Source organism: Bison bison, unplaced genomic scaffold (assembly GCF_000754665.1).
Source record: "Bison bison bison isolate TAMUID 2011002044 unplaced genomic scaffold, Bison_UMD1.0 scf7180017864533, whole genome shotgun sequence".
NCBI lineage: Eukaryota > Metazoa > Chordata > Mammalia > Artiodactyla > Bovidae > Bison > Bison bison.
The window spans coordinates 20,138,843-20,210,931 of record NW_011495082.1 but is presented as its reverse complement, the minus strand read 5'-3'; positions in this window follow the sequence as shown (position 1 = coordinate 20,210,931).

The window sequence follows — 72,089 nt, the reverse complement described above, 5'->3', positions numbered from 1 at the left end:
TCCTTAGGTTTATCCATATGGGACTATTTGTGCTTCTTGGACTTGATTATTTCCTTTCCTATGTTGAATAGATTTTCAACTATAATCTCTTCAAAATTTTTTCTCATACCTTTTCTCTTTCTCTTCTTCTTCTGTGACCCCTGTAATTCAAATGTTGTGTGTTTGGTATTGTCCCACAGGACTCTGAGACTATCCTCAGTTCTTTTCATTCTTTTTACTTTATTCTGCCCTTCAGAAGTTATTTCCACCATTTTATCTTCCAGCTCACTGATTCATTCTTCTGCTTCAGATATTCTGCTATTGATTCCTTCTAGAGTATTTTTAATTTCAGTAACTGTGTTGTTTTCTCTGTATGTTTATTCTATAATTCTTCTAGGTTTTAAAAAAATTGATTCTTGCATTTTCCCCATTTGTTTTCAAGGTTTTTGATCATTTTTAGTATTATTATTCTGAATTCTTTTTCAGATAGTTTGCCTATTTCCTCTTCAATTATTTGGACTTCTGTTTTTCTAGTTTGCTCCTTCATTTGTGTAGTATTTCTCTGCCTTTTCATTATTATTATTATTTTTTTAACCTATTGTGTTTGGGGTCTCCTTTTCCCTGGCTTCAAGGTTGAATTTTGTCTTCCTTTTGGTTTCTGCCCTCCTAAGGTTGGTCCAGTAGCTTTGTGTAAGCAAAAGTGAGATCTGTGCTGAGTTTCTTTGTCTGTTTGTTTTTCCTCTATTGGGCAAGGCTGAGTGAGGTGGTAGTCCTGTCTGCTGATGATTGGGTTTGTATTTTTGTTTTGGTTGTTGTTTAAATGAGGCACAGGGTGCTACCGGTGGTTGGGTGATGCCAGGTCTTGTATTCAGGTGGTTTCCTTTGTGTGAGTTCTCGCTATTTTATACTCCCTCGGGTTAGTTCTCTGGTAGTCTTGGGTCATGGAATCAGTTCTCCCAGTCCAAAGGCTCAGGGCTTGATCTCGAGTTTTGTGTGGGTCTGTATATTCTTTTCTGCTGGGCAGGTGCTCCTGTCTCCGTCAGCTGGTGTTCTGCATGCAGTTTTGTGTCTGAAGGTGTATTCCTGATGTATCTACGGAGAGAGATGTACTCCATGTACACCTACTCCTCCCCCATTTTGTTCTCTTAGGTATAACATTGTTTCACCAAAACAGATTTGTTTATAATGAAAAGAAAATGACTGACTCACCTACGTTCATTTAAAAGGAAAGAAAAATAAAACCATGACTAAAACTGTCTAAGAAATATAATGCATAAATTTAGAAAAAGTAGTTAAATAACTCCTTATTGCCAAATTCAGACTTAAATTGAGGAAAGTAGGGAAAACCACTAGACCATTCATGTATGACCTAAATCAAATCCCTTATGATTATACAGTGGAAGTGAGAGATAGATTTAAGGGACTAGATCTGATAGATAGAGTACCTGATGAACTATGGACGGAGGTTCATGACACTGTACAGGAGAAAGGGATCAAGACCATCCCCATGGAAAAGAAATGCAAAAAAGCAAAATGGCTGTCTGGGGAGGCCTTGCAAATAGCTGTGAAAAGAAGAGAAGTGAAAAGCAAAGGAGAAAAGGAAAGATATAAACATCTGAATGCAGAGTTCCAAAGAATAGCAAGGAGATATAAGAAGGCCTTCCTCAGTGATGAATGCAAAAAAATAGAGGAAAACAACAGAATGGGAAAGACTGGAGATCTCTTCAAGAAAATTAGAGATACCAAGGGAACATTTCAGGCAAAGATGGGCTCAATAAAGGACAGAAATGGTATGGACCTAACAGAAGCAGAAGATACTAAGAGGTGGCGAGAATACACAGAAGAACTGTACAAAAAAGATCTTCACAACCAAGATAATCACGATGCTGTGATCACTCACCTAGAGCCAGACATCCTGGAATGTGAAGTCAAGTGGGCCTTAGAAAGCATCACTACGAACAAAGCTAGAGGAGGTGATGGCATTGCAGCGGAGCTATTTCAAATCCTGAAAGATGATGCTGTGAAAGTCTGCACTCAATATGCCAGCAAATTTGGAAAACTCAGCAGTGGCCACAGGACTGGAAAAGGTCAGTTTTCATTCCAATCCCAAAGAAAGGCCATGGCAAAGAATGCTCAAACTACTGCAAATTGCGCTCATCTCACACACTGGTAAAGTAATGCTCAAAATTCTCCAAGCCAGGCTTCAGCAGTACATGAACCATGAACTTCCAGATGTTCAAGCTGGATTTAGAAAAGGCAGAGGAACCAGAGATTAAATTGCCAATATCCACTGGATCGTAGAAAAAGCAAGAGAGTTCCAGAAAAGCATCTATTTCTGCTTTATTGACTATGCCAAAGCCTTTGACTGTGTGGATCACAATAAACTGTGGAAAATTCTGAAAGAGATGGGAATACCAGACCACCTGACCTGCATCTTGAGAAACCTATATGCAAGTCAGGAAGCAACAGTTAGAACTGGAAATGGAACAACAGACTGGTTCCAAATAGGAAAAGGAGTACGTCAAGGCTGTATATTGTCACCCTGCTTATTTAACTTATATGCAGAGTACATCATGAGAAATGCTGGGCTGGAAGAAGTACAAGCTGGAATCAAGATTGCCCAGAGAAATATCAATCACCTCAGATATGCAGATGACACCACCCTTATGGCAGAAAGTGAAGAGGAACTAAAAAGCCTCTTGATGAAGGTGAAAGAGGAGAGTGAAAAAGTTGGCTTAAAGCTGAACATTCAGAAAATGAAGGTCATGGCATCTGGTCCCATCACTTCATGGGAAATAGATGGAGAAACAGTGGAAACAGTGTCAGACTTTATTTTTGGGGGCTCCAAATTCACCGCAGTTGGTGATTTCAGCCATGAAATTAAAAGACGCTTACTCCTTGGAAGGAAAGTTATGACCAACCTAGATAGCGTGTTCAAAAGCAGAGGCATTACTTTGCCAACAAAGGTCCGTCTAGTCAAGGCTATGGTTTTTCCTGTGGTCATGTATGGATGTGAGAGTTGGACTGTGAAGAAAGCTGAGCACTGAAGAATTGATGCTTTTGAACTGTGGTGTTGGAGAAGACTCTTGAGAGTCCCTTGGACTGCAAGGAGATCCAACCAGTCCATTCTAAAGGAGATCAGCCCTGGGATTTCTTTGGAAGGAGTGATGCTATAGTTGAAACTCCAGTACTTTGGCCACCTCATGTGAAAAGTTGACTCATTGAAAAAGGCCCTGATGCTGGGAGGGTTTGGGGGCAAGAATAGAATGGGATGACAGAGGATGAAATGGCTGGATGGCATCACTGACTCCACGCACGTGAGTTTGAGTGAACTCCAGGAGTTGGACAGGTGATGGATAGGGAGGTCTCGCGTGCTGCAATTCATGGGGTCCCAAAGTGTCAGACACAACTGAGCGACTGAATTGAACTGATCCTATTTTATTTTATAGCACCTTATTTTTCTTGATATTGCTATATTTATATCACAGGCTTTTTATTACTAGGAAGTTCCACTATTTTTATGATGAATATTGTATTAATTCATTGAACACTACTTTTTATTTAGTAAATTATGCATTACATTGGAGAAGGAAATGGCAACCCATTCTTGCCTGAGAAATCCCATGGACAGAGGAGCCTGGTGGGCTATATAGTCCATGGAGTCTCACAGAGTAGGACACAACAGCTAAACAATAAAAGCAGCATGCATATACGCATCTTGCCATAGTGTTAATTTTTAAATCTCTTCATTTTATTTTTTTATACTATTTTTATTTTTTTTTTTTAGTTTCTGTATGCCCAGATTCCTTCACCAAACCCTGATTGATAAAGAGTAGGATATCTCCCAAGTTTTCATAAACCAGGATGAATACAATGTCAAATACAAAATAATGCTAAATGTAATATATAAAATATATGACAGTGTGTAAATATATAAAATTGTAAAAGGGACTTCCCTGCAGGTCCAGTGATAAAGACTTCACCTTCTAATGCAGCCAGTGAAGGTTCAACCCCTGGTTGGGAAGCTCAGATCCCACATGCCTTGCAGCCAAAAACCAAATCTTAAAATAGAAAGCAATATTCTAATACAAATCAAGATTTTAAAAAAAGAAGTCCACATCAAAAAAACATTATGTGATTATTGCTTTTAAGAAAAATTTAGACATTTATCGAGTGAAGCATTATAACTGTTTTATGTCTTTTAAAAATGTGTAGTTACAATTCTTTTGAAGTTTTATTCCGTATCTTTTTACCATATAGTACAGCTGACATTTTGGAGGATAGAAACCTTTTTGAAATAATGAGTAAATATCATCTAAGCATTCATAATGAGACACCTAAAGAAGCGAGGTTATGTAAATCTTAGTGTCCTTAGTATATTCTTATAATTAAAACTGATAGAGTGAATAATATCATCTTAATTAGATTAGCCTGAAGAATAAAGCCGATTTTGGATAAAATTCAAAAGAATTCTGTCATATGTGGTTTTAGGAGGACGAGTCTTTAAGGAGTCAGAGAAGGAAAATCTGTGGGTGTAGGAGAAAAATTAGAAAATTATGGTGTCACTAAAGTCAAGAAAGAACTCAAGAAGTAAAAAATGGCAAGCTGTGTCAGCCAAAATTTACTCAACATTGATGACATTATTGTCAGATACCTGGAAAATGGTACAAAGCTGAAAATCATGAGAGTTTTAATCAAGTAGACAAAAAAATAGGCACTAAAATAAGAAAATAATATTATAAATTTATATATAAAATATAGGGTGCAATTAAAATTGTCACAAAGATGAAATAAAATTTTTATCTTTAAAATTTTTAAATATTTAGAGATGTGGATTCAAAGGATAATTTGGGTTTGGTGACATGATGTTGATTGATTATATTTGAAAATGGTTTCAGTAAAGTGGTAGATTTAATTTTCATAGGAAAGGGATTGCAGAATAAAAGAGAATAAATGAACAAAGTATATAGAACTCATTTTAAAAATTTGTGAAGAGAAGGAGAAAATAAAAAAAAAAAATAGTATCAGTCGTCTGAAATTCCAAATAAGCTTGTAAAGCATATAGTAAAAATAATAGATTGAATATATTAAAAGATCAAGATACTTGAGATGTCAGAATGAGTAGAGGAAGTGGTACTCAGAGACAGATATGATGGACTTGAGAACTGGTTATGAATTTTTGTAAAATAGGAAATTATAGCAGGGTAATTTAAGATCTTGAATAGAGGCTACAAGAAGTGCTAAAATCTGAAGTTAGTGTGTGTGTGTGTGTGTGTGTGTGTGTGTGTGTTGACAAGGGTAGGGAAGGTATTGGATGGTGGTAGTGATGAAGCAAGAGATTGAAAATGACAACCTGGTCATATAAAAACCAAAAATTCTTTAGGTAAATATTCTTTATCCTCTTGTGATAGTATTATTTTCTAAGTCATTTGCTCTATATGAGATTTAGCCTTCCTAAAGACAGCAGTGCCAGAGAAGGCAATGGCACCCCACTCCAGTACTCTTGCCTGGAAAATCCCATGGACAGAGGAGCCTGGTGGGCTGCAGTCCATGGGGTCGCTAAGAGTCGGACACGACTGAGCGACTTCCCTTTCACTTTTCACTTCATGCATTGGAGAAGGAAATGGCAACCCACTCCAGTGTTCTTGCCTGGAGAATCCCAGGGACGGGGGAGCCTGGTGGGCTGCCGTCTGTGGGGTTGCACAGAGTCGGGCACGACTAAAGTGACTTAGCGGCAGCAGCAAAGACAACAGTGCATAATATTTGATATTCTCCACAAATGAAAATAATTGCACAGAGATAATACCCAACAGGAAGATGCATTATACATCATATAGTAGTTAAAGATTATCTATGATTCACTGTATGAGAAGTAGATATTCTTTGCTAAATTGGATATTAGACAAACCCAGGGTTAAGAGTAAAAGCTTCATTTTGAAGAAATATCCTCATTTAATTTGCATCTCTATTTGAAAAGTATTAAAAAGAAAGTAACAATTATTTTAAAAACCACCATAGTGTTACCTTTTTATCTCAAAATCATCTTAATTATAGTTCAGATATTGAGCAATATTCAGTGGCTGTCATCACTACAACTTGTTTGACAGCACTGAGGCTACAGCAGGCAGATAAAAAGCTCATCGTCTTGTTATTAGACACACTGTACAGTTTTATTGCAACATAAATAAATGTTGTCAGTTCTGATTTTTTAAAAATATCTACTTTCTTCCTAAACTGACAACCATTAATACAATTTTAAAAGATGAGCATGTTATACTATTTTATATTATCATTAATTTTTCAAAGAAATACCAAAGAGTATAATATTGTACACATACATGGTTTACAACCCAGCTTAAGATATAAAGCACACAACGTATTGAAGCGCCTTTAAAACTCCCTAACTCATTTCCATTCCTCATAGTTCACAAAGGATGATAGTATTACATTTCCATAGATGTTCTCAAACCTTTATATGTTTGCACCCACAAACATTTTATATTTTTGCACTGTAGATTTAAAGTTATAACAAGTAGTTTTGTGTAATTTGTTTTTTTCAGTTAGTTAATTTATGACAGTCATCTGTGCTGAGAGGGTAACTCAAGTTCATAATTGTCATTAATTATTAGTGTTTTACTATACAGTTTAAATTTGAACAATCCTAGGGTTGGGTTGGGGCACTGACTTCCTACACATTTGAAAACTGCATATAACTTTGAGTCCCTAAAACTTTGTTAATAGCCTATTGTTAACTGAAAGCCTTAATAATAACACAAGCAGTCAAATAACACATATTTGTATGTTATATATATTATATACTATATTCTTATAAAAAAGTAATCTCAGTTCAGTTCAGTTGCTAAGTAGTGTCCGACTCTTTGCAACCTCATGGACTGCAGCACGTCAGGCCTCTCTATCCATTACCAACTCCCAGAGCGTGTTCAAACTCATGTCCATGGGGTTGGTGATGCCATTCAACCGTCTCATCCTCTGTCGTCCCCTTCTCGTCCTGCCTTCAATCTTTCCCAGCATCAGGGTCTTTTCAAATGAGTCAGTTCTTCACATCAGGTGGCCAAAATATTGCAGTTTCAGCTTCAGCATCAATCCTTCCATTGAATATTCAGGACTGATCTCCTTTAGGATGGACTGGTTGGATCTCCTTGCAGTCCAAGGGACTCTCAAGAGTCTTTTCCAACACCACAGTTCAAAAGCAGCAATTCTTCAGTGCTCAGCTTTCTTTAGAGTCCAATTCTCACATCCATACATGACTACTGGAAAGACCATGGCTTTGACTAGACGGACCTTTGTTGGTAAAGTAATGTCTCTGCTTTTTAATATGCTATCTAGGTTGATCATAGCTTTTCTTCCAAGGAGCAAGTGTCTTTTGATTTCATGGCTGCAGTCACTATCTGCAGTGATTTTGGAGCGCCCCCCCCCCAAAATAAAGTCTCTCACTGTTTTCACTATTTGCCTATCTATTTGCCATGAAGTGATGGAACCAGATGTCATGATCTGAATGTTAAGTTTTAAGCCAATTTTTTCACTCTCCTCTTTCACTTTCATCACGAGGCTTTTTAGTTCCTCTTCACTTTCTGCCATAAGGGTGGTGTCATCTGTGTATCTGAGGTTATTGAAATTTTTCCTTGCAGTCTTGATTCCAGCTTGTGCTTCATCCATCCCAGCATTTCACATGATGTACTCTGCATATAAGTTAAATAAGCAGGGTGACAATATACAGCCTTGACCTACTCCTTTCTTTTTTTTTTCCTTTTTTTTTTTAAATTTTATATTATTTTTAAACTTTACAATATTGTATTAGTTTTGCCAAATATCGAAATGAATCTGCCACAGGTATACCTGTGTTCCCCATCCTGAACCCTCCTCCCTCCTCCCTCCATACCCTCCCTCTGGGTCTTCCCAGTGCACCAGCCCCAAGCATCCAGTATCGTGCATCGAACTTGGACTGGCAACTCGTTTCATACATGATATTATACATGTTTCAATGCTATTCTCCCAAATCTCCCCACCCTCCCACAGAGTCCATAAGACTGATCTATACATCAGTGTCTCTTTTGCTGTCTCGTACACAGGGTTATTGTTACCATCTTTCTAAATTCCATATATATGCGTTAGTATACTGTATTGGTGTTTTTCTTTCTGGCTTACTTCATCTGTATAATAGGTTCCAGTTTCATCCATCTCATTAGAACTGATGCAAATGTATTCTTTTTAATGGCTGAGTAATACTCCATTGTGTATATGTACCACAGCTTTCTTATCCATTCATCTGCTGATGGGCATCTAGGTTGCTTCCATGTCCTGGCTATTATAAACAGTGCTGCAATGAACATTGGGGTACACGTGTCTCTTTCCCTTCTGGTTTCCTCAGTGTGTATGCCCAGCAGTGGGATTGCTGGATCATAAGGCAATTCTATTTCCAGTTTTTTAAGGAATCTCCACGCTGTTCTCCATAGTGGCTGTACTAGTTTGCATTCCCACCAACAGTGTAAGAGAGTTCCCTTTTCTCTACACCCTCTCCAGCATTTATTGCTTGTAGAATTATGGATTGCAGCCATTCTGACTGGCAAGAAATGGTACCTCATAGTGGTTTTGATTTGCATTTCTCTGATAATGAGTGATGTTGAGCATCTTTTCATGTGTTTGTTAGCCATCTGTATGTCTTCTTTGGAGAAATGTCTATTTAGTTCTTTGGCCCATTTTTTGATTGGGTCATTTATTTTTATGGAGTTGAGCTATAGGAGTTGCTTGTATATTTTTGAGATTAGTTGTTTGTCCGTTGCTTCATTTGCTATTATTTTCTCCCATTCTGAAGGCTGCCTTTTCACCTTGCTAATAGTTTCCTTTGTTGTGCAGAAGCTTTTAAGTTTAATTAGGTCCCATTTATTTTTGCTTTTATTTCCAATATTCTGGGAGGTGGGTCATAGAGGATCCTGCTGTGATGTATGTCAGAGAGTGTTTTGCCTATGTTCTCCTCTAGGAGTTTTATCGTTTCTGGTCTTAGGTTTAGATCTTTAATCCATTTTGAGTTTATTTTTGTGTATGGTCTTAGAAAGTGTTCTAGTTTCATTCTTTTACAAGTGGCTGACCAGTTTTCCCTGCACCACTTGTTAAAGAGATTGTCTTTAATCCATTGTATATTCTTGCCTCCTTTGTCAAAGATAAGGTGTCCATATGTGCGTGGATTTATCTCTGGGCTTTCTATTTTGTTCCATTGATCAATATTTCTGTCTTTGTTTGATTTGGAACCAGTCTCTTGTTCTATGTCCAGTTCTAACTGTTGCTTCTTGACATGCATACAGATTTCACAGTAATCTAGTAATCTAGATAAATAAAGTTTTATTAAGACAATCATAAAAGATATGCATTTATATTACTGAGTTGTATTTATTGATACCATAATTTTACATGTTTATAAAATAAGTTGCCTATCAGTACATATATCAATATTGTCTTATACATTATAAAAGTACTATATTGCTATATGTATTATTAACCTATAATATGTTATATGTACTACTAACATCGCTCAATTGTGTCTGACTCTTTGCTACCCCATGCACTGTAGCCTGCCAGGCTCATGTGTCCATGGAGATTCTCCAGACAGCAATACTGGAGTGGGTTGCCTTGCAGTCCTCCAGGCGATCCTCCCAATCCAGTGATCAAACCCAGGTGTCCCGCATTATAGGTGGATTCTTTACTGTCTGAACCACCGGGGAAGTACATTATTAACACTACACATCAAAAATTAAAAGTTAAATGGAGGGAAAACCACAGTATTGTGAAGTAATTATCCTCCAATTAAAATTAATAAATTAATTTTTTAAAAGGTGATAGCGGATATATGTATACATATAGCTAATTTGCTTTGCTATACAGTAAACTAACACAGCATTGTAAAGCAACCATACGCCAATAAAGATTTTAAAAAACAAAGGGGAAAAAAAAATGGAAAAGAAAAGTTAATGGGGGAAAAAGAAATCCATATTTATTTACAAGTATAGGAATTCCTGTACTGATAACAAAGAAGAAGCCATGTGCTTTCTTTATGGTAGTCTGGCCTAAATGCTAAGAAATCATTGAACATCTTTATGGTATATGGTATTAGACATATGCATAATACAGTATTGGAAACATTGTTTCATTTCTTAAAAAAGGCACTTGTGATGATAGGCTGACATGTAGTTTCTCCAATTATGATAAAGTATCGCATGTTATGTAATTCTTTGAAAGCAAAACTATAAAATAGTAAGAAAGCTAACAGTATTAATTTTATATCAGTATCACTTTATGCCTATGTAGGATAGGCTATCATCTTCAATACAAGGCTCATACACAATGAAAACTTAGATAATGATGGTAATGATGCAAAAATGTTTCACATTTTTTGCTATACAGTTATTAAATCTTCACACAAAGATACACAAATGTATCATACAAATGTATGGCCTCATGATTGATTACTCTATATTAAGCGGAAGTGGATCATCATAATGATCTTTGTCCCCATTGTCTTCATGTTGACTAGACTAAGGAGAAGGAGGAAAAAGAGGGGTTGGTATTGATGTTTCAGGGATGGCAGAGGCAGAATTGGTGGAAAAGGTCGAAGGCGAGGCAGACACATTCAGTGTAACTTTATGGAAATACATTATAATTTCTGATTTTTTTTTTCATTTCTCAAAAAATATTTGTATACAGTACCAATTCCTCTTCCACTGTTTGCTTTAGTTTTAGTGCCCATATCATCAAAGCATCCATGTCATAAAAGAAGTCAAAAGCAGTCCTGAAAAGTCAGAACTCTCCTGCTAGAGTGTCTAATATCAATTAGTTTTCTGGCACAACTTCTACATCTTCTTCTTCCTTGTCAGGCACTGGTTCAGAACACACACCTCTAGCAAGGTGCCTATTGTTAATTTCTCTGCTGTTGTGTCTATTAGCTCTTGAATGTATCCAACATCCTTCACCTGCCCTGGCCCCCCCCACACACCCCTTTTTTAAAAATCACATCCACAATCTATCTCATGATTTTCTTGATTGGCTCTCTCAGAATACTTTGAAGTCAGTGCAATATCTAGTGAGTTTTCTTTGAAAGGAATTCATTGTTGTGGGTCTGATGGCTTTCGTGGCTTCTACTATAACAATGACGGCATCTTCAATGGTGTAATCTTTCCAGACTTACATGATGTTTTCTTTCTTGGGATTTTTATTTTTCCACAGCATTGACATTTGTCTCCATAGAATGCTGTGTTTTTTAATGAACCTTAAAAGTCCTTATGACCCCTTGATATAGAGGCTGAATTAGTGATTTTGTATTTGTGGGCAAGTAGACCACTTTGGATGTCTTTGGTGTTGAACTGATGTACTTTCAGTGATGAACTCATGGCCAAGGGCATTGTGCAATATCAAAAGAACTTTAAAAAGAAGTCCCTTACTGGCAAGGAAGTTCCTTACTTCAGGGACAAATCATGGATGAAAACAGTGCAGAGAAAGTGTTCTAAGAGTCCAGGCCTTCTTGTTGTGCAACTAAAGTGCTGGAAGCTGCTGTTTTGCTTTTCCCTTCAAGCCTTATGATTAGCAGCTTTATATATAGGGCACTTGTAATCATAAAACCAATTGCATTTTCACAAAACAGTAAAATTAGCTGATTCCTTCCTGCCTTAAATCTTGGTGTTTGATTCTCTTCCTTGCTAACAAATACCTTTTGTGGCTTTTATTTATCTTTTCCAGAATAGGGCTTTTTTATCTGCATTATAAGCCTGTTGAGACAGATATTTTTTCACCTCAATGATTTTCTTAATGTTGTCTGGGAACTTGTTTACTAATACTTAGTTGGCAGAGGCTGCTTTTTCTATTATCTTAACATTTAAAAAAAAGCCAAACCATCTTCCAAAATCATCAAATCATCCTTTGCTGTTATTAAATTATCCATCTTCTGATTCCTCATCTTCTTTTTGCTTTAAATTACCATATAGAGACTTTGCTTTTTCTCGAATCATAGTAGAGCCTATAGGTAACCTCAGTTCAGTTCAGTTCAGTCGCTCAGTCATGTCCGACTCTTTGTGACCCCATAAATTGCAGCACGCCAGGCCTCCCTGTCCATCACCAACTCCGGGAGTCCACCCAAACCCATGTCCATTGAGTCAGTGATGCCATCCAACCATCTCATCCTCTGTCGTCCCCTTCTCCTTCGGCTCAATCTTTCCTGGCATCAGGGTCTTTTCAACTGATTCAGCTCTTCACATCAGGTGGCCAAAAAATTGGGGTTTCAGCTTCAACATCAGTCCTTCCAATGAACACCCAAAACTGGTCTCCTTTAGGATGGACTGGTTGGATCTCCTTGCAGTCCAAGGGACTCTTAAGACTCTTGTCCAACACCACAGTTCAAAAGCAGCAATTCATCGGCACTCAGCTTTCTTTATATTTCGACTCTCACATCCATACATGACCACTGGAAAAACCATAGCCTTGACTAGATGGACCTTTGTTGGAAAAGTAATGTCACTGCTTTTTAATATGCTGTCTACGTTGGTCACAACTTTGCTTCCAAGGAGTAAGCGTCTTTAAATTTCTTTGCTGCAATCACCATCTGCAGTGATTTTGGAGCCCCCCTCAAAAAAGTCTGACACTGTTTCCACTGTTTCCACATCTATTTCCCATGAAGTGATGGGACAAGATGCCGTGATCTTAGTTTTCTGAATGTTGAGCTTTAAGCCAACTTTTTCACTCTCCTCTTCACTTTCATCAAGTGGCTTTTTAGTTCTTCTTCATTTTCTGCCATAAGGGTGGTGTCATCTGCATATCTGAGGTTATTGATATTTCTCCTGGCAGTCTTGATTCCAGCTTCTGCTTCATCCAGCCCAGCGTATCTCATGATGTACTCTGCATATATGTTAAATAAGCAGGGTGACAATATCTAGCCTTGACGTACTCCTTTTCCTATTTGGAACCAGTCTGTTGGTCCATGTCCAGTTCTAACTGTTGATTCCTGACCTGCATATAGGTTTCTCAAGAGGCAGGTCAGGTGCTCTGGTATTCCCATCTCTTTCAGACTTTTCCACAGTTTATTGTAATGCACACAGTCAAAGGCTTTGGCATAGTCAATAAAGCAGAAATAGATGTTTTTCTGGAACTCCCTTGCTTTTTCGATGATGTTGGCAATTTGATCTCTGGTTCCTCTACCTTTTATAATACCAGCTTGAACATCTGGAAGTTCACTGTACTATAAAATCATGATTCATTATAAATTGTTCTGTCAATGGACATATGGGATGTTTCCTATTGTTTCAGTCCTGTAAATAATGTTGCCCTAATATTATTATAGGTGTTTACTTCAGCACATATGCATATGTGTCTGTTAAGAATATATGAAAGAAAAGAATTTTTGCTTTATGAAGACAGTGCAGTCATCTTTATTAAATACACTAACATGCTGATATTTCTTGGCTGCCTACTAATCATAGTAATTTAGTTATTAATCATTATTATAAATATATGAATAGAATTTATAAATACAGCATATGATTATGATATGCTATGTATAGATATAGAATAAATATAAAATTATATTAAAAATATATATTTAATTTTACTACATCAAAGTAACTATCCATTGATAGATGAATAGAGAAAATAGATGTTGTATGTATATACCACATATATATATTAATATTATTCACCCATAAAAGGAATAACATCTTGCTATTTGGAACAACATGAATGGACTCAGAAGATTTTATGTGAAGTGAAATAATGAAATGTGAATACTGTATGATTGATTTCAGTGATATGTGAAATATTAAAAAAAAGTGAAGAAATATAACAACAACAACAACAAGAACCACAAAACCCAGACACATAGATATAGAGAACAAATAAGCAGTCATCAAAGCTAAGGGTATTAGAGGGATGGGTGAAATAGGTGAGAAAGAGTAAGAAGTACAAGCTTCCAGGTACAAAACAAATGAGTCATGGGGCTAAATGTACAGCATAAGGAATAAATTAAAGTATTATATAATAACATTAGTAGTAGTAGGTAGTGATTTTTTAATAAAGATATTCTGAAACCAAATATATTTATGTATATGGCAAGATCCTTGTATTTTGTCACTTGTTTCTCGTTTTTTATTTATAGAAACACAGATGGTTTTCATTTTAACATGGTCATATTTATAAGTTTTTTCTTCCCTGTTTTTGTTTCTGTCTTCTTTAAATATCCTTTGGAAATTAAAATTAAAAAAAATTATACATGAGTTATATTTTCATATTGATATTGATATGGTTAATATTCATCAGCCTTGAAATTATCTGTAACTAATTTTAAATGGTCTAGAGAACTTGTTTTTTTTTTTATACAGTAAATTAAGCATTTTTTTTCAAATATCTGTAACTACACACCCTATCGTGATTGGTCAAAACCATCTCTGCTGTATAGCAAATATTCATTCAACTTTGAGCCAAATTCTAGGCTTTCTATGTTGATCATTTGGCATCTTTATTTATCCCAGTATAATACAATGTTTTCTTAATAATGTGAATTCTTTAATGTTTCTTAATAATATGAATTCATAATAACATTGACTAAGGTAATATCTGTGGGCTTCCCCAGTGGCTTGGAGAAGGTGATGGCATCCCACTCCAGTACTGTTGCCTGGAAAATCCCATGGATGGAGGAGCCTGGTAGGCTGCAGTCCATGGGGTCGCACAGAGTCGGACACGACTGAGCGACTTCATTTTCACTTTTCACTTTCATGCATTGGAGATGGAAATGGCAACCCACTCCAGTGTTCTTGCCTGCAGAATCCCAGGGACGGCAGAGCCTGGTGGGCTGCCGTCTGTGGGGTCGCACAGAGTCGGACATGACTGAAACAGCAGCAGCAGCAGCAGCCAGTGGCTTAGTGGTAAAGAATCCACCTGCAGTGCAGAAGCTGCAGAAGACACTGGTTCGATACCTAGGTTGGGAAGATCCCCTGGAGGAGGGCATGGCAACCCACTCCAGTATTCTTGCCTGGAGAATCCCCATGGACAGAGGAGCTGGGCGAGCTACAGTCCATAGGATCACATAGAGTCAGACAAGACTGAAGCAACTTAGCATGCACACAAGGAAATAATTATGAACAAGTCTATGGACCAAATGGTCCAGGTTCAAATACTCAGTCTCTGCAACTATACAAATATATATGGTACATATATAACGTGTGTGTGTGTATATACACACACATATGTATATATCATTTAAATTTCCAAACTGGATGAATCATGAGCTGGAATCAAGATTTCCAGGAGAAATAGCAACAACCTCAGATATGCACTGATGATACCATTTGAATGGCAGAAAGTGAACAGGAACTAAAGAGCTTCTTGAGGAGGGTCAAATATCCAGCTTAAAACTCAGCATTTAAAAAAACCAATATTGTGGCATTTGGTCCCATCACTTCTTCGGAAATAGAAGGGGAAAAAGTGGAAGCAGTGACAGATTATTTTCTTGGGCTCCAAAGTCACTGTAGTTGGTGACTGCAACCATGATATTAATGGACAATTACTCTTTGGAAGGAAAGCTATAACAAACCTAGACAACATATTAAAAATCAGAGACATCACTTTGCCAACAAAGGTCTGTATAGTCAAAGCTATGTTTTTTTCCAGGAATCATGTACGAATGTAACACTTTGACCATAAAGAAGATTGAGCACCCTAAAATTGGTGGTTTTGAATTGTGACCCTGGAGAAGATTATTGAGAGTCCCTATCACTGCAAGGAGATCAATCAATCCTAAAGGAAATCAATCCTGAACTGATGCTTCCAGCCAACATTGGAAGAACTGATGCTGAAGCTAAATTTCTAAGATTTTGGCCATCCGATGCAGAGAGCTGACTCAATGGAAAAGACCATTCCAAATAGCACAAGGAATATGTCAAGGCTATATATTGTCACACTGCTTATTTAACTTATATGCAGAGTACATTATGAGAAATTCTGGACTGGATGAAGCACAAGCTGGAATCAAGACTGCCAGGAGAAATATCAATAACTTCAGATATGCTGATGACACCACCCTTATGTCAGAAAGCAAAGAACTAAAGAACCTCTTGTTGAAAGTGAGAGGAGAGTGAAAAGTTGGCTTAAAACTCAGTACTGAGAAAACTAAGATCATGGCATCCAGTCCCATCACTTCATGGAAAACAGATGGGATAACTGTGGAAACAGTGAGAGACTTTATTTTCTTGGGCTCCAAAATTACTGCTAATGGTGACTGCAGCTGTGAAATAAAAGACACTTGTTCCTTGAAAGAAAAGTTATGACCAACCTAGATAGCACATTAAAAAGCAGAGACATTGCTTTTCCAACAAAGGTCTGTCTAGTCAAAGCTTTGGTTTTTCCAGTAGTCATGTATGGATGTGAGAGTTGGACTATAAAGAAAACTGAGCACTGAAGAATTGCTCTTTTGAACTGTGGTGTTGGAGAAGACTCTTGGGAGTCCCTTGGACTGCAAGGAGATCCAACAATTTCATCCTAAAGGAATTCAGTCCTGAATATTCATTGGAAGGACTGATGCTGAAGCTGAAACTCCAATTCTTTGGCCACTTGATGTGAAGAAGTAACTCATTTGAAAATACCCTGATGCTGGGAAATATTGAGGACAGGAGAAGGGGACGACAGAGGATGAGATGGTTGGATGGCATCCCTGACTCAATTGATATGAGTTTGAGTAAACTCTGGGAGTTGGTAATGGACAGGGAGGCCTGGCTTGCTGCAGTCCATGGGAGAGCCAAGAGTCAAACACAACTGAGCAACTGAACTGACGTGAATGGATGGCTTAGGGTTTTGCCCACTTTCTTCAGTTTAAGTCTGAATTTTTCTATTAGATCAGATCAGTCGCTCAGTTGTGTCCGACTCTTTGTGACCCCATGAATCGAAGCACGCCAGGCCTCCCTGTCCATCACAAACTCCCGGAGATGACCCAGACTCACGTCCATCGAGTCAGCGATGCCATCCAGCCATCTCATCCTCTGTCTTCCCCTTCTCCTCCTGCCCCCAATCTCTTCCAGCATCAGGGTCTTTTCCAATGAGTCAACTCTTCGCATGGGGTGGTCAAAGTACTGGAGTTTCAGCTTTAGCATCATTCCTTCCAAAGAAATCCCAGGGCTGATCTCCTTCAGAATGGACTGGTTGGATCTCCTTGCAGTCCAAGGGACTCTCAAGAGTCTTCTCCAACACCACAGTTCAAAAGCATCAATTCTTCAGCACTCAGCCTTCTTCACAGTCCAACTCTCACATCCATACATGACCACAGGAAAAACCATAGCCTTGACTAGATGGACCTTTGTTGGCAAAGTAATGTCTCTGCTTTTGAATATGCTATCTAGGTTTGTCATAACTTTCCTTCCAAGGAGTGAGCGTCTTTTAATTTCATGGCTGCAGTCACCATCTGTAGTGATTTTGGAGCCTAGAAAAATAAAGTCTGACACTGTTTCCACTGTTTCCCCATCTATTTCCCATGAAGTGGTGGGACCGGATGCCATGATCTTCATTTTCTGAATGTTGAGCTTTAAGCCAACTTTTTCACTCTCCACTTTAACTTTCATCAAGAGGCTTTTGAGTTCCTCTTCATTTTCTGCCATAAGGGTTGTGTCATCTGCATATCTGAGGTTATTGATGTTTCTCATGATGTACTCTGCATAGAAGTTAAATAAGCAGGGTGACAATATACAGCCTTGATGAACTTCTTTTCCTATTTGGAACCAGTCTGTTGTTCCATGTCCAGTTCTAACTGTTGCTTCCTGACCTGCATACAAATTTCTCAAGAGGCAGATCAAGTGGTCTGGTATTCCCATCTCTTTCAGAATTTTCCACAGTTCATTGTGATCCACACAGTCAAAGGCTTTGGCATAGTCAATAAAGCAGAAATAGATGTTTTTTCTGGAACTCTCTTGCTTTATCTATGACCCAGCAGATGTTGGCAATTTGATCTCTGGTTCCTTTGTCTTTTCTAAAACCAGCTTGAACATCAGGAAGTTCACAGTTCACATATTGCTGAAGCATGGCATGGAGAATTTTGAGCATTACTTTACTAGCGTGTGAGATGAGTGCATTCGTGCGGTAGTTTGAGCATTCTTTGGCATTGCCTTTCTTTGGGATTGGAATGAAAACTGACCTTTTCCAGTCCTGTGGCCACTGCTGAGTTTTCCAAATTTGCTGGAATATTGAGTGCAGCACTTTCACAACATCATCTTTCAGGATTTGGAATAGTTCAACTGGAATTCCATCACCTCCACTAGCTTTGTTCATAGTGATGCTTTCTAAGGCCCACTTGACTTCACATTCCAGGATGTCTGGCTCTAGGTCAGTGATCACACCATTGTGATTATCTGGGTCGTGAAGATCTTTTTTGTACAGTTCTTCTGTGTATTCTTGCCATCTCTTCTTTATATCTTCTGCTTCTGTTAGGTCCATACCATTTTCTGTCCTTTAATCGAGCTCCTCTTTGCATGAAATGTTCCCTTGGTATCTCTAATTTTCTTGAAGAGATCCCTAGTCTTTCCCATTCTGTTGTTTTCCTCTATTTCTTTGCATTGATCGCTGAAGAAGGCTTTCTAGTCTCTTCTTGCTATTCTTTGGAACGCTGCGTTCAGATGTTTATATCTTTCCTTTTCTCCTTTGCTTTTCACTTCTCTTCTTTTCACAGCTATTTGTAAGGCCTCCCCAGACAGCCATTTTGCTTTTTTTGAATTTCTTTTCTATGGGAATGTTCTTGATCCCTGTCTATCCTGTACAGTGTCATGAACCTCATTCCATAGTTCATCAGGCACTCTATCTATTAGATCTAGGCCCTTAAATCTATTTCTCACTTCCACTGTATAATCATAATGGATTTGATTTAGGTCATACCTGAATGGTCTAGTGGTTTTCCCTACTGTCTTCAATTTAAGTCTGAATTTGGCAATAAGGAGTTCATGGTCTGAGCCACAGTCAGCTCCTGGTCTTGTTTTGCTGACTGTATAGAGCTTCTCCATCTTTGGCTGCAAAGAATATAATCAATCTGATTTCGGTGTTGACCATCTGTTGATGTCCATGTATAGAGTCTTCTCTTGTGTTGTTGGAAGAGGGTGTTCGTTATGACCAGTGCATTTTCTTGGTAAAACTCTGAGTCTTTGCCCTGCTTCATTCCGTATTCCAAGGCCAAATTTGCCTGTTACTCCAAGTATTTCTTGACTTCCTACTTTTGCATTCCAGTCCCCTATAATGAAAAGGACATCTTTTTTGGGTGTTAGTTCTAAAAGTTCTTGTAGGTCTTCATAGAACCATTCAACTTCAGCTTCTTCAGCATTAATCTTTGGGGCATAGACTTGGATCACTGTGATACTGAATGGTTTGCCTTGGAAACGAACAGAGAGCATTCTGTCATTTTTGAGATTGCATTCAAGTACTGCATTTCGGACTCTTTTGTTGACCATGATGGCCACTCCATTTCTTCTGAGGGATTCCTGCCCGCAGTATTAGATATAATGGTCATCTGAGTTAAATTCAACCATTCCAGTCCATTTCAGTTCGCTGATTCCCAGAATGTCGACATTCACTCTTGCCATCTCTTGTTTGACCACTTCCAATTTGCCTTGATTCATGGACCTGACATTCCAGGTTCCTATGCAATATTGCTCTTTACAGCATCGGACCTTGCTTCTATCACCAGTCACATCCACAGCTTGGTACTGTTTTTGCTTTGGCTCCATCTCTTCATTCTTTCAGGAGTTATTTCTCCACTGATCTCCAGTAGCATATTGGGCACCTACTGACCTGGGGAGTTTCTCTTTCAGTATCCTATCATTTTGCCTTTTCACACTGTTCATGGGGTTCTCAAGGCAAGAATACTGAAGTGGTTTGCCATTCCCTTCTCCAGTGGCCACATTCTGTCAAATCTCTCCATCATGACCAGCCCGTCTTGGGTTGCCCCACGGGCATGGCTTAGTTTCATTGAGATAGACAAGGCTGTGGTCCTAGTGTGATTAGATTGACTAGTTTTCTGTGAGTATGGTTTCAGTGTGTTTGCCCTCTGATGCCCTCTTGCAACACCTACCGTCTTACTTGGGTTTCTCTTACCTTGGGCCTGGGGTATCTCTTCATGGCTGTTCCAGCAAAGCGCAGCCATTGCTCCTTACCTTGGACGAGGGGTATCTCCTCACTGCTGCCCTTCCTGACCTTCAATGTGGGATAGCTCCTCCAGCCCTCCTGCGCCCGCACAGCCACAGCCCCTGGACTTTTTCTCTAAGAACTGATAATCTGAGCCACAGTCAGCTCCCGGTCTTACTTTTGCTGGCTTTATAGAGCTTCACCTTTTTCGGCCACAAAGAATGTAATCAATTTGATTTCGGTATTGACCATTTGGTGATGTCCATGTGTAAAGTTGTCTATTGTGTTGTTGAAAAAAAGGGTATTTGCTATGGCTAGTGCATTATCATGGCAAAATTCAGTTAATCTTTGACCTGCTTCATTTTGTTCTCTAAGACCAAACTTGCCTGTTACTCCAGGTATCTCTTGACTTTCTACTTTGCTTTCCAATCCCCAGTGATGAACAGAACATCTTTTTTTGATGTTAGTCCTAGGAGGTTTTCTAGGTCTTCATAGACCTGATCAACTTTAGCTTCTTTGGCATCGGTGGTATGGGTGCAGACTTGAATTACTCTGATGTTGAATGGCTTGCCAGATATTATTATTGTTTTTTATTTACTATGTTTAAATCGCATATCTATCAATCCTGTCACCCACTATTTTTCTTTTTTAATTTTTTGAAGTATAATTGATTTACAATATTTTAAATGTACAGCACAGTGATTTAGTTATCTATCTATCTATATATGTATATATATTCTTTTCAGATTATTTTCCAGTCACTCTTTCTTATGTTTCATCCCTTCTTTTCTATATATTATTTATATTATATTTCCTATGCAAATTCTTTAGACATTTATTTAGTAAGTATTCATAAGTGGCAAACTTTAAGCAATTAACATTTATTTAAGTTATCTTTATCTCATTTTTTATTCAATAAAAATTAATTGGCTATAAAATTGTACATAGACAGTTAATATAGTGTCTCTGTGTTATTAAGTGCTTTTCCCCACAGTTCTTATTTTTCTGCTCTTGTTAGAGTCTAACCTTGTGATTGATAGTCTGGTGTCAGTCTGATCATCATAATTTCTACTAAAATTGCCTTTCGTTTGTGGATGATTTAAAATCTTTTTTCTGAAAGAGGACTTTTTAAAGATGATGATATAGGAGGTTCCTGAACTTCCTTCCTCCCACAAACATTAAACATACAGCTATACATTGGAGCACTTCTCTCTGAAAGAAATCCAGAAACTGAGTGACTCCTACACATTGGATGAACAAGAAGAGACCCATATCAAAAGAGGTAAGAAAGTCTGGATATTCCAGATAAGTAAAAGCTGAAAGAGATCATCACCACTAGACTGGCGTTATAAGAAATATTAAAGGGACTTCTTCAAGAAGAAGCAAAGGAACGCTAGTTAGTAAAAGGAAAACATATGAAATAATAAATCTCACTGGTGAAAATAAGTGAAGTGAAAGTCACTCAGTCATGCCTGAATCTTTGCGACCCCATGGACTATACAGTCCATGGAATTCTCCAGGCCAGAATACTAGAGTGTGTATCCTATCCCTTCTCCAGGGAATCTTCCAGACCCAGGATTTGAACCAGAGTCTCCTGCATTGCAGCGGGTTCTTTACCAACTAAGCTATCAGGGAAGCCCAGTGAAAGTAAATACACAGTTAACTTCAGAGTATTCAGAGTACTAAATCATTTATAAATATATGAAGATTAAAAGACAAATACAATAATCTGTTAATGTGTACACAAAGTAAAAAGATTAAGCTGAGACATTGAAAACATAAAATATGGGCAAGCAGTGTTTTAAAAAAAAAACAGAGCTTTAGTTTGCATTTGAACTTAAGTAGTTATCACCTTAAAATAAACTATATATTTTATAAATAGTTTTATGTAAGCTTCATGGCAAACACAAAGCAAAAATCTGTAGTAGATACACAAAAGAGAAAAGGAAAGAAATCCAGGAATGCCATGGATTTGTGATGCATGGTGCAATCTTCAAATCATAGAAGAAAAAATCAAGAGAAAAGAAAGTAACTAAGTAATTACAAAAAAATTCAGAAAACAGTTAACAAAATGGCAATATTAAGTCCATACCTACCAATAAACTATTTAAATAAATGGACTAAATTCTCCAGTCAAAAGATACAGAACTTGGAGGGTTCAGGATGGGGAGCACATGTATACCTGTGATGGATTCATTTTGATATTTGGTGAAACTAATACAATTATGTAAAGTTTAAAAATAAAATTAAAAAAGAAACAAGAAAAATTTCAAATAAGCACTAACTTTAAACTACAAAGAATTAGTTAAAAAAAAAAATAAATGAAGCCCCAAATTAGGAGGAGGAAGACAATTACAAAGATCACAGTGGAAATAAGTTAAAATAAGACTAAAAAGACAGTGGAAAGAACAATGAAATTAAGAGCTGTTTCTTTGAAAAGATAATCAAAATTGACAAAACTTTGGTTAGATTCAAGACTAAAAGAAGACTCAAAATCAGAAATGAATCAGATGATACAACTGATAGCACAGAAATGCAAAGGTAAGACCCTTTGCAGTAAAGACACTGATTATACATCAAAAATTTGTCAAGCTCGAAGAAATGGAATATTCTGCATTCATTTAACAAGGCTAGCATTTCCCTAAGACCAGAGCCAAATAAGATGATACAAGAAAGGAAGGCTAAAGACCAATATCCCTGATGAAATAGATGTAGAAGTCGTCAACAAAATATTAGTAAGCCAAATTTAACAGCACACTAAAAGGATCTTACACTATAATCAAATGTGATTTAATGCTAGAAGTACTTGTAAATCATATATCTGATGAGTTAATACCCAAAATATATAAAGAATTAATACAACTTCATAGGAAAAAATAAAGCCGTTTGATTTCAAAATGGGCAAATGAAATAAATAGACATTTTTCCAGAGAAGGCATTCCAAAAACAATACCTGGCCAACAGTTACATGAAAACGTGTTCACTATCACTAATAATCAGGAAAACGTAAAACCACAATGAGCTATCACATCATGCGTGTTAGAATGACTATCAAAAGCTCAGGATAACGTGTCAGCAAGGATGTTAAGAGAAAGGAATGCTCATGCACCATAGGTGAGAATGTAAATTGGTGCAGCCACTATGGAAAGCTGTCCCTTGTACAACAAAGATAGCAAACGCATCAATCCTAAAGGAAATCAAATACTCACTGGAAGGCCTGATGCTGAAGCTCCGATGTTTGGCCACCTAATGTGAAGAGCCGACTCATTGGAAAAGATCCTTATGCTGGGAAAGATTGAGGGCAGGAGGAGAAGGGGACGGCAGAGGATGAGATTGTTGGATGGCATTGTCAACTCAATGGACATGAGTTTGAGTAAACTCGGAGACGGTGATGGACAGGGAATCCTGGTATGCTGCAGTCCATGGGGTCGCAAATAGATACAAATTAATAACTGAATAACAACAATTATGGAAAACATTATGGAGATTCCTTAAAATTGTAAATTAGAACTATCTTATAATCCATTAATTCAATTTCTGAAAAGAGGATCTTGAAGATATATCTGCATTTCCATGGTTATTGCAGCATTATTCATGGTAACCAAGATAAGTGAACAACCTATATGTTTGTTAAGGGATGGCTAGACAAAAGAAAAAGAAAAGAAGTGTGTATATGTGTCCAACAGAACATGAGTCAATCAGGAGAAAGAAGGAAGTGCTGCTGTTAGTGACACCGTGGTTGGATGTTGAGGGCATTATGCTAAGTGAAGTAAGTTAGACAGATGCTGTGTTATATCACTTATATGTGGAAAATAAAAGCCAAACTCATATACACAGAGGCTAGAGTGTTTACCAGGATTTGCGGAATGGATGTGGGAAATGGGACGATGTTGCTCAAAGAACATAACTCCCCATTAAAAGGAACAAGTTATAGGGACGCAATGTATGGCACATTCATTATAGTTAGTAACACTGCAGTGTATAGTTGAAATTTGAAAATAAAGTACAACAGATCTTAGTAATCTGGGGCTTATAGGGGGACTGACCTTCCATGCACTAAAAAAGTTGGCCCTTCATATACATGGTTCCTCTGTGTCTGTATTTCCACATCAACAGACTCAACCAGTGGTGGCTCGAATAGCACTGTGGTGTTTACTATTGAAAAAAAACTTTGAATAAGTGGATCCATGTAGTTCAAACCCATGTTTTTCAAGGGTCAGCTGCAAAATCTTTTTGCCTTTGGCACCTTAAATGTTTATTTCCACTTATATAAATATTCATTGTGTATTTTTGTTCTTTTAAATCTTTCATTTAATTAATGACACATCTTCATTAATTCTGGGAAATTATCACCTATTATCTCTCTGAATACTATCTCTCCTCCATCTTTTTTTCTGTTTTCTAGAACTACTATTAGAATTCTCAAATATTTTCTGTCTATTCTCCATGTTTTAAAATTTTTATTTTCCATTTATCTTCCATCTGTGTCAATTTACGTAACGTCATCTTTTATTTTTGAGCTTACTAAATTTTTCTTAGCTGTATCTAAACTGTTCATCTAATTCATTAATTATGTAATTGCAGAAATTGTATTGTAATTTCAAGAAATTATATTTGATAACTTGAATAATATTCTTCATAGTTTGGGAGGATTTGTTCTGTTTTCTTCCTTTTAATATTTTCAACTAAAATTTTAGCTATATATTTTATACTATATATTCCAAAATCCCATTCTGAACATTTTAGGCATCTAAGTCTTCTCAGTCTTTCACTGTACCACATTTATTTTTGTGTTGACTCATTTTATATTATGTTATACATAGAAATTTTGTGCAGTCCTAATTGAGGGTCATGGTACAAATAACTTGTCTTTACTTCTGACTGGTATTCCAAGGATCTTCAAATCTATAAATTCATGAGAGTGTAGATGTTTAGTTATAATTTCATGGGAGATATTTTCCAATTGGAGCTCAGGTTAAACTCATTTTTCTCTTTATATTCTTCTATTGGTGGTAGATAACTCTCTGCTGGTATTATTGTGGCAGTTTAGTTCTGACTTCCCACTTTCATGGCCCCCCCAAGGCTTCAATATCTGTACTGTTGCAGCCGTTAATATCCAGATTCTTAAATGTTAGGGTTTAGGAAGATTCTGAAGTTAACTACACATTTAATTCTAATTAACTGCTTTAGTCTTGCTTTCTTTTCATTTTGGTACCTAGAGATTTTCTTTACTTTCTTGTGAGCTAATTCATATAATTGAGAGACTATTTATAATTTTTAAACTAGCATTCCTAAATGTCTCTTATGAGGAGGTTATTTGGATTGTTTATTCTGTCATTTCATTTAATAGTCTCTCTCAATTAATGTGTGTGTGTATGTGTGTGTCGGTAACTAGACATTTTTACTGATGAACAAGCCCAGTATTGACTTCACTGCTGAGGGGAAAAAAAAAAAAACACCACAGCTCAAATATGCTAATATGCATTATATGCTGACAGCACCAATAGGAGATATATAAGCCACATACAAGGTACTTTTTCCCCCACTTAATGCTTGGCAAAGGGCATACAAATATAATGCTTCCTTCCTTTAGAAATGATTATGCAGTGGAAAATTTACAATTTGTAGTGGCTTAAGTAGGTGAAAAAAGTCAAATGGGCTTCAAATGTCATTTTTAATTTTACTTAAGTTATTTTAAAGGTTGTGTCTTAATTTTGGAAACAGTTCTTGGATTCTTAAAGAAGTCTCTGGGAGGTAAGCACTATGTACAAAACACCACCTTTAAAACTAAGAGAAAAAGAAGATTATCCCTGTTTCAGCTCTAAAACGAGGAATATTGATGAAAGACTTGTATCAATTATATGAAAGTATGTATTTGAAGTCTTCTACAATGCCTAAAATTATATTTTAATGGAAAGCATAACCTAAGTGAGAGAAAAAATAATATGGCAAAGATTAATATCTTACAATGACTAGACAAAATTTTCTGAGTGCTCCTTTATTTCTTTTCCATCTTCTTTTATTTTATTTCCATTTGCTCCTAAACCACTAATCACCTAATTTCCAAAAGCCACAGTCAATACTGAAGTCATTTACTAACCTGATAGTCTGAGTATCATATGCCACATTACATAACTATATATGCCAATATAATCAAAATCTTAATGAAAGCCAATTAAGCTGTCTGTGCCGTGGCTCTTCAGGTATCTTGTCTCTTTATTATAGAAGTCAATCTCATTTGTTAAGCCTTTTATAAATTTGAACTAAGCCAAGAAATATTTAGCTAAATGTTTTATTGAGATCCTGGGAAAATAAAGCAATTCTTTTCTCTCTGTTCTTAATTTTTTTCCTATTCCCCCACTACCTATTTCTTTGTTCAGTTCTATGCTGTGTAAAATTCAAGTTGGTTTGATTTTTACTACAGTGTGAAATATTATATGCACATGAGTGATCAAATATATGTATCATTGAAAAATTATTAATGAATATATATGATCACCACGTTGTTAAAAAAATAATGTTTTTGGCACCCTTGACATTTCTTACTGTTCCTCTCCAAAAATATTTCTTCCTGAAGAAATGATCACTCTCCTGATCTCTGTTATAACAATTCCTTGCTTATTTATTTTACTGTGTATATACACATTTATAACATTGTTTTAGTTTCCCTGGTCTTGAACTCTACATAGATTAACTCATACTATATATAATTATGTACCTTGTCTTCTAAGCTAAATATTGTGAATTTGTTGTATACTGTTGCATACTGCCTGTATTAGACAGGGTTCTCCAGAAAGGAAAAATAAATGTGTATTTATGGAGAGAGACAGAGAGATTTATTAGAAGAATGGGCACACATGGTTATGGAGATTGAGAAATCCCATGATGTATTGTCTGCAAATTGAAGAACCAGGAAAGCAGGTGGTGTAATTCAGTCCAAGTCCCAAGAGCCAGGGCAGCCAATGGTCTAATTCCAAGTCTGAATCCAGATGCCTCAGAACTAGAAATATTGACTTCCACGAGCAAAACATAGATGTCCCAGTTGAAACAGAGAGAGAATTCACCCATCCTCTGCCTTTTTTCCTATTCAGGACCTCAAAGGATTGGGTAATATCCACCAGCATTGCTGATCTTGAGCCAAGTGCTAATCTTGGTGCTTCTGTGTCCTGCCTATTGTAAATACTGCTGCAATAAACACTGAGGTGCATGCATCTTTTTTTTGTTGTTGTTGTTGTTGCTCTAACTGACAAGAACCCCCCTCCCCCTGCTTCAGCCAGACGGGGCGCTCGCGCCCCCTTCCCCCGCATCTTTTTGAATTACCTTTCTCTCTGGATATATGCCCAGGACTAGGATTGCTGAATCATATGATAGCTCTATTTTTAGTCTTTTAAGGAAACTCTATACTGTTCTCCATAATGGCTATACTGGTTTACATTCCCACCCTCCCAATCATTTATTGTTTGTAGATTTTTTAATCATGGCAATTCTGGTGGTGTGAGGTAATACCTCATTGTAGTTTTGATTCACATTTCTCTAATAATTAGTGATTGTTGAGCAGCACTTTTCATGTGCTTTTGGCCATCTATGTGTCTTTTGTGGAGAATTGTCTACTTAGATCTTCCCCACAATTTTTGATTGAGTTTTTTTTTTTAAATTTCTTTGATATTGAGCTGCATGAACTGTTTGTATGTTGGAGATTAATCCCTTTCAGGTTGCTTAATTTGCAAACATTTCTCCCATTCTGAGGGTTGTTATTTTGTTTTGTTTACGCTGTGCAAGAGCTTTTTAAGTTTAATTAGGTCCCGTTTGTTTATTTTTGTTTTTATTTTCATTACTCTAGGAGGTGGATCAGAAAAGATCTTGCTGGGATTTATGCCCAGGAGTTTTCTGCCTGTTTCTTCTAAGAGTTTTATAGTTATCTGGTCCTACATTTAGATGTTTAATACATTGTTCTGTATAATGTTAGGGAATTTCTAATTTCATTATTTTACATGTAGCTCTAGTTTTCCAGTATCATTTATTGAAGTTGCTCTCTTTTCTCCAGTATATATTTTTGCCTTGTACATATTAGGTGACCATAGGTGCATGGGTTTATCTCTGGACTTTCTGTCCTATTTCATTGATGTATTTTATGTTTTTGTGCCAGTACCATACTGATTTATTTATTTGGTGTATGTCCACCAACAGAAGAATGGATAAAGAAGATGTGGTACATATATAAATGAAACATTACTTAACCATAAAAGGGACAAAATAGTGCTTTTTGCATGACACCACCCTTATGGCAGAAAGTGAAGAAGAATAAAGAGTCTCTTGATGAAAGTGAAAGAGGAGAGTGAAAAAGTTGGCTTAAAGCTCAACATTCAGAAAACTGAGATCATGGCATCTGGTCCCATCACTTCATGGCAGATAGATGGGGAAACAGTGGCTGACTTTATTTTTCTGGGCTTCAAAATCACTGCAGATGGTGATTGCAGCAAAGAAATTAAAAGACGCTTACTCCTTGGAAGGAAAGTTGTGACCAACGTAGACAGCATATTAAAAAGCAGAGACATTACTTTGCCAACAAAAGCCTGTCTAGTCAAGGCTATGGCTTTTCCAGTGGTCATGTATGGATGTGAGAGTTGGACTATAAAGAAAGCTGAGCACCAAAGAGTTGCTGCTTTTGAGCTGTGGTGTTGGAGAAGACTCTTCAGAGTCCCTTGTACTACAAGGAAGTCCAACCAGTCCATCCTAAAGGAGATCAGTCCCGCTTGTTCATTGGAAGGACTGATGTTGAGGCTGAAACTCCAGTACTTTGGCCACCTCATGCAAAGAGCTGATTCATTGGAAAAGACCCCGATGCTGGTAAAGACTGAGGGCATGAGGAGAAGGGGATGACAGAGGATGAGATGGTTGAATGGCATCATCAACTCGATGGACATGGGTTTGGGTGGACTCTGGGAGTTGGTGATGGACAAGGAGGCCTGGCGTGCCTCGGTCCATGGGGTCGCAAAGAGTCGGATACGACTGAGCGACTGAACTGAACTGAACTGAACTGAGGGCCTTTTGCAACAACATGGGTGGACCTAGAGACTGTCATTCTGAGTGAATAAGTCAGGTAGAGAAAGACAAATAAAATATGATGCCGCTTATATGTGGTATCTAAAAAAATGGTACAAGTTAACTTATTTACAACACATAAACTATTGAGGACTCATAAGTATAGCAGAGAAAACTCTACAATAGTCTGTAATGATTTATATGGGAAAAGAATATTAAGATGGATATATGCATATGTATAATAGATTTATTTTGCTGTGCACTTGAAACTAGCACAACATTGTGAATTAACTGTACACAAGTAAAAGTTTTTTTAATGCCAATTCCTTCCAGAAACATTCTCACAGACAAACTCAGAAATAATATTTTACTAACATTCTGGGCATACATTATCCTAGTCAAACTGACATACAAAATTAACCATCACACAACCTATACATTTTTGAACAGGTTCAAAACATGTTATTTCCAAAATATACCACTTTAGCATATTATTTATTTTGAGCTTGAAAGCAACAGAGAAACAGCAGATGCAGGAAGGACTCTCTGACAAATCCCCTTTCTACCTAAAAGCCAGTCATAAAATAAGCATGAGAAAGATGTCCTCTCTGTACAAGGAAGAGAACATTCTTATCATTGGAAACTGAGGGATAATGCCAAAACCAATTGGTACAAACAAATCTATTAAAATAACCCTTATCTTCTATTAATTTCTTCTGTGTACTTCCTAGTCACTTTCTCATAATTCATTACCCCTAAGCTCACATATCTTTGTTTTGTCCCTTCTCCACAAACTTACCATTTCTTTGTTAGGAAGTGTATATAAGCTCTTGGTCCTGTTTTTTCGGGTCTTCATTTTTCTTATGAAGGCTCCTTTGTGCACGTAAAAATACTAACTAAAATTTGTTTGCTTCTTTTCTGTAAATCTGTCTTATGTAAGTTTAATTTTCAGGTTCAGTCATAGAATCTAAGATAGTAACTTTGTTTTTCTCCCTAATATCTTCCTGTTCTATAGTTTTATATTCCTTGAACAAAATGTATCCATTCTATGAATGGTAAACATAAAATTTCAGACTAGTTGGAAAAAATCCTGCTGAAAACCATTTTGTACATCTTCTGGTACACAGGGTCCAATGTTTTTCTAGTGTATTTCTGCATAGAATTGAATTGCTACACTATAGAATAAGTGTAATTTAAAGTTTCCTAAATAATGTTCCCAAACAGTGTACTAGTTTGCATCCGTAGTACCCACATTGTCATCTGTACTTAGCATTTTCAAATACATTTAAATGTTTGTTAACCTGGTGGGTTTTAATGGAATATAATTGTGGTTTTGCATTTCTCTGATTGCTAACTGAGTTGAGACTTTTTCACATATTTTTGAGGGATTTTGGTTTCCTCTTTTCTGTAATAACTAGATTAAATTTTTTCATTTAGAAAGCACATTTAGTAAAGCATAGTCAATCAAGTTAATCTTGTCTTCCAAACCTTATCAACCTATAGAGTTTGCTGACTCTGTACTTTTTGTTAGACTCATATATATCCCCACGTATAGTAGTTAAGACTTCTTAGAATTCAGATCACTGAGTTAAGTTTTAGGAAATATGGTGGAGTTCAAAAGAAAGAAGATATAATACTTAGGTGAGTAAAACGTTGATCTCAGAGAGTTTGTTAATAAATTTGAACTGATTTTCTGAAAACTTATTAAAAATATTAAAGATATATAGCATAAGAGACTTATCTAGTAAATTGAAACTAGTTTATGAATTTTTCATGGAAAATGTATATTTTAACTTAGATTTGGATCTTTCAGTGTAAAAAATAAAATAAAAGTTTTATTTAGCACTAGCCAAGTACTTGGGACTGTTTGAAGTACTTAGGAAAGATAAGTTATGAAAAAATGTCTTCAGATAATGGTTTAACTATCCAATATGCTTAAAGGATTATCTGTGATAATCATAGATAAATAATGGTGAAAAAATAGTAGAAAATATAAATTATTTTGAAATACACCTGGGAGCATTGGAATTCAGGAAATGATCCATCTGTAGAAAGAAAAAAAAAAAAGAATAAGAGAGATAGGTGTCTTTGTCTTTAAAATTAGTGAGTTGTGGACTGTCAAAAGAATCCCAAAGTGGGTAAATACTATGGATGGATAAAAGTAAGGCAAAGGAGAATTTGATAGAGGAGCATTACTGAATATTCCTTCGAAGGGAACGCTAAGTTTGACACTCATTGCCTGTACATAAGACTTAGTCCTGCTAGTATTTTAAATGATGTCAGTTTTACCTGGAGAAACAGTGGCGTTAGATCAATATTGGTCTCTAGGGTAGGTCTGATAGTATTATCTCTAATGTTTATAACTAAATGTCTACTTTTCATGCTTATTTCATGTCTTTATTTCCTTATGTGCACACAATCCATTCTGAACAAAATATTCTGGCAATTATTTAGTTTGTTCAATGAATCCAGTTATTTAAAGTATCGAATTCTATGGGCTGGTATTATGTAGCATTTCCTTATTTTTTAAAAAATGACATTGTTACTGTATAAGCAGAAACTGATGATCTGAGCAACAGTCAGGTACAAGTCATTTTTGCTGACTGTTTAGAGTTTCTCCATCTTTGGCTGCAAATAATATAATAAATCTGATTTCCATATTGACCATCTGGTGATGTCCATGTGTCGAGTCGTGTCTTCTGTTGTTGGAAGAAGGTGTTTGTTATGACCAGTCCGTTCTTTTGTCAGAACTCTGTTTAGCATTTGCCCTACTTCGTTTTGTACTCCAAGGTCAAATTTGCCCGTTACCGCAGGTATCTCTTGACTTCCTACTTTTGCATCACAGTCCCCTACCATGAAAAGTGTATCTTTCTTGATGATAGTTCTAGAAGGTCTTGTATGTCTTCATAGAACCATTCAACTTCAGCTTCTATGGCATTTATGATTGGGGCATAAAGTTGGATTACTGAATGGTTTGTTTTGGAAATGAACTGAGATAATCTTGTCGTTTTTGAGACTGCACCCAAGTAATTCATATCAGACTCTTTTGTTGGCTATGAGGGCTACTCCATTTCTTCTAAGGGATTCTTACCCACAATAGTATATATAATGGTCATCTGAATTAAATTCTCCCAATTCCCATCCATTTTAGTTCACTGATTCCAAAAATGTTGATGTTCACTCTTGCCATCTCCAGTTTGAGCACTTACAATTTGAATTAATCCATGGGCCTAGCATTCCAGGTTCCTATGCAATATTGTTCTTTACAGCATCGGATTTTACTTTTGCCACCAGACACATCCACAGCTGGGCATCATTTCCACTTTGTCTCAGCTGTATATTGTCACTCTGCTTATTTAACTTATATGCAGAATACATCATGCAAAATGCTGGGCTTGATGAAGTACAAGCTGGAATCAAGATTGCTGCGAGAAATATCAATAATTTCAAGATATGTAGATGACACCGCCCTAATGGCAGAAGGCAAAGAGAAACTAAACAGCTTTTTGTTGAATGTGAAAGAGGAGAGTGAAAAAGCTAGCTTAAAACTCAGCATTCAGTAAACTAAGATCATGGCATCTGGTCTTATTGACATTAAAGTCACTCAGTCGTGTCCGACTTTTTGCGACCCCATGGACTGTAACCTACCAGGCTCCTCCGTCCATGGGATTTTCCAGGCAAGAATACTGAAGTGGGTTGCCATTTCCTTCTCCAGGAGATCTTCCCGACCCAGAGATCAAGCCTGGGTCTCCCACATTGTAGGCAGACTCTGTACCGTCTGAGCCACCAGGGAAGTCTCATTACTTCATGGCAAATAGATGGGGAAGAAATGGAAACAGTGACAGACTATTTTCTTGGGCTCCAAAATTACTGTGGATGGTGACTGCAGCCATGAAATTAAAAGGCACTTGTTCTTTGGAAGAAAAGCTATGACAAACCTAGACAGCTTATTAAAAAGCAGAGGCATCATTTTGCTGGCAAACTTGCATATAGTTGTAGCTATGGTTTTTCTAGTAATCATGCACAGATGTGAGAGTTGCACCATAAGGGCTGAGTGCCAAAGAACTGATGCTTTCCAATTGTGCTGCTGGAGAAGATCTGAGTGAGAGTCCCTTGACAGCAAGGAGATCAAACCGTCAGTCCTAAAGGAAATCAACCCTGAATTTTCATTGGAAAGACTGACGCTAAAGCTGAAGCTCCAATACTTGGCTACCTGATGTGAAATGTCAACTCAATGAAAAAGAGCCTGATGCTAAGAAAGATTGACGGCAGAAGAAGGGGGCGACAGAGGATGAGATGATTGGATGCCATCATCGACTCAATGGACATAAGTTTTAGAAAACTCTGGGAGTTAGTGAAGGACAGGGAGGCCTTGTGTGCTGCAGTCCATGAGTTTGCAAGTAATGCATCAGGACTGAGTTAGTCAAAAACAACAGCAACCAGAAACTCTCAATTCTCAGTGACTTGTAAGGACAGTTGATTGTGTTTTTAATTGGTTATTTTCTTTTTTTTTTCTCTCATGCAAAAACATACCCTAGTTAACACAGCAACTCTATTCACATGAACTTGAGAGTCACAGTTGGACCTAGCCTAATGGGGCAAACATAATTTGGAGTATTTTCTGAACAAGGGAAAATAAAGCTCAGGAGATTTGTACAACAAACAGAATGTTTTGCCAGGCAGTGTTGCAGATCATTTACAAGCACAATTTGTAGCCAGGACTCCTCAATGACTTCATGTGACAATAAGGATCAAGGAAGTATACTATATGCCTGAAAAGTTGAACATTAGAAACAGTTAGCAACACTAAGCTTCTAAAATTACAGCATCTTCTAAACACCTAAAATTACTACAGTAGCTCAGATGGTAAAGCATCTGCCTGCAATATGGGTGACCTGGATTCAATTCCTGGGTTGGGAAAATCCCCTGGAGAAGGAAATGGCAACCCACTTCAGTATTCTTGCCTGGAAAATTCCATGGACAGAGGAGCTTGGTACAGTCCAAGCGATTCCATACAGTCCATGGAATCGCAAAAGAATTGGACCTGTCTGAGCGACTTCACTTCACTTTAGGTAACAGAGAGAACATCTTTCACAATGGATAAACTTTCATTGGTTATTCTCTTTTATTTACCAAAACTGTATAAGCAATTGAAATTTTCTGGTTAATTTTTTATTGTGATCAATAATTTTTTGCCACCTTATTTTTTTAATTGAAGGATAATTGCTTTACATGATTTTGTGGTTTTCTGTCATACATCAACAAGAATCAGCTATAGGTACACCGGTATCCCTTCCTTCCCAAACCTCCCTCCCCTCCCCAACCCTTCTAGATTGTCACAGAGCCACTGAGTTTCCTGAGCCACTGCAAATTCCCATTGGCTGTCTATTTTATGTATGGTACTGTAAATTTCCACGTTACTCTCTCTATACACCCTCTCCCTCCCTGCTCCCTCCTTGCCCAAAGGTCTGTTCTCTATGTCTGTTTCTCCATTGGTGTCCTAAAAATAATTATCTTTCTAGATTCCATCTATATGCATTAGTAAACAATATTTGTATTTCTTTCCTGACTTACTTCACTCTGTATGATAGGCTCTAGGTTCATCCTCATTAGAACTGACTCAGATGTCTTCCTTTTTATGTCTGAGTAGTATTCCATTGTATATATGTACCACATCTTCTTTATCCATTCTTCTGTTGGTGGACATCTAGGTTGCTTCCATGTTCTAGCTATTGTAAATAGTGCTGCAATGAACACGTGTCTTTTTAAATTTTGGTTTCCTCGGGGTATATGCCTAGGAGTGGGATTGCTGGGTCATATGGTGGTTTTATTCCTAGTTTTTTAAGGAATCCCCATACCATCTTCTATAGTGGCTGTATCAATTTACATTCCCCCCTACAGTATGAGAGCAGTCCCTTTTCTCCACACCCTCTCCAGCATTTATGCTTTGTAGGTTTTTTGATGATGGCCATCCTGATTAGTGTGAGGTACTATCTCACTGAAGTTTTGATTTGCATTTCTCTAATAATGAGTGATGTTGAGCATCTTTTCTTGCATTTGTTAGCCATCTTTATGTCTTTTTTGGAGAAATGTCTCAGTCTGTTTCTCACTTTTTGATTGGGTTGTTTGTTTTTCTGATATTCAGTTGTATGAGCTGCTTGTATATTTTGGAAATTAATTATTTTTCAGTTGTTTCCTTTGCTATTATTTTCTCTCATTCTGAGGGTTGTCTTTTCATCTTGCTTATAGTTTCTTTTGTTGTGCAAGAGCTTTTAAGTTTAATTAGGTCCCATTTGTTTGGTTTTGTTTTCATTTCCATTACTCTAGGAGGGGGGTCATAGAAGATCTTTGATTTATGAAGAGCTTTGATTTATGTCTGCCTATGGTTTCCTTTAAGAGTTTTGTAGTTTTTGGTCTTACATTTAGGTTTTTAATACATTTTGAGTTAATCTTTGTGTGTGGCATTAGGAAGTGTTCTAATTTGATTCTTTTGCATGTAGCTGTCCAGTTTTCCCAGGACCACTTTTGAAAAGGTTATATTTGCCTCATTGTATATTCTTGCCTCCTTTGTAAAAAATAAGGTACCCATAGGTGTTTGAATTTATCTTAAGTTATCAATAATTTTTAATCATTTTATCAAAACAAGATTTTTAAGTTAGTGTGAGGAGAATTAATTACCATCATCACTCACTAAAATCATGGTGCCTGTTTGAATGACAGAATAATAGCACCACTATTAGATGTAACTGCTTCAAAGGTTAATATTTAAACTGACCAGACATCGATTTAATGATCATTTGTTTGCTATCAATATTTAGATGTGTTTTCCTTTTAAATGCAGTTGACTGATTTTATTCCAATTAAATATAACATTCAGCTCTTTGATATCTATACAAAATATTTAACTTTGGGTTCATGAAAAATATAAATATTAGCAAGGGTGTTCAACCTCCTGAAAAACAATGGCGTCACACATGTACTTGCTAGAACTCATCTGAACCATATGGAAATAAAGAAAAATAATAATTTAGAGGTGATGATTCAGCATTTTTCTCAATGAGAATGTGCCTCTGAGAATAAATACTGTAAAATCTTAAGTAATCAATCTACATTTTAATGCCTTGGAAAGAAGAGTGGGGATTCTCCAAAGAATTTCCAGATCATTGAGAAAGAAATGAATAACATTGTTTGTGCAAGTGGTTGGGAGCTTGAAAATTAAATTGAAGGATTATATTTATTAGAATAGAGACCATTGAGAAACAGTGACTGTGAAGGATTTATAAGAATTGATATAACCCTCTACAGTGTTGTATACATAAGACAGTGCATTCCATATTTTGTAGTAGTTTAACAGATGTAAAGCATAATTTTGACAAAATGTCCCTTTTTACCATTTAATTACAACTTAACTCATGAGGTATAAATCTACTGTACAAAATATTTCATACTATAAATGCATGTGGAAGTCCTATGAATCATCACACTATTTTTCAGGTATACATGTGATGCTGATTTGCCTGTTTTCATTATTACTTTGTATTGATAATTTTGTCTTATAGAAAACATGTTTAATACATTTAAAATTTTTGAGATAGTTTTAGGCTTACAGAAAATTTTCAGTTTTCATGTATTCCTCACTCATCATGTTACATTTGTCAATGTAAAAATTAAATGGAATTAGTCTAGAAGAATAAAAGTCATTTAAAGATTAAAGAACTACAAAGGTAACTATTTTAAAAATATGAATAGAGAGATGAATTATATATTACTAGAAATCAAGTGTGCTTGAACAAATAAATATATGCCAGCTAAGAATCATAGTTATTTGGTTCTCTTAGATAGCTTTTAATAATCTCTTCATCCCAGATAATCAGAATATTTTTAGCTGACTTGAAAGGCAAAGACTGATGGGTTTTCCTGGATAAAGACACACAAGTCACTTAAGGAACCCTAGAAATTGATACAATTTTTTCATGAGATAATAACATTTTTCAATTCGTTTCTATTCTGATTAATTAGGAAACTATTTTGAGAGGATTCCAGTAGATTTATTGCTAATTAGTTTGACTCATTCTAACTTGCTGCCTAGTACAGAATATAGTGACAACCCTTACATGGGGTTATTTTTATTAGGAGAGTAAATCACTGTATTAATTTCCTACTTAAATGGAAATTTTTAAGTAAAATTTCCTTCATCTAATTATGTGTCCTTCTTAAATAAGAAAGACAATGTGAATTAAAAATGGTAACTGTTTTCTTGCTAGGCTTTAACATTTTACATGAATTGTTCAAAATATTTGCCCATTCTTCTCATTGAAATGAAATAAGTTGTATGGTTGCATCTATCAGTTATACTGTATTAAAATTATACTCTATTAAAATCAATTATGCTCTTTACATTTGCCTATTCTGATGCTGGGAGGGATTGGGGCAGGAGAAGAAGGGGACGACAGAGGATGAAATGGCTGGATGGCGTCACTGACGCAATGGATGTGAGTCTGAGTGAACTCCGGAGTTGGTGATGGACAGGGAGGCTTGGCATGTTGCGATTCATGGGGTCACAAAGAGTCGGACATGACTGAGCTACTGAACTGAACTGAACTGATAGTGTATTTTTGAGTAAAAACAACACTGAAGCTTTATTTTTTTCCAGAATCATGGTAGAAAAATTATGTAAATAGTTGCAGGTAAATCAGCAGAAAGATTTCCTTTATTGAAAAAAAAAATCCTGAAGCATTTCAAAAAAGCAATTTTTAAAACAAATGACCACAGTCTTCATTCAGACTTGTGAGTGCTTGTCCCACCCCTATAATAGTCTGCTCACTCTGCTGTCAGTACCACCCCATGCCAATCCATTTCCCAGTTTTATAAGTTTTATTGTTTATAACCAGTCCTCTGATCACACCATGCTTATTAAATAAACAATTTTTTAAAATTTAAAAATTCATAGCATTCTAACTGCTGAAGAATGGTTTGAATCTCCGTATGTTTTACAGTGCCAGCCAATCTGTGACTCAGGTCTCTCTCATTGAAAATTAGGGTCAGGTATGCCAGTGTGTTTGCAGTGCCCTTATCTTCTCACGCCTGCTGTTCTTGCATTGATACCTCAACTTGAACTACCTATCTGCTTGCTCTCCATTTTTAGTGTATCTATTGGGCACCTCCTCTGTGAAGTCTTCCCCAATTCCCCAGGAACACCTTCTTGCCTCTTTACTTAGTGCTCAATTCATTCCTAATTAGTGTGCACCCTATTTGGATATTGCTTGTTTAGCCATTCTTCTTTTACTTCAGAATGTGTAAGAAGTTTTCTGTTTTGCATTCCTCAAGTGAACAGCATAGTCTCTGCCAAAGAGTAAACCACTCAATGAGTATTGATAGAGGAAAGAATAGGAAAATATATAGTGATCTTAATGGTAGTAAAGAAAATAAATGCCATCAAGGAATACCCTAATAACTGGATCTTGTTTTTTTAAAGTAAGAAATATTTCTCCTCCATTGTTAACTATGACAGATACTGATTTGACATTATCCCTTTAAAATTTACTTTTTTGCTTGCCAGATCATTGCAAGAGAAAAGGCCTTAGTTATGTGATTGTTCATTTTCTCTTTTCTCTCATTTTGGAGGAATCAGTTAACAACTGGTGCTTACATACCTAAGAATGGATGTTTCAGGGCATCTAACATAATATGCATGTGCATGCTCAGTCTTACTCAACTCTTTGTGACTCTGTGGACTGTAGCCCACTCGGCTCCTCTGTCCATGGGATTTTCCAGACAAGAACACTGGAGTGGGTTGCTATTTCCTCCTCTAGGGGACCTTTCTGACCCAGGCATGAACCCACATCTCCTGTGTCTCCTGAATTGGCAGGTAGATTCTTTACTTCTGAGCCACCTGGGAAGTCCATCTAACATAATATTATGCCTCTAAGTAATAGAAAATGCAAAGAGGCAGAAAGATTAACACTGATAACTTTAAAGTTATGAATTTCTGAACACTTCCTGAAATCTCTTCCTAGAGCCCCTGAATCTCATTATGTGAAATCCTTTCCTTGAGCTGCAGCTTCTCATTTCTTCTCATTTCCACCCTGATATAATGTAGAATTCAAGATGCTTTCCAAAAGCAAACTCTTGAGTCTCCAGGATGATTGGAAGTATATTGGAAGAAGTGAATACATTTGTTTTTTGAAGGATCTCTACTGCTGAAAAATTCTAATTCTTCCCACCTACTCACCTTGAGAGAACAAGTAGTCTCAACTTTTGTAGACAGGGTGGCTTCACAAATGTAAGCATGCAGTAGAGAGAGAGAGAGATCCATCTTTAAAAGGAATGATGCTTTTGACTATTGGCAAGTGGAACTGATGAAGCAATTAGGAAAAAAAAATTAGACTTGGTCAGAGGATGGGGAGGTAAGTGGGGTGGGGGGTGGACACATTATACCTGTGACCAATTCATGTTGATATATGGAAAAAACCACAATATTGTAATTATCGTCCAATATAATTAATTAAAAATAAATAAAGTAATTATGGCTGTGGAAAAAAGAATCACAGCACCTTGGGTCAAAAGAGAAAGACTACACAAAACTTAAAACACCATTTGCATACCTAATATTCTACAAGGTGAAAGACAGCTGAAGTGAGCATATTCTTCAGTATTAGCTTAAGATATGTCTCAAGAGAATAACGGAGAAGGAAGTAAACCCAAGAACTAAGGGCCATGGAGCACAATAACCCATAAGCTTTGGGGCTACCTTCAGGGAATAAAAGAAGGTGATTTAATCCAAGCATATTCTCTACCCTCCAAATTTAGCATTGCCATGGAATAGCAACCCTTTTGCGTCTCTAATTCTTCCTCTATCTGAAGGGGACTCTTTGTATGATTAGTCAGTGGCTCACTGGTAAAAGAACTTGCCTGGTAGTTGAGACTCGGGTTCAGTCCCTAGGTTGAGAAGAACCCCTGGAGAAGGAAATGGCAACCTGCTCCAGTATTCTTGCCTGAAAATAATTCATGGACAGAGGAGCCTGGCGGACTACAGTCCATGGGATAACAAGGAGTTGAACACGACTTAGCTACTAAACAACAACAACAGCAAGCCACTATTCTATTCTATGTATGTGTTAGAGGTGTGTGTGTGTGTGCGTGTGTGTGTGCGCGTGTGTATGCAGATAACCTAGTTTTTTCCAACTTAGATCTCTGAATCAGGAAGATTCACATCTGGAACAAATGCAAAGTCTACATCAAGATCCTGAACTCTAAGCCTTATGTTGTAGTTTGATAGGAAATTTTAGTGTCTCTTGAGGAAGTATATCCCCATCACTTCCTGGCAAATAGATGGGGAAACAGTGTCAGACTTTTTTTCTGGGCTCCAAAATCACTGCAGATGGTGATTGCAGCCATGAAATTAAAAGACGCTTACTCCTTGCAAGGAAAATTATGACCAACCTAGATAGCATGCTGAAAAGCAGAGACATTACTTTGCCAACAAACGTCCATCTAGTCAAGGCTATGGTTTTTCCAGTGGTCATGTATGGATGTAAGATTTGGACTGTGAAGAAAGCTGAACACTGAAGAATTGATGCTTTTGAACTGTGGTGTTGGAGAAGACTCTAGAGAGTCCCTTGGATTGCAAGGAGATCCGACCAGTCCATTCTAAAGGAGATCATCCCAGGGTGTTTTTTGGAAGGAATGATGCTAAAGCTGAAACTCCAGTACTTTGGCCACCTCATACGAAGAGTTGACTCATTGGAAAAGACTCTGATGCTGGGAGGGATTGGGGGCAGGAGGAACAGGGGATGACAGAAGATGAGATGGCTGCATGGCATCACCGACTCGATGGATGTGAGTCTGAGTGAACTCCAAGAGTTGCTGATGGACAGGGAGGCCTGGCGTGCTGCAATTCATGGGGTTGCAAAGAGTCGGACACGACTGAGCGACAGAACTGAACTGAACTGAGGAAGTATATAAGTATATTTTACCCATATAAGGGAGGGAAGTGAACATTTGTGGCCCAAAGCATTGCCTGTGGTAGATTATAATACTCATTCCAATCTATTGCTGCACTTTTTTTGAGAGGATGATATAACCCTGTCTGTAGCCCTCTGAGGTTCATTCCTCCCTATTAAGTGATTATATTCCCCCACTCCACTGACTTCTGGTTTTTACAATGTCACTTGCAATGTGGCACATCCAGTAGGATGTATACAGAAGTAATGAGTATACCACACTGAACAGAATCTTTAAGAATGACAATATGGTTCAATATCTTTCCTTTTTCCCTTAGGCTTTGAGAACAGTGTACTATAAATGTAGGCTGTTGCCTGCTTGCTAGAATGAAAAAGACCTATAGAAGATCACTGGATGGAGACATATATGAACTGCATTTTCTACAACTTTGATGTAACATGAGCAAGAAATAAACCTTTGTTGTTTCAAGTCTCAGATTTGGGGGTTACCTATTTCCAAAGCATAACCTACCAACAGCTAGCTACTAACGGCCTGAAAACAATCTTCCCATGACTTCACTTATACCGCCTGGCACCGTCTGCTGCAAAGTTCCTACTAAATAGATACTTGATATGCACATAAGTGAAAGATATGAAGATGTCTAGTCATTCTCATAGAATATCTTTTTTGAGAAAAGTCCCAAAATAGATTTTTTTTTTTTTTTGTCTCTATGTCTGAGTTCTCAAGTGACTTCAGGACTCAAATCTTTTAGAGGTCTGAGATTTCTTCTGATGAAAAATCACCATTGTCAAAATAAGAATGCATTTGAATTGTTGGTATTGATTATTCCATTAATATGTCTGAATGGGTGAGAATTCATACCAATGCAAAATCTCTAATATCTCCTTAAAATCAGTAAGTAAAAGGTCAAAAAGTTCATAGAAAAAATGGGAAAGAAGTTGAAATGACTCAAATGAAATTTGTATAAAAATTAAAATTAATAAGATATTTTCAAATATTAACAAGTTTAACATATATAACAAATTGTGATAACCTGTTGCATTGGCAACCAAATAGGCAAACATATATTGCTGATAGAACTTTTCAAGATGATACCTTGGCAATGCCTAACAACATTTAAAAAACACAAAGTTTTTATTTTTTTAACTTCTTATTTTATATTGTAATATAGTTGATACAATGGCAGCCCACTCCAGTACTCTTGCCTGGAAAATCCCATGGATGGAGGAGCCTGGTGGGCTGTAGTCCACAGGGCTGCACAGAGTCGGACACGACTGAGCGACTCAGCAGCATAGTTGATTAACAATGTTGTGATCGTTTCAGGTGTAAAACAAAATGATTCAGTTATAAACATATATGTATCTATTCTTTTTCAAATTCTTTCCCATTTAAGTTGTTATGTAATACTGAGCAGAGTTCCCTGTGCTATACAATAGGTCCTTGATGGTTATCTATTTTAAATATAGCAGTGTGTACATGTCAATCCCAACCTCCCAGACTATCCCTTCACCCCCGCTTTCCCCTGGGTAGCTATAAATCCATTCTCTCAGTCTGTGAGTCTGTTTCTGTTCTGTAAATAAGTTCATTTGTATTATTTCTTTTTAGATTCTGCATATAGGCAGTATTATAGAATATTTTTGTTTCTGTGTCTGACTTGCTTCACTCAGTATGACAGTCTTGAGGTTCATCTGTCTTGCTACAAATGATAATATTTCATTCTTTTTAATAGCTGAATAATATTCCATTGTATGTATGTACCACATCTTTATCCAATTCTCTATCGTTGGTCATTCAGCTTGCTTGCTTGTCTTTGCTATTGTGAACAGTGCTAGAGTAAACACTTCGGTTTGTGTATCCTTTCAGACCATGTTTTTCTGTAGATACATGCCCAGGAGTGGGATAGCAGGATCATATAGTAGCTCTACTTTTAGTTTTTTTATGGAACCTCCATATTGTTGTACTGCCCCAATTTACATTCCCACTAAGAGTGTAGGAAGTTTCCCTTCTTTCCATAGCTTCTCCAGAATTTATTGTTTGTGGATTTTTTATTAAATAAAAAAATAAAACATAGCTTTTAGTTCAGCAATTCTAACAACTTATCATATATATATATATAAAATTATATATATAAATTCATATATATATAAAATTATATATAAATTTATATATATATAAAATTAACTGCAAGAACATTCAATACAATATTTTTTGCAATAGTAAAAGAATGGAAGTAGGGAAAATAATGATGTATTTATGCAGACATTATAAAAGGTGAGCAATTTTTCTGGAAATGAAATATATCGTTATATGAAAAAGTAGAGTATGCATTATGCTGCCATACAGACCAAAGTTGACAATTTATTTACCTCAGTACTTAGGGTGACCATATATTTTAGTTTGCTCAATGTATTTCTGATTTTCACCTGTTGCCCTGGCATAATGAAAACTTGTTCACCCATTTACTCTTAAAAACGCCTCATTTTTGTTGATAAACTATAGGTTACCAACTAAAGTTTAGATAGCACATGCCTAGAATATTATTTAAGTATGCACGGGATACACAACTATGGCTGCCATCCGATGCTTGTGGGTCTAAGATGGAAAAACACTTAATTTGCTCATACGTCGTTTTTTGTAAACGTATTATACCGTGTGTGAATTGCTATTCATAAGAGTATAAAAACTGGAAGAGCTGTGTGTGCTTAGCCTTGTCCAGGTCTCTGTGACCCCATGAACCGGGGCCTGCCGAGCGCCTCTGTCAGCGGGGTTGTTCCAGCGTTAACACTGGAGTGGGCTGCCACTTTCTCCTCCAGCGCTCTTGCCCAGCCAGGGAGCAAACCTGTGTCTCCTGCGTTGCAGGTGGGTTCTTTACCACTGAGCCACCAGGAAGTCCCATAAAAATTTGAAATTGCTAAAATATCTTTCCATAAGATTTTTATAGAATGTGAAATTATTGTGAAATACAGGAAAAGTGATTAGCAACACAAGATCATACCGTGTAGTGTTAAGAGAAAGAAGCAAATGGGATCAGCATTAAAGAATATTTAAGGGTACGATGATCTAGAATTGCATTCTGCTGCTACAATGCCAAATAGTGGCCCTAAAGCAAAGTATAATTTTCTCACTGACCTCTTGATGATTTGCAAAAATAAAATATGTGAGGTAATTACAATGGCTTCCAGGAATTAAATAGACTCCTAATTCACAAATAAATCTTGCATATTTTCAGTTCTCTCTAGAATATAGTGTTGATTTTAACACCATGGAAAAGCTCAAAAGATTTTTTTTCCCCTCAAAATCCAATCTATTTTTTTTCTTCAGGCCAGAAGGTTATCATAAAATCAAGTATTGTAGGACAACCTTCACTAATTATTTGTTAGAATATAAGCTTCTGGTATGACTGCAGCTTTTCCTGATTAATTCACTGTGATGCCCTCTTAGCTATAGTAGTGCCTGGCATATTATAAGGATACAATAAGTATTTGTTGAATAAATGAAAAAATGGATTAATGAAGGAAAGATTACAATTCTCATACTTTAGTTTGGTATATAAATCGGAATAAAGTTTTCTTTAGGCTGAGGCATTTTAACAGAACTAAGTTAAAAGTATACTTTTAAAATGAGCAATTTTATTTCTGGAAATTTATCTGGTGAAGATATACAAAGCCCTAGAATTTATACAACATATATCCTCAATGAGACTGCAAATAGTAAAATGCCATAAATATTCATTTATTCATATTTAGAAGAATAAATTATTTTATATTCATAAGTGGAATATAATTCAGGCATTGAAAACAACAAAGTACATATATATGTACTGAGTTTGAATTAATTTATAATAGAGGAAAGACAGGGCAATAAAGGAAAGAAGGACCGAATGAAGGAAAGGAGGAAGCTATTAGCAAAGCCTCCCCCGATTGGCATAGTCAAATATGAAAACTTATAGTCAGCAATGAAATCCACTAAATAAATATCTTTTATAAAAATAGCTTTTAAATTAACTGCAGATTTTATCAAACATTTCTATAATATGTAAATGCATTTAGTGTATATATGTATTTGATCATAGTTGTGTTTTCCTGTTTCTAAGCTCTGCAAAAGCTGGTATTCTGATTTTTGTGTTCATTTCTTTGCCACTTGTTCCAATTTATACCAGACATTCAAAATGATGCGGATTTATTTTATTTTATTTTTTGGTGATGTATCTAAAGCTAAGCTATCAAGAGATATCTCAGAAATAATGTCAAAGATCAAGTATGGAGTAATATCACATATCTGTCATGTGAACTAGACATATTTAAAGTAGGAGGGTTGGACAAGTTTCTCCTAGTAAGTCCAGAGGCCCAGGCCTCAATATTTTGCTGATGGTATTTTGAGCCCCCGCTGCTTTATTATGTACATATGGAAAGGCACAGGTCGACTCCGACTCCAGTTTCTTCTGTACTCTTTCCTTTGCTCTGGCAATCTAAGCAGGGTAGCCATCTCGTGCCCTTTGTGTTAGGTAATGCTGTTGACTAAGATCATTATGCAGATGTGTGAGTCTCAAAAATCAATCTCACAAACATTTCCTGTTCCCCTCCTGCCTCATGAACATAATTTAGCTTTGATTGGGTTGGAATCCAACTCCTGCCATGCACACTGTGTGTAATGCTATTTGTCTTGTCTCGTCTGTCTTTTGGTTAAGTGAAACTGTCTGATTTTAAACTGCTGAGAGTCCAGCATGCTTTACTAGTTTTAATGGAAGGCATGGTTTCATGACGAATTTTAAAATTCAAATGACCATAACCCTAAACGTGGTAGAGATTGTGACTTTTATAACTGATTTTTAAAACAGTCTTTCTTTGGAAAAAAGTAATTGCCACTATTTTTTTTTGTGTGTGTGTGATACTGATAAGTTAGAAGCAGTTTCAGAAATAAAATGTTATTTAGAGTTTTTATATAGCATGGTTTGTGGAAACTCAGTTTCACTTTAGTGACATTTACACAAGACACATTTCTCAGTATTCTTCTGTTTGAATACACAGAATGGAAAATGACTCAGAGCCTGAAACCAACCAGGAAAACAAGAGCCCTGAGTCCTTGCCTCTGTGCCAGCACTGCTGGAAGGACCTTGATGAGTTAGCAGATGATAAAAGTTATGATTGGGTGAAAAGTGACCCACATTACATTTTTCTATTATTTTTAAAGCCTAAGAAGACCTATTTAATTGAACTATTCATTTAAAAAAATTTGAACTCTCTGAGTAAGAAGGAAACATAGACTGTAATTTAAATATTCCTTGACCTCCTGCTTTCAAAGAGGTTAAAGCACACTAATATTAAGGTAAAAATCTATTTCCAAATAATTATAGTCCTTGGGCTTGTGAGAGGGTAATATATTGAAAGGCATTAACTATAATAGATATGTGATAACTGCCATTTGACTGACACTCAGGTACTACTTGAAGGACTTCTCCAAGGACAGAAGATTCTTTCTACCTCGTAAAAACTTGGATGCCCCCAAAGGAGGAAGGAGTAAGTGTTCTTGAGAAGATCTTTATTTGAATGTGCTTTAAACAGGCAATTACAAGATAAATTATTATATTATTAAAATTAAATTCATATGATAAAAATAATATTTATAATACTTTTATAATGCATTCAACATTTTGCACATGTAAACATTTCTTAATTTCTCCAAAGAACTTTGTGATATAATTTTACAAATAAAGATATTAGGGCTTAGAAAGGTTAAAAACTTGCCAAAGGTTCTATCTCTAGAAATAGTAAGGCTCAGATTCAAATATAGGCAATTAAACTGAACACAGTATGTTATAAAAACTAAAGATACATTTGTACTGAAAGTATTTTTCTTTTAAAATTCTGAGTGTGTAACTGATATATGAGAAAAGTATTGAAGTTCCCATTCTACCTATTTGTAAATAATTTCTCTCAATTATAAGTGATGTTTATATTGGTCATTAGATATTAGTAGTGGTATCCAGGTAAAATCAATTCCAAATTACCATGTATTTTGCCTCTTAAGAGATGTGCAGTCATTAATAGTGAAGTACAGGAAGCCATCTGATAAACAGATGCTTTTGTTTGTAATATGTTGTACATATACTTTCTCTTAATTTGTCCTTGTGATTCATAAATAAACATTAAATGTAGGAAAGGCAGATTTTTGCTTTATATTTAATAAAAACTATTTTAATTACTTAAATTTATCCTGACTAATATACTTAACATAGTACTTGCTGTATAGAATTTGGTTAATGAGGTATTAATTATTATTATTAATAATTAAATTAATCACTTTAATAATTAAATGAATTATTAAGTCTAAAATTGCATAGATATAAAAATAGCTGTAAGGTGTTTAAAAGGAAAGCTGTGCTTTGGGGCATGCATAAGGTGTGGACAACTTGTCCTAATATATTTCATATGAGGTAAAGAGAATTTTAAGAATAAATTTTTGTCTACATTCTATTTTACATTTGGTTTATGACTATTCTCACCTTTATATTGATTTTATTTTACATTGATCATTTATTTGTATATGGAAATATCTTTGGACTAAAAGAAGGAAAAAGAGTTTCATGCAATAAAATGCATCATCATTTCCAACAAATATGTGATAAAAAAGTAGGCCTCAAGCCACAATGCTTACCTTTTCTAATTCAAAAAATTTATTATTTAGAATATGTATCCTAGTGAAGGCTATCTGGTGAGAAATAAAAAGCATGTATAAGAAGATAATTGAGACTTTTCAAAGGTTTATGGAAGTTATAAATGATTTGTGAACTATACATATTTGTGAAATAGTCTGGGGAGACACAGACAAAGGAGACAGGGTTCTGGTCCTGCATGAGTCCAATTTGTTAGAAGGTGACAGTCAGTTAAAAGCAAAACAAAGCAGATTAAAGTGACAAGATACAATGACAATCATGAGAGAGGTAAGTGCCTTCTGCAGTAGGATACAGAGTGGCCGTGTGGACTCAAGAAGACCATGAAAGCAAAGCACCGAAAAGGCTATGAGGTGGATTTAATCGCTGGTGCTTGCTTGTGCTTCATTTGCATATGTATAACATACTACTTAAGAATTTTTACAAGCTGCATGGTTATGAGAGAAAAAGAGAATGTCTAATTGAAGGGGTTTCTAATAAGCCTTGAAGATGGTGCTTAATTTCCACCTATGTTTGTGTGCATCCCAGTTAAGGTGATGTTGTAGAAACTCAATATATTATGTAACAAACTACTAAGCTATAACCCACTCCAGTACTCTTGCCTGGAAAATCCCATGGACAGAGGAGCCTGGTGGGCTGCAGTCCATGGCGTCACTAAGAGTCGGACACGACTGAGCAACTTCACTTGAACTTTTCACTTTCATGCACTGGAGAAGGAAATGGCAACCCACTCCAGTGTTCTTGCCTGGAGAATCCCAGGGACGGGGGAGCCTGGTGGGCTGCCGTCTATGGGGTCACACAGAGTTGGACACGACTGAAGCGACTTAGCAGTAGCAGCAACTAAGCTATAAATAACATTATAAATAAAACCAATCTAATTATATCACAAGAGAGGCTAAGAATCAATTCGTAAACTACCAAAAGATCTAGCTGAAGAAACATGTTTTCCTTAAAATAATGAAATATAGAATGTGTGAAATTTATTTTGTAGTCTAGCCTGAGATTTTGGGTATGTCAAACTTGGATGAGGCTGTATGTTTTCCATGAAAGATATAGAGGATTACTTTTAGTAAAATTAGAAGCAGAAAAGGTTCAAGCTATTTCAGTCATGAGTATGCCATAACTAAATTAAAATCCACAGTTTTATATCTGGAATTCAAAAAGATTGTTTCAAATTGGAGGACTTTCAGTCATTTGTTTATAAGTCACTCAGAGATTTCCTCTGATAAAAAAACATAATGGAGTATACAGATGTTAGTCTGAGAATTAGTAACTGTGTTACTATTAATAGTGGAAATACCTAATGACCTAGATTCCACTCACATGGATAAAATAAAAGGAATAATGAAAACTAGATTCATCTCTTACCTATACTTTATGTAAATATGAGTCACATCACTCAGAGCTTCAATGTTACAAAGGGAAGCTAGGATTTGACACTTTCTTGTAAGCAATGACACAGAGCAGGGTTAAATCTGGAAATATTAACTTGTATGTTTCCCGTATATTTCTCTTCATATCTTCCAGCATTTCATTTAAGCCCCAAGCCCTTTGCATCCTCTCTTTCACTATACATAGAAATAGCAATTGAATACTTAGAGAAACCATTGTCCTAAGTGATAAATTGAAAGATTATAATGCACATTTGGAAAGCACATATTTTCTACACCCAAAGATCATTTTAGATCTGTGTTAAATGGAATAGTCCAACCAGTCCATCAAAGGAAATCAACCTGAATATTCATTGGAAGGACTGATGTTGAAGCTGAAGCTCCAATACTTTGGCCACCTGATGTGAAGAACTGACTCATTGGAAAAGACCCTGATGCTGAGAAAGATTGAAGGCAAGAGGAGAAGGGATGGCAGAGGATGAGATGGTTGGATGGCATCACCAACTCAATGGACATGAGTTTTAGTAAATTCCGGGAGTTGGTGATGGACAGGGAGGCCTGGCGTGCTGCAGTCCATGGGGTCTCAAAGAGTCGGACACGACTGAGCAACTGAACTGAACTGAAATGGAATGGAATAGGGAACTTGCAGATTGAAAGGAAGGAGTAAAGAAGCAAGAGCCATTGACATGAAAAAGGGCAAATTCCAAAAAGTTACTGATTCTGGATTCTCACCTATTCACAGCCTCTGGACGACTTGTCGTCTAACAGTCTGAGGCATTAAGTTCATCTGAACGTGAATAGTTAGTCTTGGCCATTCTGTATTGCAGTAGAACAGGAGAGAAACATTTTACCGATCCCATTCTATAGCAGAATTGAATAAAATTAGTTTTCCTATAATCTAGGTCAGTGTTGGATCCCTTGCCATTTAATATATACCATTCAAATGACTTGTTAGTTCCAAATATGTGTGGTCTTTCACTTAGCAAAGTGTTCATGTATATTTTTTTTTAAACATTTTACTTTGCTAGATAGTCTGACCTAGTACAGTCCTCTAGATGTTCTCCTCAACCTTAAAAGGGGGACAATTAATCTCTTTAAAAATAAAACATTTTTTTCCTATGAATAAAAACCAGCAAGGAATTCTTATATAATATTTTTATGACATTTGCTATTGGTTTGTCACTTTCAGAATGGGAAATGTCAGCTTTCAAAAAACCACATGAGACTACTACTTCAAAGATGAGCTACTCATTTTTCAGTACTGTTATTCATATTCAAAATGACAGTGTATTTATGTGTGTTCTCTTCTCCAGAGTAATGATGCTTATGCTATCCTTTGAGGAAGTTAAGAAGGAGCACTTGTAAGTCTTATAATGACTCTAAATTTCACTTTTAGAAGAATTTTACACTCAGGCATGTTTTACTTAACATCTCAGAACGGCAAGTGGATGAATATTCCTGTACCTATAAGGTCAATGAAACATTAATTTATAGCAACACACAGACAGGTGAGAAAAAAGAGACCTTGAATAGACTGTAGGTGGTAGGAAAGGATAAATAAATTTTAACAGAAATTTGAATATCACACAGGATTTCGTTGGTAGGTATTAGCCTAAGACAACTTAAGTTGTCTTAAGGAAAATACCTTTTCCATTTTTATATATAAGAAGTCTGATGTTATATATTGGTAAGATCGTCTGGAAATAATACAGTGCATGGCCTCAAATCAAAATAAGTAATCCTAGTCTCTGATTGGGTAATCTCACCTAAGGAAATTTGATTTAAGGAAATTATCCAAAAATATACTGCTACAGACTCAGCAACGTTTGTTAAAATTTTAATTTATAATATAATAAAATTAAGTGAAAATCTTATGTCTAAAGAGGTTTTAAAGGTTATATCAGCTGAAGGGAATGTTATGTAGATGTTAAAAATTACAAATATGAAGAAGAAAGGCAATTTTTCATGAAATAAAGCATATAATAGACTTTTAAAAATTGATATTTATAACATATTACACAAGGTCAAAGTGATAGAAATAAAAAATATAGCTATTGTACTAGAACCAGCAAAATTGTATTGAATATGAGTTGTATTAAAAATTTTACTGTGCCAAATACACATGATTGAGGCTGAAACAAGTTCATATCAATTTTACCCCTTGAGGTATTGTTAAAATCACATTTTTGGTGTCTTACTTTTTTTCAAAATTACTTTAAAGTTTTTGTGTTATTGGAAATGTTATTTTTTAAATAAATAGGAATTCTAAGTTCAATATAATATCTGTAATATATAATATACATATTATAGTAATATTGTAATATTTAATTTATATTATAAATATTTAATATTTAACCATTACCTCTTCCCTCTATCTGTCTAAAAAAAGAAAAAATCACAATTCTATATTTCTGGCTCAATTCTTTTTTTCTTAATGAGGTTAGGCATACAGTAGGAAGCTGATAAAGATCTTGTTTACAAATGAAAATTGCTAGAATGAAAATTAGTCCGCTTATCCTAATCAATACTTGGAAGACATTGAGGCACACACATTCATTAGAAAATCATTACTGCACATAAAAGATGTATTTGAAGCCACACTAATGCTAAACTTTAAAAGATATGTTTATTGCATGGCTTAATAGGTGAAGAGTGATAAGGAAGGAGTCATTAGTGCAGTGTTTGTAAAGTGTGCTAAATGGACCATCTCAATTCTCTGCGGTCTGACACGGTGTTTTGCAGATATAGCTGCTGCTGTTTGTGGTGGAATGGAGGAGGGGAGAGAGAAACATTTTCTTTATCTATGTTTCCCAAATTAGAAAAGTGAAATTTGTATTCCATTGAAATTTTAATTCAAGTTTGTTGTATTCTTAACAATTTCTACATTCTTAAGATTTTCCCGTGAACTGCAGAAGCACATTGTTGAGTTTCTCTCTGTATCAGTCTTTGAACAAGGCTCAGTGATTTTGGTCCAAGTGTTTCATGTCATTTACTTTTTATGGATTATGTTTAATAATTTAAAGTATATCACATTTTACTGCTATTACCCTAATTTAAGATATGAATCAATGACTAAAGAATGGTTCATTTAAAGTTGTGGGGATAAACAAAACATTGTGAAAAACATATTTCGAATGATATATGTAGGAACTGAATGCACACATAGAATGTGCAGACCATGTGCTGGGAAAACTCTAATTTCACAGACGTGGCTATCAGAGACACTTGAAAAAAAGAGGAAGTTTAAGGCTGAATATTTTAAAACTGAATGTTACAAGACAGTTTCATTGTGTCGTAAAAGGTTACATATAATACACTCAGAAAGAAACAGAATAGCTATTGGAAAATATTTTTAAATACAATGTTGACAGTGTTATTAAATCAATGACATATAATGGGGGACATATATTATGACATATGATATCTAACATTTACTATTAGCCAATCATCTTTATTTTAGATGATTGGTATGAGTACACAGTATGTTTATATGTTTGTGCACACAAAGCACATCTACATACCATGTATATATATATTTACACACATATGCAAGTATCTGCGTATATCTATATTCGAAGAAGTGCTCCATTTATTAATGAAATTATATGCATTATAAAGAAAAGCCCACTCATTTTATAGCTTATGCAGTAAATTTAAAGAGGATAAAAAAATGATGAAGTTGTATGATAGTAAAGAAGTGTATAAATGTATCAGTAGGACTTTTGAGTATTCTCAGTGATTTTGCCTCAGGAAAGTAAACCCCACCACACCCATATCATCAGATAGTTATTATCCTATCTGTCAATTACTTGCCAATTTATGCTAAATTTCTCCAAAAATGATCGTGTTTACTTCCCTCATTTCCTCACCTGGTATCTGTTACTCCACTACTCTAATTTGACCTCAGGCACAGTATTGGTCCATAGTAATTCTTGATAGGGACCACGGTGGGTATATTTACCACATAAAAATCAAGCTGTATTGGAATCTGATTAAATTAGTGATGGGTCTGGAAAGCAGAATAACTAGGAACCCTTCAACTTATGCTTGACTGACTTAACGTTTCCACCCAAAATGCTTCCCCAGGTCAGAATCTTATACTTGCATTTGATGCCTTCCTAACTGCCATACCTACTTTCGATGAAGGGTATTTCAAGATAAAAGTGTATTAGGTTAACTGTCAGGCACAAATAAAGAATGAAAGCAAGGATTCCATTTCTTGTAATTTCCTTTCTAGAAGGTCCAGACAGCTGCTAGTCATTATGTTTTAAGTATAAAAAGAGAGAAAGGGAGAAGTGGGGAGGAAGGAAGGAAAAGAGAAAGAAGGAGAGAAGGAAGGAAGGGAGGGGAGCAGGTGGGAGGGAAGAAGAGGGGGAAAGGAGAAGGAAACAGGGAAGAAATAGGGCTAGCTTGTCTGGCTTATTATAGCTATCTCTTGATTTGCATCTCATTGTTAATATAGGTGTCGGGTAAATCCTTTTGAGTTTCACATATCTGTTATTAACTATCCTTCCTTTATTGGCTAATTTACCATTGCACTGAAATGAGGCTATATATCTCAGTGATAATAGTTCTAAACTGCATTAGGCACCTAATCTGCTTACTATCACTTCTTGGTGTAATAGTAATTTTTAAAAGTGACTTTAATTTTAGAAGTGTTTTGTGGATTCTAAAATTTTAAAATAAATGGCTACCACCAGCAAAATGGCTTTTGGATAAGTGGATAATTATAATCTTTATAAGAACTAAACTAATTAGCTGCCCCACTTTCCTAAGGAGTAATCTTCGTACTTTGCACATTTCTTAGTAGCTATTTACTTGACAGAAGGGCCGTGACTAAGCAAGTGAGGCTACTTGGGATCATTTAACACGGTGTGATAAAATAGAACCATGGAGTGATGGATTGAATTCCTTATATTAGAACTAGGATTCTGAGACTACAATATGAACAGAATTCAAAAGAACATAGTGCTTAAAACTTCTGTTGGCTTTATTTTACTTTATTTGGTGAAGAAAGCAATTTTTAAATCTATTCAAAATAATATCACGATTCGGTTGCTAATAGGCAAAGATGAAGCAACACTAACATTTTGAAGAACAAAGATGCTAATACAACTGAATCACTGTGGCAGCCCTATTTCTTAGGCTTTCAAAACCTTTACTACATACAGATTGGGTTGAGGAATTTTATGATGCTTTGTAAGAAAACTTCCAGTATAGATGTTGCATGCATTCAGCAAACACACATATTTCTTTCAAATAATTTCGCTTAGAATTTCGAGATGAAATCATCCTCTTAAAATGTAATGAAGTGAATGTATAGCTACTTCATTTTAGGACAATGATTCTAGACTCAAAAATCTAATAGGAAGATGGCCTAAAGGCTATAAGACACAAAATGATTTGACTCCATACTGATAAAAATGTATGCACGTCAAGAAGCAACAGTTAGAACTGGATATGGAACAGCAGACTGGTTCCAAATTAGGAAAGGAGTATGTCAAGGCTGTATATCGTCACCCTGCTTATTTAACTTCTATGCAGAGTTCATCATGAGAAACGCTGGGCTGGAAGAAGCACAAGCTGGAATCAAGGTTGCTGGGAGAAATATCAATCACCTCAGATATGCAGATGACACCACCCTTACGGCAGAAAGTGAAGAGGAACTCAAAAGCCTCTTGATGAAAGTGAAAGACGAGAGTGAAAAAGTTGGTTTAAAGCTCAACATTCAGAAAACTGAGATCATGGCATCTGGTCCCATCACTTCATGGGAAATAGATGGGGAAACAGTGGAAACAGTGACAGACTTTATTTTTTTGGGCTCCAAAATCACTGCAGATGGTGACTGCAGCCATGAAATTAAAAGATGCTTGCTCCTCAGAAGAAAAACTATGACCAACCTAGATAGCATATTGAAAAGCAGAGACATTACTTTGCCAATGAAGGTGCATCTAGTAAAGCTATGGCATTTCCAGTGGTCATGTATAGAGATGAGAGCTGGACTGTAAAGAAAGCTGAGCACCAAAGAATTGATGCTTTGAACTGTGGTGTTGGAGAAGACTTTTGAGAGTCCCTTGGACTGCAAGGAGATCCAACCAGTCCACCCTAAAGGAGATCAGTCCTGAATATTAATTGGAAGGACTGATGCTAAAGCTGGAACTCCAATACTTTGGCCACCTGATGGGAATAAATGACTCATTGGAAAAGATCCTGATACTGGGAAAGGTCGAAGGCAGGAGGAGAAAGGGACAACAGAGGATGAGATGGTTGGATGCCATCATCGACTTGATGGACATGAGTTTGAGTAAACTCTGGAATTTGGTGATGGACATGGAAGCCTGGTGTGCTGCAGTTCATTGGGTTGCAAAGAGTCAGATACGAATGAGCGACTGAACTGAACTGAACTGAAGCTTCATAACAATACACTATGAATGTGACTTCTGCTTTTGTAGAGTATCTTGTGTAACTTGAATAAAGCACTTAACCAGCTATGGGACCTTATAAAATTACTATGCGTCAGTACTCTCTTTTGTAACTGGAGATAATGATGGTACCAATTTAACAATGTTGTAAGGATTAAATAAATTAATACATGGAATTGTCTTAGAATCAAATTTAATACATGAAGTGAAAGTGAAAGCTTCTCATTCAAGTACAACTCTTGGCGACCCCATGGACTATATACTCCAGGCTAGAGTACTAGAGTCAATAACCTTTCTATTCTCCAGGGTTCTTCCCCACCCAGGAATCAAACCTAGGTCTCCCGCATTGCAGCAGATTGTTTACCAGCTGAGCCACAAGGGAAACCTAACTTAATGCATGGAATTACCTAAATTCCAACTTAATCTATGGAGTTACTTAAAATATGTATCATTTTGTCCATATCTTCTTTGAAAAATTAATACTTCTCTATAAGATTAAAAATATTTTAGAAGAAAAATACTTAAAGCTTCAAAGTTACATTTATATAGTTTCGGATGTATTAACGGAGCTCGTTTGGCACTGGTATGCTTCCCTTTTTTTCTTCTTTATTTCATTCAGCCTATTTCTTGCTTAAGAGATCATTTGTCTTTAAAAAAAAGTACAAAAAATATTTTTTTTTAAAATGAAGCATAATGTATTAGAACTAATAATTAGTGAGTGTCCCTGTGAATGAAAATCACAGTCACAGAAAACTAACCAAACTGATCACAGGAACCATACCTTTGTCTAACTCAATGAAACAATGAACCATGCCATGTAAGGCCAACCAAGACAGACAGGTCATGGTGGAGAGTTCTGACAAAATGTGGTCCACTGGAGATGGGAATGGCAAACCACTCCAGTATTCTTGCCTTGAGAACCCCATGAACAGTATGAAAAGGCAAAAAGACATGACATTGAAAGATGAACTTCCCAGGTTGGTAGGTGCTGAAACGCTACTTGAGAACAGTGGGGAAATAACTCCCCCCAAAATGAAGTTGAGCAGTTATATGACACCCTACAAGACTTTCTAGAACTAACACATAATAAAGATGTTCTTTACATCACAGGGGACAGGAATGTAAAAGTAGGAAGTCAAGAGATACCTGGACTTAATGGTAAGTTTGACCTTGGAGAAGAAAATGAAGCAAGGCAAAAGGCTAACAGTTTTGCCAAGAGAACACACAGGTCATAGCAAACACCCTCTTCCAACAACACAAGAGACAACTCTACACATGGACATCTCCAAATGGTCAATACCGAAATCAGATTGATTATATTCATTGCAGTCAGAGCTGGAGAAGTTCAATACATGCAGCAAAAACAAGACTGGGAGGTGACTGGCTCAAATCATGAACTACTTATTGCCAAATTGAGACTTAAATTGAAGAAAATAGGGAAAACCACTAGACCATTTAGGTATGGCCTAAATCAAATCCCACATATCCATCTGAATGCAGAGTTACAAAGAATAGCAAGGAGAGATAGGAAAGCCTTCCTCAGTGATCAATGCAAAGAAATAGAGGAAAACAATAGAATGAGAAAGACTAGAGGTCTCTTCAGGAAAATTAGAGATAGCAAAAGAACATTTGATCAAAGATGGGCATAATAAAGGACAGAAATGGTATGGACCTAACAGAAGCAGAAGATATTAAGAAGAGGTGGCAAGAATACACAGAAGAACTATACAAAAAAGATCTTAATTTCCCAGATAACTATGATGGTGTGATCACTCACCTAAAGCCAGATATCCTGGAATGCGAAGGCAAGTGGGCCTTAGAAAGCATTCTCTGAACAAACCTAGTAGAGGTGATGGAATTCCACCTGAGCTATTTCAAATCCTAAAAGATGATGCTGTCAAAGTGTCGCACTCAATATGCAGCAAATTTGAACTCAGCAGTGGCCACAGGACTGGAAAAGGTCAGTTTTCATTCAGTCCCAAAGAAAGGCAATACCAAAGAATGTTTAAACTACTGCACAATTGCATTCATCTCACACACTAGCAAATAATGCTCAAAATTCTCCAATTGAGGCCTTAACAGTACCTGAACCAAAGAGCATTCTTTCAGGTTTGTACTCTTTATTTGAACTCCAAAAAATACTACTTACATGTTTATCTAAGTCGAGAAAATAAGACTCATATTCGATTTTAAATCTGTTTTTAGAATGTCTTTTTCTTCATTAAAATGTTAAGACCTCAGGAGATGCAGCTTATTTTGCTTTTCTAGATTAAGGGGAAAAATTAACAATATACTGCATGTCATTTATATCATATTAAATTTTATAACTTTTCCTGGAATCTTTTCACTGAAACCATTGCCATTAATTCATAGATTCATGTAACATTAAATGAAATGAATCTAATGTTTAAAAAAATTTTTACTTTTTATTGTGTAATTAAAATTTTGGTAATCACTAAATTAAATTAGTTAAAAAAGCCTTTTAAGTACAATATATAAAATCAGTTCCTGGATGACACATGCCTGTCTTTGGCATAATATTGAAATTATAATATTGTTTTTTAAATATATATATTTTAAAGAAGTATAGTTGACTACAATGTTTCAGGTACTCAGAAAGGCAATTCAGTTTTATGAATGCACTTATATTATTTTTGAAATTATTTTTCGTCATAGGTTATTGCAAGATATTGACTATAGTTCCCTATGCCATACACTAAACCTTTGTTGCTTGTTGCATAACTATTTTTTAATTAGAAATCTACCATTCTGTTCATATGGAGTCAAGTGGAATCAAAATGTCATAATTTGTTTAGTTAGGCAAAAATTCATAAATTTTCTAAAATATACATTTTATACATGTTTTTATATATATATGTATGTATACAAAAGCTTTTCTACTACACTTGATAAAGGCTTGAAGAAAAGATTAAAGAAAAGGAAGAGATGGAGAAGTTGGAAAACATAAACTAAATGAAATGGCAGCACTGAATATAGAATAGAAAAAGTGAAAAATACTAGATAAAAGTAAAAGATCATCATATAGTCCAGTTGTTTTTAAATAAGACTGCTCATTAGAAACATATTTAGAGCTCTGGAGAAAAAAATCAATACCTGAGCATTGTTTTTATTTTCAAAAAACTTCAAGTTAATCCTTCTGATATGCATCTGGATTTTAAAAAGTGATTACACAGTTTTCTAGTAGATCCTAGGTGATAAAGAGTTCTATTATTTTTCTCTTGACCCATCATTATACATTGGTATAAATGAGTAATAGTTATATAATCACAAGAGTGAAAGGTGTTTATCAGTTTTCACAGTTAATAGCCAGAGAAAAAAATAAAAGATAATTATAATTTCAGGCCATATGGGAACATGATTAACTTAAAAATATAAGATAATCAGAAACAGTTTGGGTGGATCAGAGTGATGTGGTAAGTGGAAGTGCATACCTGCACATGTTTTCATCCACCCAATCTATATATCTTTTGGTTGCTGTATTTAATCCATTTACTTTTAATTACTGAAATGTATGATCTTATTATCTTTTTTTAATTTTGGTGGGGTTTACTTTCTGTAGGTCTTTTCTTTCTCTTGTGTTTCCTTCCTAGAGAAGTTCCTTTACCATTTGTTGTAAAGCTAGTTTGATGGTGATTGATTCTTTTAACTTTTGCTTTTCTGCAAAGTTTTTGATTTCTCCATCAAATCTGAAGGAGAGTCTTGCTTGGTATTCTTGGTTGTAGGTTTTTCCCTTTCATCACTCTAAATATATTGTGGCATTCCCTTCCTTCTTGTAGAGTTTCTATTGAGAAATCAGCTGATAGCGTGATGGGAGTTCCCTTGTATGTTATTTGTCATTTTCCCCCTGTTGCTTTGAATACTTTGTCTTTAATTTTTGTCAGTTTGATTGCTATGTGTCTCAGTGTGTTCCTCCTTGTGTTTATCCTGCCTGGGACTCTCTGTGCTTCCTGGACTTGGTTGACTATTTCCTTTCCCATATTCAGGAAGTTTTCAGGTATTATCTCTTCCAATATTTTCTCAGGTCCTTTTTCTGTCTCCTCCTTCTGGGACCCCTATAATGCGAATGTTGGTGTGTTTAATGTTGTCCCGAAGGTCTCTTAGATTGTTTTCACTTCTTTTCATTCTTTTTTCTATATTCTGTTCTGTGGCAGTGATTTCCACCATTCTGTGCTCCAGGTCATTTATCTGTTCTTCTGCCTCAGTTACTCCACTATTGATTCCTTCTGGTGTATTATTCATCTCTATTTGTCTATTCTTTAGTTCTTGTAGGTCTTTGGTAAGCATTTCTTGCATCTTCTCAATCTTTGTCTCCATTCTTTCCCCAAGGTCCTGGATCATCTTCATGATCACTCCTCTGAATTCTTTTTCCTGAAGGTTGCTTATCTCTACTTCATCTAGCTGTTTTTCTGGGGATTTATCTTGTTCCTTCATCTGGGACATAACTTCTCACTTTTTCATCATGATTATATGTAGTATGGCTTTTGTTTTAGCCTCTGTGAGACTGTGCTTCCTATTGCTTTCTGTCCACTCTCTGATGGATGAGGCTAAGAGTTTTGTGTAAGCTTCTTGATGGGAAGGACTGGGTCCCTCTTGATGGGAGGGAAAAACTGGGTCATGCTCTCATGGGCAGAGCTTTGCTCAGTAGAGCTTTAATCCAGTTATCTGCTGATGAGTATGGTTGCCTTCTCTCCACAGTTGCTGTTTGGCCTGGGGCATTCCAGCCCAGGAGTCAGTGGGCTCTGTGGCAGGGTTAATGGCAAACTTCAAGAGGTTAACACCAAGGCGATCTTCCAGTGACCCCACCCCTGTGATGAGCCCCTGCTGATCCACACCTCCACAAGAGGCCCTCCAACACTGGCAGGTGGTTTTGGTTCAGTCTCCTGTGGGGTCAATGCTCCTTTCCTCTGGGTCTTGGTGTGTTCAAAATTTTGTTTGTGCCCTCCAAGATGGGAGTCTCTGTTTCTCCCAGTCCTCTGGAAGTCCTATAATCAAGGCCAGATTCCCTGGGGATTCCCAGTCACTTTGTGGTTCCCCGGGCTGGAAAGCCTGATGTGGATTAGGTTCAGAACCTTCACAACAGTGTGAGAACTTCTTTGGTATTATTGTTCTGCACTCTGTGGGCCACCTACAGGGTGGGTATGGCCTTTGATTTTATCATGATTGTGCCTCTCCCACCAACTCCCTGAGGCTTCTTCTTTGTCTCCGGACATAGGGTATCTATTTTTGGTGGCTTCCAGCATCATCCTGTTGATGACTGTTCAACAGCTAGTGGCAATTTTGGTGCTCTTGCAAGAAGAGATGAGTACATGCCCTTCTAATCCACCATCTTGAATCAGAAAGTAAAACTGTATTGTTTTGATTTTATCAAGAACTGATTATTTTATACCATATTATGGACCTAGGGTCTGTTCAATCTAGTGTCTGTTTCATATTATTTGTTCAGTTCAGTTCAGTCATCCAGTCATGTCCGATTCTTTGTGACCCCATGGACCGCAGCACGCCAGGCATCCCTGTCTGTCACCAACTCCCAGAGTTTACTCAAACTCATGTCCATTGAGTTGGTAATGCCATCCAACCATCTCATCCTCTGTCATCTCCTTCTCCTCCTGCCTTCAATCTTTCCCAGTATCAGGGTCTTTTCAAATGAGTCAGCTCTTTGCATCAGGTGACCGAAGAATTGGGTTTCAGCTTCAACATCAGTCCTTCCAATGAACATGCAGGACTGATCTCCTTTAGCATGGACTGGTTGGATCTCCTTGCAGTCCAAAGGACTCTCAAGAGTCTTCTCCAGCACCACAGTTCAAAAGCATCAATTCTTCGGTGCTTTATATTTATAGTCCAACTCTCACATCTGTACATGACCACTGGAAAAACCATAGCCTTGACTAGACAGACCTTTGCTGGCAAAGTAATGTCTGCTTTTTAATATTCTGTCTAGGTTGCTCATAACTTTTCTTCCAAGGAGCAAGCATCTTTTAATTTCATGGATGCAGTCACCATCTGCAGTAATTTTGGAGCTCCCAAAAATAAAGTCTGTAACTGTTTCCATTGTTTCTCCATCTATTTGCCATGAAGTGATGGGACTAGATGCCATGATCTTAGTTTTCTGAATGTTGAGCTTTAAGCCAACTTTTTCACTCTCCTCTTTCACTTTCTTCAAGAGTCTCTTTAGTTCTTCTTTGCTTTCTGCCATGAGTGGTGTCATCTGCATATCTGAGGTTATTGATATTTCTTCCAGCAGTCTTAATTCCAGCTTGTGCTTCATCCAGTCCAGCATTTTGCATGCTGTACTCTGCCTATAATTTAAATAAGCAGATTGACAATATGCAGCCTTGATGTACTCCTTTCCCAATTTGGACCAGTCCATTGTTTCATGTCCTGTTCTAACTGTTGCTTCTTGACCTGCATAAAGATTTTTCAGGTGGCAGGTAATATGGTCTGGTATTCCCATCTCTTCATATTGCTAGAAGCCTCCAAAAGTGATTTTTGTATGCAAATCTCTAAATCTCTCATTTACTTGAATAATGCTTTTAAACATTTTTTTTGATTATATTTGACTATTGTACATAATAGTCAAAAGAATTTTGAGAGCAGAAGTCAAGGCTAATTAAAATTTTACCCTGATTATGTTTTAAACATATGTATGGCTGAAAAATATTTCTGTAATTAAAATTTATATAAAATACATGTAGATTTTTTTTTCTGAAATAGTGTTCTGAAGAACTGTAGATGAAAAAATTTCCTCACATTCTTATAAAAAAATTGTTCATGTCTATCATAAGTTCCTACTTAATTAAGAGGACCTGAGATACTTTAAAATAAAAACATACCACAAGTGATTATTTGAAAACGTTGAATGTACTTTTCTTCACTCTAGGTAATTGAATAAAATCTTTAAGATATTTAAGTTGGCAGTGCCTCAAGTAAAATAGTGACTTTCAGCAGACCAGTAAAATAGTTCTGGCTACTAGAGAAATATGTTTCCATTTATTATGAAGACAAATTCTAACTTACCAATTTAAATCAACAGTCTTTTTAAAGTCTTTTTAAAGAAAATATTTCATTCCTTCAGTGTGATAGATTTTGTTGACTATATATTTTCAGGAAAGATTAAGGGAAATTTTGTCAATTGAAATGTTTTTCATTTATTCCTTACATATCCTATCAGGTAAACTTTCCTTGACTGAATTGCAATCAAGTAGTAATTCATGAGATAACAGCAGTTTCCTTGGAGCAAGTAACGATATAGAAAGAGAAATAGATTATCATTTTGAAAGAGTTTGACCTTTTATTAAATCTGTAAAGGCAAAGGGAGTTAAACACTCTTTGGCATATTTCACAGGTCCCAATTACAAAAGGCTATAATTATTATTACAGAACAAACTGAGTCAATTAGGCTGCTAGAACTTACGCTGTACTATACTTAGCAACCCTCTCAACCTACTGTTAAAAGTCCTGAGCTGTGGCTTTCTATAACACTCTCAGCATTTGATTTAGTTTACAAAGAGAAATGAATTATAACCATCTCCTAGAGAGTGGAATTACATTGCAACATGCTGAAGTAGTCTTTTGACTAGAAGTTAAATGAGGAAGAATCCTCAGATCTCTTAATATTGTCCACTAAATTCATAAATGTACTGATGGGAAGAAACTAAGGAGACAAATAACATTATAAAAATGTAGCTCTATTATCCTATCTGTGCTGGAAACCAAATCTTGGAAAATTGCTTCCATGTATTTGATATAATTTGTACCACATATTACTCTATACGCTAAACACATATATTTAAAAAAAACAATAAAACTTTTAAGAAAACACAATTTATGTGAGTAAGCAGTATAAATTTTTAGCATTTGTTAAAGTGTGATTGTAACATAATGGGGTTGTTTTTATAGGCTTTACATGAAATCCATTCTAACTTCTCTATTCTTCTCAACTAGCATAACTTAGTAGGTTATGATCAATTATTCATATCACGTTTTAGTGTTTAAGCTAGTGGAGAAAATATTGATAATTTTTATTACCATTAGGAGCTAGGTAGCAACACCTGTCTTCATTCAAAGACCAGCTATTCATTAAAGACATGGTTCTCAGAAATTTGCATCACCAATGGGCTTGTTAAACCACAGATTGCTGGGCCTCAGTCCCAGAGTTTCTGATTCAGTAGATCTGGGTTGGAGCAATAGAATTTTCATTTTTAACAAGTTCCCTGGTGATGTTCTTGCTGCCTGGGATGACAATATGAGAACCACTGCTGTAAAGAATAATTGTTCTCATACTTATAATCTGAAAAAGTTGCCTTGGGAAGCCATGAAATATACAGATATATACAGATCCCTGTGTCTGCTGTCTAGACATTCAGATTCAATAGAATTCTTAATAGTTAGAGCTACAGTTTAACTTCCTCAGAGTACTGAGGGGACAACTAGCAGGTATATCCATTTAGTTACTTATTCATCTAATACTCATCTAGTTTCAGCTGTGTGCCAAGTACCATTCCAGACCCCAGGGACAGCATGGTGAACAGGACAGATGTGACCCCTTACAGGCTGGCATGTTAGCATGGAGTGGACAAGGAGACAATCATGTATTGCTCCTAAGAGCAAAATGTTGTAAACCCTGCTGCTGCTGCTGCTAAGTCACTTCAGTTGTGTATGACTCTGTGTGACTCCAGAGATGGCAGCCTACTAGGCTCTTCTATCCCTGGGATTCTCCAGGCAAGAACACTGGAGTGGGTTGCCATTTCCTTCTCCAGTGCATCAGAGTGAAAAGTGAAAGTGAAGTCACTCAGTCGTGTCCGACTCTGGCGATCCCATGGACTGTAGCCCACCAGGCTCCTCCGTCCATGGGATTTTCCAGGCAAGAGTACTGGAGTGGGGTGCCATTGCCTTCTCCAATTGTAATCCCTAAAATACCCATCTATACGCTAGAATATTATGCAGCAGTTAACCTATATATCTTCAAACACTGATGTGTTTGAAAGATCAGAGCATCCTTTTCAGTGGAAAAAAGCAAGTTCCAAATCAGCACATAAAAATTGACACAATATATATAAAATCTGGAGAAGGCGATGGCACCCACTCCAGTACTCTTGCCTGGAAAATCCCATGGATGGGGGGCCTGGTTGGCTGCGGTCCATGGGGTCGTGAAGAGTCAGACACGACTGAGTGACTTCACTTTGACTTTTCACTTTCATGCATTGGAGAAGGAAATGGCAACCCACTCCAGTGTTCTCGCCTGGAGAATCCCAGGGATGGAGGAGCCTGGTGGGCTGCCGTCTATGGGGCCACACAGAGTCGGACACGACTGAAGTGACTTAGCAGCAGTAGTATATATAAAATCAAAGTAAAAATTAGGCATTTCTATTATTACATTTGTAGCCATAAAAGAGTGTGAAAAACATAGCAAACTATAGCATGGGTAGGTATCAATATTGATAATATTGTTTTTTGTTCTTCTAGTGTAAGTAAAATATTCCTATGCTTTTATGAAATTAAAAAAAGTTACAGTTTAGCCAGCAAGACAATAGAAAATTGGGCAAAGTGCTCTGCCTTACAGAAGAAAAAATAAAAATGACAATAAGATAATTGACTCTCAACAACATTAGTTGTCAAGGAAATGAACATAAAAAATCCATAAGATGCCTATTTAGACATCATATAAATGCAAGGAGGAAAAAAGTGCAAGCTTTGCTTGCCTGGTTCAAAAATGATTGCGGAAATATCAGACCAAGATTTGTAACCAAATTTAAACAGTCTGCTGTACTCATTACACAGAAACAGACTACAAAACGGAAAGAGCCTAAACAAACCCATCAACTTCAGCCTGCATCTTGCTTCCCAAAGGATATTTCAGGGAATTATGCTGTGGAATTAGTATCAAAATCTAGTCTTTTGTATTTTCCAGTACCTACTTTCTCCTTTCAACCATACTTGCTCTCCTGTACTCCCACCATCCAGCTTTCCTAAAATGGACGCTTGATAAACTTTTCCCAGCTTGTAGCATGTAACTCTCACCAAAAGATTCAACCCAGTCCCTCCCCTCAAGTGTGCTGTCTCTCACCATTTAGTAAAGAATTCTCTCTTTGACATGGCTTATAGGAGGCAATACATGTAACTTGTCTCCTGTTATTTTCTGTATGTGCTGTGTGTGCTGAGTTGCTTCCAGCACATGTCCATGGAATTTTCCAGGCAAGAATACTAGAGTGGGTTGCCATTTCCTATTCCAGGGGATCATCCCAATCCAGGGATGGGACCCACATCTCTTGAGACCCCTCATTGGCAGGCAGATTCTTTAGCACTAGCGCCACCTGGGAAGCCCTTATTATAAACAGATTCCAGTACAGAGGAGCTGGTGGACTCCAGTCCATGGTGTCACAGGGAGTCAGACACGACTAAGCACACATGCACACACACTGGAACCAGATATCAAACTGCCAACATCCACTGGCTCATAGAAAATGAAAGAGAATTCCAGAAATACATCTTCTTCTGCTTCATTGATTGTGCTAAGGCCTTTGACTGTGTGGATCATGAAAAACTGTGGAAAATTCTTAAAGAGATGGGAATACCAAACCACCTTACTTGTCTCCTGAGAAACTTGCATGTGAGTCAAGAAACAACAGTTAGAACCGGACATGGAACTGGTTCAAAATTGGGAAAAGGATATGAAAAAGCTGTATATTTTCACCTTACTTATTTAACATATATACAGTGTATATTGTGCAAAATGCTGGGGCTGGATGAATAACAAGCTGGAATCAAAATTACCAGGAGAAATATCGTCAGTCTCAGATATGCAGATGATACAACTTTAATGGTAGAAAGTGAAGAGGAACTGAAAGAGCCTCTTGATGAAGGTGAAAAGAGAGGTGGCAAAAGGTGGCTTAAAACTCCTCATTCAAAATACTAAGTTCATGGCATCTGGCCCCATCACTTCATGGCAAATAGAAGGACAAAAAGTGGAAACAGTGAAAGATTTTGGGCTCCAAAATCACTGTGGATGGTGACTGCAGCCATAAAATAAAAAATTTTTGCTCCTTAAAAGATTCTTGCTCCTTGAAAGGAAAGCTATGAAAAACCTACACAGCATATTAAAAAGCAGAGACATCACTTTGCTGACAAAGATCTGTATAGTCAAAGCTATGAATTATCCAGTAGTCATGTACAGATGTGAAAGTTGGACTGTGAAGAAGAATGAGATCCAAAGAATTGATGCTTTTGAACTGTGATGTTGGAGAAGACTCTAAAGAGTCCCGTGGACAGCAAGGCAATCAAACTGGTCAATCCTAAAGGAAATCAACACTGATTTTTCATTGAAAGGACTGATGCTGAAGCTGAAGCTCCAATACTTTGGCCACCTGATGTGAAGAGCTGATTGGAAAAGACTCTGATGCTGGGAAGCATTGGGAGCAGAAGGACAAGGGGGCAACAGAGGATGAGATGGTTGGATGGCATCACCAACTTAATGGACATGAGTTTGAGCAAACTCGGGGAGATAGTAAAGGACAGAGAAGCCTGGCATGCTGCAGTCCATGGAGTCACAGAGTTGGATATGCCTTAGTGACTAAACCACAATTTATAATAAAGACACAGAGACAAATATGTAGGGATGAAAATTTTAGTCACTCCTCTGTGGATGGGATTCTCCAGTCAACAATTCTGGAGTGGGTTGCTATTCCCTTTTCCAGGGAATCTTCCCTACCCAGGTATTGAGCCTGTGTTTCTTGCATTGTAGACAAATTCTTTACTGACTGAGCCACCAGGGAAGATAAATCTAATTAAAGATAAGCAGAAAAATTTAGATCTGTGGCAAAGGTGCCTTGCTAATATTTCACCCAAAGTTAGATATATGTCCCAAAACACTTCTGAAGCTGGAAAATTGAACTTAAACCAGCAAAGCTTGCCATAACGAATTTATTTCATGGCTAGAGAGAAGACCCCAATGCAAACTCCTGTGAATAGGTGGGCCACCTATCAGATTCCCCAATTAACTGAGCTTGTGCATCTCAGTTCCTTCTCTCAAACTGTCCAGTCTTCAAAGATAGGCCTCCCATACTGAGTACACTAGGAACAAAAATCTGCAAGAGATATCTTAGAGTGCAGTGTAGTGGTTCTCTAACTTCAAAGAGCGTGAGAATCACATGGAGAACCTGTTACAGCACAGACTCCTGGGTCCTACCACTGGAGGGTCTGGTTCAGTAGGCCTGGAGTGGAGTCTAGGGATGTCTCGCACGTTCACAGGTGGTACTGCTGCTGCTAGTTGGTGGTCAGAGTTGAAGAACCCAGTAGTAGTGGGGTTACTGATTCCCCATTAAAATCGCCTGGGAAATATTTGAGAAAATACTGCTGCCTCAGCGCTGTTCAAACCAATTACATCTGTCTCTGAAGGTGGGGCCCCATTAGCTGGGATATGATCGATTTTTTCCTGGTGATTCTAATATTCAGGTTTATTCATGGCAACGTGAAGTAGTTGTCTGACATAGACTCCAGGCCAAGAAAATTTGTTCCGTCTTAGTTAGTCTCTGTTCTTAAATTTTAGATACATATACTTAGCCACTGGAAGTATATGTTTCTGAATACTTACAAGAGAAAAAACATTTTCAGCCACAGATTTTTTTAAAGACTTTTCATATATAAGTATGTATATACTTTTGGGTCATCGCAAAATGCTAGTAATATTTTCCCTTTAAATAAGAATTGTTTCTCAATTTTTTATAGAAGATAAATTTACCTTTGGGCTTCCCTAGTGGTTCAGATGGTAAAGAATCTACCTGCAGTGTAGGAGACCCAGGTTTGATACCTAGGTCGGGAAGATCCCCGGGAGAAGGGAATGACTACCCACTCCAGTATTCTTGCCTGCAGAGTTCCATAGGCTGAGGAGCCTGGAGGGTCCATGCAGTCACAGAGTGTTGGACATGACTGAGCAACTAACAACAACAAAAAATTGATGTTCTTTAAATCTTAAAATTTTACCAGAAACCATAGTAGAGTACTGCTTTGATGTACCTTTGTTAGGGCCATTTATGTAAAATTCATGTAAACAAATTTAACTTGAGATGATTACTTTCATTTTGAAAAAAAAAATTTTCTCTTTTATTTTGAAATACGCAGAGACACACACACAGTAATATTAAGAGTAATAATAAAGAAGCAATCTCCTGTGCACCAGTTAATTGATTTAAGAATTAAGACTTGGTTCAAAGCTTCAAGGGTGGCCATTGCTAATCACATGGAAGGTGAGTAATAACCTAAATTTTGAATCTATCGTCCCTGTAGGATTTTCATTGTATATAAAAACCGACATTTTCTGCAGTAGTATGTGACTCTCCTTGCTTGAAATTCTAACCAATCTTTAGTATTGTGCAAGGAGTTGTAAGCCCTTAAACAACCTAATTCTTATAGTATGTACTATAACTCAATAGGGGAATTTAATTTGCCTCAAAAATATTGTAAATTTATATACTAAGTAAAAGAACAAGCCAGTACATATAAAGAGAATTAGTAACTAATATGTTGGAGGATGGTTTATCTCAAGGGCCTTCAGAATGTGTCTGGTCTATTTGGTCTGTCATAAATGTCCTTCTCTATGACCCCTCCCACTCTAAGATCATAATGCAGATAGAAGCAGATCACTTGCTTAGCAACGGAACTGTAAAATCCTACCAACCCGTGAAAAGTTATATCAGTCAAACTGATTACAAGATGTTAAGAACCTAATGTCTATTAAACACCAATATCTTGCAGCAATTGGTAACTAATACCTCCCTCTTCTTGATCTTATCAACACACACTGAATTATATGGTTTTATCCTTGATTTAGGGGATATTAGGATGCTGTATGCCACTTGCAATAAAATCCAAATTGTGTAGTATGGTTTAAATATGCCTTTATACCCTCATTCTCTGTATTTCAGCCTTGTTTTTCAATTTCTCAAACACACCATGTTTTTGCCTCTTAAATAACACATTGTATTTTCACTCTGTAAAGAAACCCACCCTCTGAATTATAAATGAGCAAATCAGTGGATAATGGTGAATTTTAACTGATGCTACCTATTACGTTTGTCATGATTTGAACTTTACCCCCCGGGACCTACATGTTCCTGGATCCTCTTATCAGTGTCAAAGTAGGATCCATAACGTCGTCTTGGCATACCTTACATCTGCATGCCACAAAGCAGTCTCTTGCAAAATTAAAGCATTTTATTTCTCTTAACTTCCTTCTGTTATTAAAGAATCAATGCTTTCCCTTACTCAACTTTTTCCATAGTCTGTGTTTCATGCTGGATTTATATGCACAGAATATTTTTATACCTTCTTGCACCTTAATAATGATATTTAAAATCTTATAGTTTGTTCAGTTTGCTAAATCTTAAACCAATGCATTCATATTTTATCTTTTTAAACTTGAAAATAATAGTAGATCTTATCTTGTTATGTGCTTACATTTAATTTCATCTCAGGATTTGCATATTTTGACTATATTATTTTTTTACTTGTGTAAGATTAAATGATGAAATCCTCTTATGATATAGTACTTATTAAGTGTTAGCAGCTAGGATTGGTGTTACACAGATATGATTTCATTCATTCTTCACAACAACACTATTAAGCCAGAAATAATTATTCCCAATTAAGACAGAAGGAAATTGACCTCAGAAAGGTTAAGTAATCTATTTAAGATTGCACTGCTAATAGTTAACCCTAAAGGGTCTGTTAGGCCACACTACATTCAAAAGATTTTATTGATGCATTTTACTTACAGTTTTGCTTCTGTCTGATATTTTCTAGAGCTTTCTCTCTCTCTCTCTTTCATTATGAGATATCCAACATAGAAACTAGACCAGTATTGATTTTTAAATTACATACTAACATGAGAAAGAGATACAGAGACAGACAGATAGATGGACAGATGCAGAAGAAGAACTCTGAGTCTGTCTCATCTGTTTGGTTTATTGATGCTGTAATTTTCATAATTTTTTAATTGCCCGAGTGAATAGATATAAGTAGAAGTGCATTAGAAGACTTCTGTGGTATCATATGGTGCACCTATAATGTGCTGTGGACACAGTGAGTTATGTACTCTTACTGTTGACACAGTGGACTTTCAGTTACATATGAAGTACGGATTTTGGCATTTCAAGTGATTGCTAGTCTTTCCACTGGGCTAGTGTTTGGGTCCAGCTGTAATGTCCCGCATCATAGAGTTATGATGAAGGTATGTTCAAACTAGTCAGGCAGGGAGAATTTTGGTCTCACTGTCTCTCTTCAACCTCACTTATTCCTTCCTTCCCTCTGACCTAGTTTTGTTTTCTATTCTTGCAACTCTACACATTGCCAATAGGAGGGGTTATATACCTGGTTATCTAATTAAAAAGCATGTCAGTTATGCAGGAAGGTTTTTTCCCCCAACTTTAAAATTTGAGGGAATTTTGTCTTGATTAATAATGGAATGTATCTTCACATTTAGTTTTATAGCAAACACATTAAAAAAATATCTCATATTAAACTCTGGTAAAATGTGACTAGCTTCTAAGCTTGATCTTTCCATCAGGCTTTGTTCTATCTAAGAGTGGATCTTAAAGGGTTCTTGTTTAGACTCTCTTGCATGCAAGAGCGATGTTTAAATTAAATTGTATGCTATTACCTTACCTAGAGAATTCCATGGACAGAGGAGCCTGGCGGGCTACAGTCCATGAGGTCATAAAGAGTTGGACACGACTGAGCGACTAACACACACACACACACATACACACACACACTTGAAACTGATTGGACATTGTTGTTCACATAAAATTCAGTGTTTTTAAAAGCACTCAGTAGAGTGTAAAATGATTACCATGGTCTGACAGTCAAGTTTTGCCACACCATAGGGCCACATATATTTATAGTTAGGAATATACGATTTATTTTTGAAGACTCTACTAGTATACATTCACCAGTAATGGGAAGTACTAAGCACCTTCACTGATCTCTATTTCCTTAAAAGCGCTTGGGTTGATCTGTTTCCTCCCTAGAATCTTCAACTGAATATTGCTTGGACTTTTAATGTTGTCTTCAGAACTAGTCTCTTTGTTACGAAATGTGTATGTGCATGCCGAGTTGCTTCGGTTTTGTCTGACTCTTTGTCTGCAACCCTATGGGCTGTAGCCCACCAGACTCCTCTGTCCATGGGATTTTCCAGGCAAGAATACTGGAGTGAGTTGTCATTTCCTCCTCCAGGGGATCTTCCCCACCTAAATATATACATGCAATTAAGAAAATTAGAGAATATTGTCTGGGGAAGACATCATAATTTGGCTCACTTAGCACTCATTTCCTATTCTTCCTCCGTTGCCTGGCTTTACTCAAGTAGAAACAGAAAAATCCTCATTTTCTCTGGCTGTCTTGAATCTGGCATGGCCAATGAGTTATAATAAATTCTGATGATTCCACCTTCTTCCTGTGTCTCCCTTA